The following is a 72,089-nucleotide window of genomic DNA, read 5'->3' as shown; positions in this document are numbered from 1 at the left end:
AGAATAGGGAAGTCCAGACAGGACAACCACCAGAAATAAGTCCAGAGAGGACAATTATTTTTGAACTTAATTTTGTTTTATTTTCTTGTGAAAATGGCCTGCTACCCCCATGATTAAGGGTGCATCACAGAGTGGTTGAGAGGGGGAGCTGGGATCGTTGCTAGAGGGGATAAGGGGCTGGCTGTACTTGCAATTGGGGTCCACTCAAATTTAGTGGCCCCAACTAAATGTTAAAATATATATTCTACAGTGTTTTTTGTTTAGGCTTTGTCTGAGGGAGCCCGCCCAAAAAAACTTAACCAATGTATTACAATTTCGGACCATTAGGCAAACAGGGAATAAAAATTCAAAAAACTCCAAAAAATATAAAGTCGGGGGAGTGTGGTATTCCCCGTTGGTATTTAGCCAGACCCTACCGGATATAGGCAGCGATCCCATCATGCTCTTTCTCTTTCCGGTTTAACTTGCAACGACGACAGTCAATAGTAATATTATAACCAAACAGAATCCATATTATCCAGACCAACACAGTTATCAGCGGCCTGTGGTAAGTTGATAATATAATATCGGCAATCACAACAGTATTATAAAGTATAAATACACCGGCAGTAGAAAACATAAACAACACAAACATAGACTATCAAATATTATACAGCAAAAATAATTTCAACTTAAACTATCATGAAAATTTATTCTTTATCTTGTATAAAAAAAAGAATACACTGAAACTGGAAATTGAAAATTAATCTATTGAAATGGCTAGACTTAGAAATGAGAGGCGAATGATGCCAAATTAATAAACTACCAACACGTTATATAATGCTAAATCATAGACATCACACAGTTACCGAAATCAAGCTCATATTGATTACACACTATGAAATCATGTGCTTTCTAAAATTTGTAAGATCGACCATTATTACTTTGAATAGCCCTCACATTGTCGCGTCATAAATATTACAGAAAACATGATATGAATTAATGCAACATCAGTTAAACGATATAAAAATCTCATAAATCATTTAAGAATACAAATCAAAGTAACAAACACAAACTGTAGAAATCACATGAACTCAGTAGTTAAACAATGTTAAAATATCGAAGTCAATTCAGAAGACAAATGAAAGTAACACACACAAACTGTGGGAATCACATGAACTCCATACAAATTTCGAGTATGATTATCGTTCTCAGACTCAGAATTCAACTATTAGTAATCAAAATAAATTTTGTGTTTCGAGCACCAATTGTGTACTCCGACTACTGAGTAAAGTTTTATGACCGAGAGTTTAGGTTCGCTGTGTAAGCGTCTTCTGCTTTGCATGCATTCAATATCGTCATCGGTAAATTTACCAACCACACGACTATACTGATACCTAATGATATTTAATATTTAAGACTGTGCACTCATGTCGCTAGTGAGTTGAGACACATAAATATCGTATTGGTGAACCTATTCGTGATGGTGACCATAAAACTCGTGTAGTGTCGATTTCAGTTATTCTTCTTCATAACACTGTTGTAGCAGTTTTATGCATACCCCTGCTTATAAAGTTCGTGCGGTTTGAACATACACCAGCATAACGTATTAATTGAGATATGTAAATACCATACGATGAAGCAGGGGATGTGCTTCTACTGATTAGAAATTTGAATTATATCGTAAAATTGAAATAATCACGTTTGTTATGTATTGTTAATGATAAATTCCAATTCTTCAAACGCCTTCAGTACACACCAGTGATAAAATACACCTTATCGTTATTTATTCCAATTTAGATAGTTCTGAAATTACGCATCTTTTTCATGACGCCATAAACCAGAAGACGCTATCTGGGGCACTGTTTAAACAATATATTGTACATATAACGTCGTTAAGAGAAATGTTTAAACCATCGTAAACACTCAAAACAAAGCATTTTTATGACTTTAATTTGTGTTTCATAAAATTCGACCATTATCTATCAAAATATTTAAATGTTCACTTTCTCAAAATTTTTCTCCCTCAGTTCATGTTTAATGACCTTTTTATGTGACACTTGACCAAAAAGGAAGTTGTCTAAGCGACTGTTTTTTTTCTTTTTCAGATTGGACTAAATAGCGATATATTACATGTCAGCTGATCGGCAACGTCATGATTTGTGTGGGCTGTTCCGATCATACTCTCACTTTATATGCCATTTTATGAATGAGATACCCGAGGTCAATCGGTTAAAAAAAACTCATCATAATCCAGATTACCAGGATTGAAATTTGTACGCCAGACTCGCGTTTCATCTTCAAAAGACTCATTCGCGACACTCGAATAATAAAAAAATAAATAAGGCAAAATATAGTACTAAGTTGAAGAGCAATAAGGACCCAAAATGGCGATATTAAACAATGACGTAAGCGTATATGTATTCTACGGACAAATGCACAAATATGAAACTGAAAGTCACTAAAATACGGAAACATAAACATACGATGAAAAAAATTTGTTGAAATAAAATTGACAATGGAAATGGGGAATGTGTCAAAGAGACAACAACCCGATCAAAGGGCAGAAAACAGCCGAAGGCCAACCAATGGGTCTTCAACACAGCGTGAAAATCCCGCACCTGGAGGCGGGCTTCACTTGGTCCCTCAACAAAATGTCTACTTGTTCAGTGAAAATGGACGTCATACTAAATTCCAAAACATTAAAATTAATTAAAATTAAAAAAAAACATACAAGACATACAAAGGCCAGAGGCTCCTGTTTTGTGAGAAATCAACCCTCCCCTATACCTCTAGCCAATGTAGAATAAACAAACACACAGCAATACGCACAGTAAAACTCAGTTCAAAAGAAGTCCGAGTCCGATGTCAGAATAGGTAACAAAAGAAACTAAGCAAAATGACAATGATACATAAATTAGCAAACGACTACTAGCAGTTACTTAGATGCCAGCCCCAGACCTCAATTAGACTGATTAAAAATTATGTCTTCATCATATGAATATCAAGCACAATCCCTCCCGTTAAAGGTTTAGTATCATACCATCATCAAATATATGAGAAGAACATAACCCGTATCATACCAACAACTGGTTTTAGAATAAATGTGTTTATTTCCGATGCAAAGACCCTATGAGTGAATCAATATTAATACCAAAATATGCCATCTTAAATGACCTGACAACAGTATCGTAACTATATCCCTTCTGAATAAGTCTGTTTAAAGGTTTGGTTAGCTTTTGAGGTGAATGCCGACATTTTTGTGCTTTGTGTAGAATATTACCATAAAAGATTGGATGTGAAATACCTGAACGTATAAGATGTCTGCATGTTGATTTATATTTACGAATGATGTCCTTGTACCGATGATAAATTTAGTAAATGTTTTGACTAGTTTGTGATATCGAAAACCCTGGTGTAATAAATTTTCAGTAATACAGAGATTTCTTTCGTTAAAATCAAATACGTTGTTACATACGCGAGCGAATCGAACAAGTTGAGATATATAAACACCATAAGATGGTGACAAGGGAACGTCACCATCTAAAAAAGGATAATTAACAATAGGAAATAAAAAATCATCTCCTTTATCATAAATTTTGGTATTAAGCTTCCCGTTAAAGATATGAATATCAAGATCCAGAAAAGGGCAGTGTTCATTGTCAGTATTAGCTTTATTTAAAGTCAGTTCAGCAGGATGAATCTGTTTAGTATACATACTGAAGTCGTCATTATTGAGAGCCAATATATCGTCCAAATATCTAAAAGCAAATCTTCTTAATTAAAGGTAAGGTAATCAATTAACTTGGTCCAAACCTGTCTAAGTCAAATCGTTGAAGCATGTCTCTAATTTAGTTTTCTTCCCCCTTTACGTCAATATTACTAGTTTGATTATTTACTGGAACAGCAAATGCTTACTTTCAGCTAGAGCGCTTCAATCCAAAAGACTTGCCGTATTTGTCCTATTAGAATAGAAAAAATTCATTATGTTCATGGGGCTTGGATTTTTACTGATTTTACCTTTCTAACGCTCGTGGTAAAATATTTCGCTTAACTGGCCAATCCGCAATAAAATCAGTATTATTCAAGCTCCCATGGATTATATCTTAATTGAAAAATGAATGTGAAAGAAAAAATGGTAGTAATTATCATATATTTTAAGTTGTTTGGTTACGAATTATTTAAATATAAAAATAACGGTTTAACAATAGCAAACTATTTTTTGTTCAGTACGTTTTAAGCCAACTATTCTTATAAATGATAAGTGCTCCCGACGCTGCATTGTAACAAAACATGTTAGCATCAATTTCTCGTTAATGTTTTATAAGTCGACTTCCACCAATTGGAAATAAGCAATTTTCAAAGAACACGAATTGAAACTCTTCAATATAATATAAATATCTAAGAACTACATACCTTAAAAATTTGAAAGATAAGCTACATGTATATCATTCTTATCACTGAATAACACACATTTGATTTAGAGACAATACTATGAGTCCTTCTAGTCCTCTTTAATGACTTGTATGCTGCAACATAGGCAAGAGATAACAAAATGTGTTACTGAGAATAGATTTTGTCAAGCTTTAAGCTTATCGCTCGCTTTTATTCAGATCGTGTTTTCATTTCAAATTCTATCATACTTAAGGACTTAACAGTTTGTCAATAAGACAGCAACCAAACGACAAAAGTAACAAAAAAATTCTTCCGATCTAACTGTCCATAAAGTATTTTCAACAATAGACAAATGTCTAAAAATCAATCAAGCTCTCAATCCCCTCAACCGTGAACGTTCTTTAAATAAAATGTACAGAATATATAAAAGATTTCAAAACAAAATGAAAGCACGCGTTATAAATTTCATGCGTCCGAAGCGCTTTTTGGATTTACCTTCACCAGGACAGGAACGTTCAAAGCCGAATAATTGAAAGCGAAATAATTTTACCTTTTCTACCCACGAGGCGTTTTATGCACGTAGTTGTGTTGACTTTTGTCTATTGTTAAAGCCGATTGTTGACTTTTGGATGTTTGTAAAATAATTTTATGATTGATTAACTAGATATAATCCAAAGCCGACACTAGTTTTTTACAGGACATCTTGGCTTTGGTTGACATCTAGATATAACTAAGACACGCTTTTAAAATAAGGATAGACTTATATTAAAATAAATGCGATGAGTTAGAATCCCTCATACAAATATGTTTGACAAATTTCATAAATACGAATACTGATATCTGACAAACTATGCCTTACAAAGATATCACATTTGTCGGTTGACAAGTTTTAAAACTGTTTGATACTGTTTGATTTCAGTTTGCATGGGACTTAACAATCGGTCCTATTACCAAAAACATCAAACATGTATAGTGAAGTAAAGTAAATGATTCCTAACATAACTACCATCCCACTTCTTGCAAAACACCTCTCGTAGACGACAGAAAGCATTCTTGTCGTCGTCATTATACCTCGTGGACGTTAAACTATGTTTGAAGTTACATTCAATGACCTTCTTCTATTGATGCAGACGGCATTGGATAAACATCACAACACAAGACTAAGGTCTCTTCGTATGAAGCTGTCAAAATAAAATTTTGCCAACTGCAATATGTCTGACACTCTCATTTCGAATTCTGATCAGTAAAAGATTTTTGCTATCATCCAGGATAGAATATATCACAAACTTTTCAGACTTATTGGTATTTACAAAGACAACAATGAAAAGGGCAAAGCTTTAATTTAATATAGGTAATATCATGACGTGCAATCTCTAGGTTTTTGTGTAGTGTTTTGTAAACTGGTCACTTTTTCGTTTCCTTTTTTACCATGGTGTTTTCTGTGGTGTTGTCCGTTGTAACAACCTCAGTTTAGTTACCTCCTCGACATATCACCCCCTTAAATTAACATACATATAAGCGACATTAACCAAAATATATACCTTTTGTTTAACTTTTAAAATAGATTAAACAATTTGTCCAAATCTTCATAATTTCTAAATGTCAAATGCCAGTGAAACCGAAATATTCGAAAAGAAACACTAGACAAAAGAAAAGATCAAACATCAAAGATTTATATGATAATTACTTGTTTCAATTATTTAAACAGGGTGTTGCAGAAAACAGTTTTAAATGTTCCATTCATCCAAATATACACTCTGGCGTAGTACAAGGCGTTACTAGTTTCAATTATTTCAACAGGGTGTTGTAGAATACGATTTTAAATGTTCCATTTATCCAAATATACACTTTGGCGTAGTACAAGGCGTTGCTAGTTTCAATTATTTCAACAGGGTGTTGTAGAATACAGTTTTAAATGTTCCATATATTTAAATATACACTCTGGTGTAGTACAAGGCGTTGCTAGTTTCAATAATTTCAACAGGGTGTTGTATACTACAGTTTTAAATGTTCCATTTATCCAAATGTACACTCTGGAGTAGTACAAGGCGTTACTAGTTTCAATTATTTCAACAGGGTGTTGTAGAATACAGTTTTAAATGTTCCATTTATTTAAATATACACTCTGGTGTAGTACAAGGCGTTGCTAGTTTCAATTATTTCAACAGGGTGTTGTATAATACAGTTTTAAATGTTACATTTATCCAAATGTACACTCTGGAGTAGTACAAGGCGTTACTAGTTTCAATTATTTCAACAGGGTGTTGTAGAATACAGTTTTAAATGTTCCATATATTTAAATATACACTCTGGTGTAGTACAAGGCGTTGCTAGTTTCAATTATTTCAACAGGGTGTTGTATAATACAGTTTTAAATGTTCCATTTATCCAAATATACACTCTGGTGTAGTACAAGGCGTTGCTAGTTTCAATTATTTCAACAGGGTGTTGTATAATACAGTTTTAAATGTTACATTTATCCAAATGTACACTCTGGAGTAGTACAAGGCGTTACTAGTTTCAATTATTTCAACAGGGTGTTGTAGAATACAGTTTTAAATGTTCCATATATTTAAATATACACTCTGGTGTAGTACAAGGCGTTGCTAGTTTCAATTATTTCAACAGGGTGTTGTAGAATACAGTTTTAAATGTTCCATTTATTTAAATATACACTCTGGTGTAGTACAAGGCGTTATTAGTTTCAATTATTCAACAGGGTTTTGTAGAACACAGTTTTGAATGTTCCATTTATCCAAATACACACTCTTGCGTAGTACAAGGTGTTGTTCCAGATTGTAAGGCTGGTATCTGAGTTAACCAGAAGTCCATTCGGTCTTTGTACAAGTTATTCTGTATCAACGGATGGACATCGAGAAGAGCATACTGCTTTGTTACAAGGTCATACTCTGGCCATTTTGGTACACCATTACCATTTACATTTCTAAAACAATCAAGAAAAAAATAGGAAAACGTTGAAATATCTTCTTAAATGGTCATTCCAAATAAAATACAAATAGAAAATAATCTTGTTACTTGTTTTTCTTATTATAAATCATTTTAATAATCATTATTTTTACAAAAGAATTTGTCCTTGTGCTGAAAACTTGAATGGGAACACCCCTGTTTAAATGTAGTATTAAATAGTATCTTCTTCTATATCATGCTGATTGTGATAGTAATCCATTCGAGATTTTTGCATTTGAAATGAGTAAATGAAAGAAGCAAGATGTGAAAATTGATAATTTATTAGGTATAAGGTTTAAAAAAATATGTTGCTCAAATGATGGCTCTAGGGTTATTTTTTCAAACAAAACATTGCCAGAGATTACTCGTGATAATTTTATTCTTATACGGTTGTCGCACACGAAATTCACCAAACAGGCGGAACATATATGAATATTCTATTTTAATTCACACAATTTTAATGTTGGAATACATAATATGTAAATTATTTTATTTGATGGAAGAATTTGCCAGAATTTATTAAAAAAAAAAGAAACTTTTTTTGTTAAGTAAGTCTAAATATAATATCATTTTTCAACTTGAGAAAAGAGTCATTAAAAAAAAAGTCGCCTGTAAATACAAATCGTTAGCTATTGTGTATATTTTCAATAGGTTTTGAATCTTGTTTGAATGATGTCTCATTGACATTTAATCCTACATATTCTTTTGTTTATAACTATATATGAAGTTTTATTTTACTTACCCAGTCTTTGCAAAATTACTCCAATATTTCATCATCTTCAGACTGAAAGAAATGTCATCATCGGTTGCAGACGGCAATGTTGATTTGAATGGGAAAATATATGGTAAATCATCACCATGAGCTGATCCTTTAAACCACTGGTAACGATTGAGGTAACTCGAAAATATAGATCTTCTTTTGTTGACATACTGAAACTGTTTTGTTTTATGATTGTTTATGGCATGAATGTTCAAACTTTGAACAGCAGGACTGTGGAAAAATAGGTCACTAAAAGAGTTTATAACATTTTGACCTTGATCCGCAATTGAGCCTTTATTTTGATATTTTTGACATATAGCATTACCTATAGCAGTACTGTTACGATAAAAATCTTCAGTAAGTGGTTGAACAATATGCTTACACATATAATCAGACGTTATTCCTTCTGATATGTTGAAGGATAATTTGTTCTGTAATGATTCCAGTGGTTCAAGCAATAATGACCCTTCTGATTCACATGTTCCTATTATAACGTCTAACGACCTAAAGAACTCAACAGCAGGTGAACGCTGATTTTGCATTAATTTACTTGGGTCATCCTTGAAATATGGTGCCCAGTAACCGATTTGATGAATATCAAGTGACCCTGAACTATATACGGGTAGTGATATCGATGCATTTAGAATTTCTTCAGCACTTTTACTTTGCATGCACAATGTTCGTTCAGACGGCATACCATTTCTACAGTTAAGTGACTGAATTACCATTTCACTTCCCAAAAAATGTTTAGGGGTATCAGAAAAAAAGCTGTTACTTGTACCACTTTGCTCAATTACCCGATGGAAAAGTCCCTTGTTTGCAGGAAATATTGCTTGCAAGCCTACACTAAATCCACCGGCCGATTCTCCAAACAAAGTAATGGATTGCGTGTTACCACCAAAACTTTCAATATTATCGTTAACCCACTGAATTGCTTTTCTCTGATCATTGAAGCCATAATTACCGTCTGACATACCGTCTGAAGTTGTAAAAAATCCAAACACATCTAACCGATAATTTAAAGTAACAACAATGACATCTCCAATGGCACTTAGGAAAGAACCGTCGTAAAACATGCCCTGTCCCAAAACATATCCACCGCCATGAATCCATATCATAACTGATTTTTTATGTTGCTCTGAGGCACTAGCAGGTACGTAAATATTCAAAAATAGACAGTCTTCGCTCAGCTTTAAATTTGGCAAGAATTCATCATAGCCTGGAGTGTATTGTTGAAAACACGATGGACCGAATTGTGTTGCATCTAATGTTCCATTACATGGACCATATGAAGCTGGATCTTTAAATCGAAGATCTCCGACTGGTGGTTTAGCGTATGGTATTTTCTTGAAAACAGTATAAACGTGTGTGATATTGTCAAATGAAACTGTTGACGAGATTCCCTTGACAGGACCAAGATTTGTTTGAACAGTAACTATGTCATCACTAATGACAGATATAACCATAAGTGACACAACAGTAAGCAAATGTTCCATAGTAGCTGGTCTCATCTAAAACAAATTTTCTCAGAATTAAATTTACTGTTTTATCAAAAAAAACAAAGTTATTTTGCTTTCTTCACATGAAAATTCCTTGTTAACATCTTATTGATCTCAACCCAAAAAAAACATTTGAGTGTCATTTCAAAGATTTCAACGACAATTTACTCTGTTCGTGTTGTTTAGTCTTTAGTTGATTTTTTTATCGATTTTTGTCATAGCATTATCAGTTCATTTTCGTCTTATGACTTTGATTATTCTATTGCTATCTTTCGTTTCTCTTTTGCTAGTTCAAGATTGCTGTTTTACCAGACAAGATGGGGCCATGGGACGTCAATGCTTGTCCCAAGCTTGTTAGGCAAAACAGCCGTTGGACGTCAGAGCAATATAGGACTACTCTTTTGCTTGGTATAACAAATAATAATAAATAACACAAACATAGACTATCCAAATATTATGCAGCAAATCATTTTTTTTAACTTAAACTATCATGAAAATACATTTTTTTTTTAAATCCTGTATATAAAAAAAAAGAATACGCTGAAATTGGAAATTGGAAATTAATCTATGAAATGGGTAGACTTATAAATTAGAGGCGAAATATATCAATGGGACATTTAAACTCATTCACTACGTTATACTTCTAACGCTTATTCATAGACATTTACCTAGCTACCAAAAAAAGCTCATATATATTGCTTACATTCATTCTAAAATTCTTAAGATCGGCCATCATTACTGTAAAAAAAGCCCTCCTACTATCGCGTCATAGATATTACAGAAAACATATAAATTAAGGCAACATCAGTTAAACGATATAAAAATCTCATAAATCAATTAAGAATACAAATCAAAGTAACAAACACAAACTGTAGAAATCACATGAACTCCTAAAGGAGAGAGACTGAGTCTTGCGGGCGTACAAATTCGAGTGAAAAGTAAAATAACTTAAATACCGAACTCCATGGAAAATTCAAAACGGAAAGACCTTTATTAAATGGCAAAATCAAAAGCTCTAACACATCAAACGTATGGAAAACAATTGTCATATTCCTGACTTAATACAGGCATTTCTTTATGTAGAAAATGGTGGATTAAACCTGGTTTTAAGGCTAGCTAAACCTCTCACTTGTATGACAGTCGCATATAATTCCATTATATTGACAACAATGTGTGTGCAAAGCAAACTGACATAATAGGTGAAAATGTCAAAAATTAGGGTACAACAGTCAACATTGTGTTATAATCTTAATCACTATAAAACCAAATAACTATTTCAACAAAGATGGCATATAGACTCTATAGACAAAGTACATAAGCAAATATAAAACAAGAATACAAAAAGGACCATTATAGCACAATAACACAATAGTGGGATGTATAAATACCGAGCCACGCCAAAAGTATATTACCAAAAAATGGACTAAACAGTAAAGGTTAAAAATATACTAAGACAAATACAATGAACACTGTAACAGTAATTTATCGTACTCAGACTCAGAGTTCAACTAATCAATTTGGTGTTTCGAGCACAAATTGTGCACTCTGACTACTGAGTAAAGTTTTATGACAGAGATTTCAGGTGCTTCGATAGGGTAAAGTTACAGACCACACGACTATTCTGATATTTAATGATTTAAGACTCCGAACACTTGTCGCTAGCGAGTTGAGACACATACATATCGTATAGGACAACCGATTCGTGATGGTGACAATAAAACTTATGTAGTGTCGATTTCAGACGTTCTTTGTTATAACACTGTTGTAGCAGTTTTAAGTCAGGAGCATACCTCTGTTTATAAAGTATGAATAGTGTGAAAATACATTAGCGTAAGGTATCAATTTAGACATTAAACACCATACGATGGCACAGAGGGTATGCTACTGCTAAGAAATGGGAAGTTGTCAATTGGAAATTTAAAATAAACACTTTTGTTAAGTACAATCAATGATAAACTATAAAATGAATATGTAAGAAAAAATGATAGCAATTATCATGTACTTAAGTTGTTTATTAAACGAGTTATTTTGAATACAAAATATCGAGTATTTTAAAGTTTAACAATAAATGTATTATCTATTTTGGTTCAATACGTATTTAAGCTAAATATTCTTAAAAAAATTATAACTGCTCCCGATGCTGCATTGTAACAAAAACACCACTGTCCCAGGTTATGGGGAGGGTTGATCGCTCACAAACATGTTTAACCCCGCATCATTCTTTATGTGCCTGTCCCAAGTCAGGAGCCTGTAGTTCAGTGGTTGTCGTTGGTTCATGTCATTCTAATTTGTTTTTCGTAAATTGTTTTGGTATAAATTAGGCCGTTAATTTTCTCATTTGAATTGTTTAATATTTTTAATGTCGGGGCGTTTTTAAAGCCGACTATACGGTATGGGTGTTTCTCGTTGTTGAAGTCTGTACGATTGCCTATAATTGCTACATCCACTTCTTTTGAACTTTGGTGGATAGTTGTCTCATTGGTAATTATACCACATCTCCTTATTTCAACTTCTCATTAATGTTTTATAAGTCGACTGCCATCAAATAAAAATAAACAATTTTTAAACACAACGAAACTGTTCAGTATAACATGTAATTTGAGAATTAAATAATTAAGAACTACATACCTTAAAAATTTGAAAAATAATCTACGTGTATATCCTGCTTATCACTGAACAACAAAGATTGTATATAGAGACAATAATATTTGTCCTTCTAGTCCTCTTTAATGACTGTGTATGATGAAAATTAGGCAAGAGATTACAAAATGCCTTACTGAGAATAGATTTTGTCAAGCCTTCACCTTATCGCTCTCTTTTATTCAGATCTTGTTTTCATTTCAAATTCTATCATATCTAAGGACATAAAAGTTTGCCAATAAGACACCAACCAAACGACAAAAGTAACAAAAAGACTGCGTCAGATCTAATGGTCAATATACAATTTTTAACGATAGAAAGATGTCTAAAAATCTGTCAGCTCTCAATCCCCCAACTTGAACGTTTTTGAATAAAATATACAGAATATATTAAAGATTTGCAATTAACACTAAATGTATTTAACTACTATATTATGAAGCCTAAAGCATGATAAAAGACAGCCTTTCACAAGGTTCCTAACCCGGAAAGGCTTTATTTATTGTCTTTGAAAAAGGAAAATTTTCACGATTGGTTATATTCGCTATTTTTTTAAGGCTAAATTCGTCAATATACCCCCACGAGTAAATTTGAATTTTAAGGAATATCAAAACGAAGAGAAGAAAAACACAAAATTTAAATTCTCGCGAACATGGTTGACGCTTGAAATTGCGAAATATATAATAATTATATAATTGTAGAAATGAAATTTAAATTAATATTATGAACCTTTGAAATACCTTTTCTATGTGCAAGTACAGTATCGAGTTTGGCAGCCCTCTTTGGAATTTTTTGTTATCGTCAAACAGTCGATCTTAACTTACGATGCATGGTACAAATACGGAATGTGTTAACAGTAAATACTCGATACATGGTACAAATACGGAATGTGTTAACTGTAAATAAACGATACATGGAATAGATATGGAATGATATCTTTATTAATTAACTACAGAGTTTCCAGAGATGCAGCTAATCGTCGGACCTGTTGGACATAGGGGGAAGAATTTTAGAGGGTCCGGCAAATGACGTCTTTGTGTCATACCCAATGACCAGCACATATTTTTACTGTTTGGGGCTGTCAAAATTGAAATTTCTGTTAGTTCTGGTTACCTTAGCTTCCAAATTAATTATGTAGTTGTTTTTGTGTATTTTGTTTCCTTTCACAAGATTTTAACATGTTCTACCTTCAAATTGAACTATCCAAATCCAAATAAATAAAACTAGGAGTTGCATATGATTGTCAATGAGACAACTATCCATAGACCATGACCAAAGAACAAAGACTTAAACAATAGACTACAGGTCATCCTTCAACAATTCATATGCCTGGTTCGGGTTGAAAAATATATGATACGGAAAAATCAATATTGGCCGAGTTATTCTGTATTGGCCGAGTTGACACTTTGTATTGCAAAGGCAGTTTTCATCATATTAAGCTAGTCCACTAACAGAGTAGTTAATTAATAATTTGTGTTAATAGTAAATATACGATACATGGAACAAATATTGAATGTGTTAATCATAAATACATGATACATGGTACAAATATGGAATGTGTTAACAGTAAATAACGATACATGGTACAAATATGGTATATGTTGACTGTAATTCTAATATGACGTGCTTCTTTCGCTTTGTAAACAACACAACGACGTATAGTCATCAATGTGCTGATGGATCATCGTACGATGTAGATGTAGATGTGACAAAATCTATACTTAGCGCAGACCCAGAGATGAACATATAAATTGCTGTTACAATTTCCCTCCCACGTAAATCCACATGTATCATAACCTATGTGCAAACACGATGTTGTTTTCGCTGTGTTCAAGTTGATATTGGAAAAAAGCTACATAACAGTTATTCCTATTCAAATCCGATTGTTTATCGACAGTGTTGTGCAGTCCACACGAATTATTGGTCCTTTCTATACGTTATTTTTGCCAAGATATCTAATACATATTGGGATGAAAACGTGGATGTCTAAATGTTTGAATAATTCTGCAGTTTTGGGTCTAATCCGTTAGATTTATCAGTTTCAACTTTTAAAAAGTACAACATGAAAGGAAAAAGATAACAAACATACTATTTCTTCACAATGTTTTTATTGAATGGTTCATCTAACGACCCATTTTTGCAATGACCTTTTATTCTTAAACAAATTTAAAGTCGTTCAAATTACTGATTTATCAAAAGATTTATTTTTTATCTTTCAAAGGTAAGACATAAAATATTATTCCTTATAAGCATTATTTTGATAGGTTTTTCTAGGTATACATTTCGTTGTGAATAAAAAAGAGCGTTTTATCTGAATTTTTATTTTTTAAATGGATATTCATCACTAAACGTCATGTACAATCATAGAAAAGTAATCAATTGATATCAACCGCACTAACCTTCATTTGCTTTCATATATGTATTATTGTGGTAATATGTTTGATGTACTATTGGTTTTGGTATATGGTTGTCATTAAACATATATGTTTTTCTCAGAATATGGAATTAACCGTCTTTTGTTCCGGTAAATATTATACAATAACTGATGTGGTAAATATGGTGTTTTTTTCTTCTTTCAAAAGTCAACTATAGACTACATATTTACCGAAACAAAAGACAGTAAATGCATTATTCTATATTCCGAGAGAAAACAATGCACATTTATTTGAAGACAAATATTTACCCATAACTATATCGTGTAAAAGCACGTAACGTTTTGCGGGGTTTATATCACTTTTCTTCAGGTGAATATTCAAAATCCAATTCAGATAGAAAAAAAACTATTAAAATAATATATACCATCATGGAATTAACGAATTTATTGACTTGTATTTTAAAAGTTTGCCTCAGTGTATATCCGTTTTTCAAAAGTCAAACAAACAACATATTTACTGAATGACAATTATTTGCACAAACCCACTGTCACTCCAATATATGTATTTTTTTATGTTCTGTAAGATTCTGGATCGTTTTGTCCCGCTTCCCGTTTACCCCTGGTCACTCAAAGTAAACATCATACATGGTGTTAACTGTGAAATCATTGCTGTGACAGCAGCTTATACATTAAAAGTGGTTTCTTTTTCTAGAATCATCGCTTTTAAATCGGTCGCTGAAATTCAGTCGCCAAATAAGTTAAAATAGAATAATTGACTGATTTCTACATATTCACATATGGAATAAGTTTCAGGTGTGACTTTTTTTATCTGCCGCCCCTTGTAATCACGCTTATTGATGTACTAAGTTGGTACATGTAAAAGAACTTAAATATGAAATTAAATCTCTCTCCCCCCCCCCCTCCCCCCCCCCCTCTCTCTCTCTCTCTCTCTCTCTCTCTATCTCTCTATCTCTCTCAGATCCGTGCTCGTTCTCTCTCTTTCCCAATAAGATGAGAACGATACGTGTATCTGGGGTACAATCAAAAACCAAAAGATGAATTTGACAGTGACAACAAATTTAAAATAAATGTTTATGAAAAACCGCAGTCATCACAATACAACGTAGTAAACTGATGATTGAGCACCGCAAACCAATTAGTCCGAATCATATGAACTAGTTACACGAAGAGACCAAGACAGGGTAAGCATTTACTACAATACAATACAGTCAAATATCGTTAATGTACAAGAATTCAATTGTCTCAATGTGATTTTATAACCTTTGGCTATTTTATATTCATAGAAAGAATATGCTGGTGTTACTAGTCTTGATGTTTGGACTGGCACAGGGTGATAATACAGTAACTGTTTTAACTGGTCTCGGTAAAATCACCGGACTATCCTCCTCCGTTAACATCAATAATGCTTCCTACAACTATCATGTTTTCAAACGAGTACCGTTTGCCAAATCACCTATTGGTAATTTGCGATTTAAAGAGCCTGTTCCGCATGGTTCATGGACAGGCACTCTTAATGCAACTACATTTGGACCGTCATGTATGCAACCACCAATTAACGACCCTACAGTAATTCCAGATATGTCCGAGGATTGTTTATTTCTGAACATATATACACCTGAAAGTTCAATACCATCGGTCAATAAATCCGTAATGATTTGGATTCATGGCGGCGGGTACAATTTTGGACAAGGTATGGGTTACCCAGGAGAATACATGACTGTACTTGGTGACGTTATCATTGTGACCATTAATTATCGTTTAGGGGTGTTTGGATTTTTCAGTACAACAGATGATGTAGCTCCTGGTAATTATGGATTGTGGGATCAGAAACTTGCTATTAAGTGGGTACATGACAACATAGATAGTTTTGGTGGTGATCAGAAGTCGATAACTATATTCGGAGAATCGGCCGGTGGTTGGAGTGTTGGACTACAGATCCTTAATCCGACAAACAAAGGACTTTTTCAACGGGCTATAGCACAAAGTGGTATAGGTAATAGTTTACTTGCTCTCTCTCCAGTAGCTCGATCTACTGCCGTTAAGCTTGCCAATGCTCTGAATTGTTCTGATAGTTTATCTGATATCACAATGGAATGTCTGAGAAATAGAACGGCTACTGAGTTGAGTAAAGCTAGTTTTATAGCAGCTAATCAACAACTAGCATTGTACGAATTTTCCTTCATAATTGTATATGCCCCAGTCATAGATGGACTATTTTTAACAGACCACCCTGTGAAAATGATAAATAATTTGAACGGATCTTCGATAGATTTCTTCAGATCTTTGGATGTAATCATTGGTGCGTGTGAGGGAGAGGGGTCGCTTCTGATGGGAAATTTGTTTTCAAAGCATTACAATATTCCTGCTGGTATTCCCTCCTTATATTTGTGTGACCACATTTTACCCTCTTTGCCCATACAATTTTATAACAACAATACCCGAATAGTTTCTGCTATTTGTAAGAAATATAAGACTAATGAATCCATAGAACAACAAAGTATGCAAGCTATTAACTTTTATGGTGATGCATTTTTTTACAGCCCAGCTGTACAAAGTCTGAATGTACATTCTAGGGGCAATCACATTACAAAGACATTTCAATACATGATACAGCGACTCATCAATGATCAATCTAATATGGTACCATGGTTTAAGGAGGCAGGTCATGGATATGAAGTTATTTATCTTTTCCCATGGAAACCTTTAGCGTCAACAGAGGCAAAAGAATTAAGCAAAAATTTGATTTTGTACTGGACAAATTTTGCAAAAACTGGGTATGTATTATAATCGCCTAGAGATGTTTAAACTATCCCATAAAGTAGCATTACTTATAGCTTACTGTAAAAACGTATAGATAATTCACAAGTATTAACTTTTACTTCTTGCTTTGTACAGGGTGTTCTAATACTTTTGTCATACTTGTGTTGAACACAATGCTTTTTAAAGAAGTATAAGAAGCTAAACAAAACAAACATAGTGTGATTTGCTATTGTGTGGAATTAAAATGAGTGTGACTCGCTATCGGTATTGTGTGGAATTAAAATGAGTGTGACTCGCTATCGGTATTGTGTGGAATTAAAATGAGTGTGACTCGCTATCGGTATTGTGTGGAATTAAAATGAGTGTGACTCGCTATCGGTATTGTATGGAATCAACATGCTTACACCGATCAGTATCTTGTATCCCCAAGGGAAAATATAACATTTACCTCATAAATCAATGCAAATATCTCGTATTCTTATAATTATAAGGTCTGTTGAATAAATCTACAGTTTCTGTAAATAGATATTATTGAAATAGTATAACGAAATTCAAACACAGTGGTTTTGTATACGTTCGTCGAAGGCGGGATGTATCATGGTATACCAATGTCCGTCCAACCGTCCAACCGTCCATCCATCCATCCACCCGTCAACACTTCGGACGATAACTCAAATTTGCTTTAATCAACGTTTATGTTATTTTAACACAACATTAGGATTGACGAAAGAAACCCCCTTCCAATTTAAAATATTTTTGGCGCTGCCATTCTAGAATTACGGGACATTAACCTTTTAATCAAGGCAATTTTTCACATATCGCACACTTACTAAATTATGCCTGGATTGATTTCTTCAAAACTTTAAACTATTGTTGGGATTGGTAAAAGGAAGCTCCCTTTTTATTTATATTTTTTATTTTTCTGATTTGTCGTTCGAGAGGTTCGGAACTTTAACCATTTGAATTAAGGCAATGTTTCACATAAATCGCGCACTAACTCTAGTATGCCTGTATTGATTTCCCCAAAACTTAAAACTATTGTTGTATTTGATAAAAATGGAGCTCTCTTTCAATTTTATCCACCATCATCATCATCAATTTTATAATTTTCTAGTTTGTCGTTTTAAAGTAGTTGGACTTTGAAATGTAAGATTAAAAAATTCAGATGTTGTACCATAATGATTACTAGAGTTTGATTGTATTGATATACTGGAAACTTTACATAATTGTTGGATTGGTGAATATAACACACTGTTCGGTTCTAAACAAGTTCTGATTTGTCTCTCCAGGGTTACATGTGTATGAGACTTTGACCATCAGATAAACAAAAGGCATTTTTTTTTAATATAATGCACTAGCTCTAGTATGTTTGGGTCAAATCTTTACATGATCGACACGGTTGTTGGAATTGATGAATGTTATATCGCTTTTGATTTCGAAAATTTTCTGGTTTATAATTCTATAGTTATGAGACATTTAACAGCCATATTTGACACAATATTTATACGTCTAAGGGTATCCTCATGTATGTTTTTCTAAAGAGCAGTTGCATTTAATTAGCTTCTGTTTAAATACCTTCTAAATATCCCATTTTATCTTTGCAACAATTTCTATATGCACAATAAGGGCGTATCGTGAGCTTTCGGCACAGCTGCTCATTCGTATTATTAATAACTACACACTGTATATTCTTTGTCCATTTAATTTTTAACGAAAGTTTTAATTATTTTTCGGTTAGTTTATATCTTGCAATCAGTGAATATTACTGGTCCATAATTTTACAGAATGAGATAGAGTCATCAACATCTCAATGTTTATTTTTCTACAGGGATGTTAATGGTCCTGAACTAGAGCAATGGCCTCAGTATGAAGTCACGAGAAAACAATACGCCATACTGAATGTCAACGTTACTATTTGGGAGAGATTAAACCATGACAGAGTTGCTTTCTGGTTGAAAGAGATACCGATGTTACTAAAAAGGAACAATATTAACTCCATCTTTGGATAAATATACTTTCTATGTCATTTGGTCTCTGGTGGAGAGTTGTCTCATTGGCAATTATACCACGTATTCTTATTTTTATATGTAATTGGATTAGCAAATATCTTAATTGCTAAATTATATGAACCAATGAATAATAAACTAGTATATTTCTAATATGATAAATTTCTTGCAATTGATTGCATAAAAATGTGTATTTATTTTAAAATGACAAAAACAGTGTCAAAGTGTAGTATAGCAAATGACTATATATAAAATTCGGGGTCAAAGTGTTGTATAGCAAATGAATATATATATATATATATATATATATAAATATGTAAAATTTCATTCGAATAAATACAATGTTATGTGCGATTATAAAGGAATTAAATTATTAAAAGTATGAGAGTATTATAATATCTTGAATCGCAAATGTTTGAAAGTCAATAATTTAGAATATAACTAAATCTAGCAAACTTCGATATATAAATTTAATTAAGTTTGATAAATTATTAAATATTTTATGTCTTAAATTTCCTTTTGAAGAATTGAAAATATTTGGATTTTTCGAAAAGGTTAAGGATTTTTATTTTTTTATATATGGAACATGACCCAGATGTTTTTTGTCTACCTCCATCAATGAATTTAAGTTTTCGAATGATGACTGGAGAACCTACGAGTTCAGTCACTTTTGATTTCCGAATAATAAATGTAGAGCTTTAGCGATCAGTCAATTTTTCATGACTTGTACAAGTGCTATACTAATAACTTATTTAGTTTGGTAGGTTCATCCTGACCTCAAGACTACTAACAGATGCCGGAATTATCTGGTCTTCATAACAAGTTATAATAGTTTTATTACACAATATTCGGACTATCAAAGGGATTTTAAAGATAACGAATTTTGACCAGTTGTCAGTATATTAGAATAACGCTGATAAACACCACTATTTCAATAGTTTATAATTTAGCTGAAAATAACGTGTCGTGTATTGAGTAATTTAGATATCCCTGTTGCATTATTGAAGTGAGTATTTTGTTATTTATAATACACATTTGAGAAAAAAAAACAAAAATAAACAAGTCAAAAAGATTCTTTCAATTGCATAATATCGTGTGTTCATGTACTGTTGATGACGTTATTGTGTGAAATATACTCTGAAGTACAGCCACCCATATTTGAGTATAGAACGGCAAGATTTCATGTCACCAGGGTACGTACGTTATATATTCTTAAGTACAGCCACCGATATTTGAGTATAGAACAGCATGATTTCATATCAGCAGGGTACGCATGTTAACTGCTTTCAGTAGCTGCGAGAATACTTTTGATTGTGTATTGATTGTACTGACTTTCCTGTATTAGTTTTTGGTGTTTTCTTTAATGTACCGTTTGTCAATATACAATATATGTACATTGTCGGAAAATATAAATTTTATTTGTATGAGCTTTAGAAACAGGACGAAAAGCGGAGCTATACTACCGTATAGTTAACTACAATACAATACAACAATGAACAAAACCCATACCGTATAGTAAACTACAATACAATACAACAATGAACAAAACCCATACCGTAAATAAACTATAAGTATAAAAGACCCTGACATGCCAAACTTGAAACAATCAGATAAAAAGGAAAACTAACGAAGTGATTTATGATAAAAACAATAAATGAAAAACAATAATGGAAGAAAGCAAGCAACGACAACCATTGAATTGCAGGTGTTATTTTAAAACAAAGAGCACTTGCTATTAAACTTTTTGTTCACCATCTGATAAAGGTTCATATAGGGTAACTCTGCATTTTTCATGAACTTAATATGATGAAATTTGACAAACGTTTTGTGTGCATATAATCTATCAGAGCAGAAGAACATATTAACGTGGTACCGTGCTGCTTTGCTGTGATATTTTTTTCCTAGTTTTACTATCAAAGTCACCCTCTTTATTGTTTATATTGTAATGTCATAATTATTCCGACTTTTTCTTAAAATATGTGAAATGAACTTTGTATTATGGAACAGTCTTTATGATATATAGATCATAAAAAGCATTAGAAAAGAATAAAACCCTTTATTGGTCGTCCAACTGTCTGTATCACTCTGCTAAGTTCTAAATAAAATAGCATATCACGGCTTTGTGACGCCAAATACGTTGACCCGGTCTTAATAACTTTGACCCGGACATATCACCGACGTCATCGTCTCAATGAATGCACCGACGTTGATAAGTTTGACCAGAAATTACCAAGTCATCATCCGGTTTGCTGGTGAAACAAAGCAAAACATGCAAACTATGCAAATACAACCCGATAAATCGATCATCTTGTTGTCTTCATATTCATACTGTAAAATATCAGCTGCTCGACACAATATGAAGCCTTTTTGAACTCGTTCGCTCTGCTCACTCGACAAAAAGCTTCATGTTGTGACTCGTAGCTGATATTTTACAATTTCAGTATGCAGACAACCTTATAATCGGTCCAAATAGAATCAGTAAAATGGGATGCAATTTCCAGCAAATCTTTTCTTACGCAATAATATTTTGATGGTATATGTTATATGTTATAGACAATGCATATTTTAAGGTTTTTCTTGTTGGTCAATAAAAAAGAATATGTTTGTTTGCCCAAACCCTACCTACCCAGAAAATAGCTGCCTACTCAAAATCTGTTATTGTCCTGATGTTAATTTTCTTTTTTAATCAGATAGGCATGCAAACTAAAAACATCTGACACTTTAATTACTCTTTGCCGAAAAAAAAGAAAATGCCTACCTACCTAGTTATTATTAACGTTATACAAAAGTCCCTTTTGCAGATATCAAGTCAATCAGAAAATAGGAAAAAAATCATTTGAAATGTGTTACTCTGACACTGTACGCACACAAATTACGCAAAAATCGGACTTAACTATATTTTTATCTTATCAAAAAGATCTAAATCGTATTTATTATTAATGTTCTGACTCATAAATCCTACAAACTTTCATTTAAACACTTACAACTGCGTTTTCCATTAGAAATTAAAAAAAATAGCATGGGTGTACTGAAAATTCGACATTTTTTGAAAATGACCCAAATACGTCATAGATATTTCAAGTTGAGTTTAGTTAATTATTGCTGATTTCTGTTGTAAAAGTTTTCCTTGTATAATACATTATTTTTTTGTTTAGAAGACAGAACATTTTCAATATAGAACATTTCTGTCCTTGACTTTGCGGAAATTGATCTTGACTTTGATGAAAACTAATGAAAAACTTCCGTTTAAGAAGAACTAGTAGTTTTACTAAGAACAGAAATAAAATATTTGAGGTCTAAATAGTGTCTTTGTAATAAAATATACTGTAAATGACTTAATAGAATTATTATATTTCAGATGGCCTTTACCTGTCCAGTGTTCCTATTGGTTATATTTTTGACCTGTTGTGATTATACTCTTGGCCTAACACTGCAAACAAAACTAGGCAAGATCAAAGGTTTATCAAACACATTAACAATACAAGGCATCCAGTACAACTACAGTGAGTTCAGAAAAATACCATTTGCAAAACCTCCCGTTGGAAATCTTCGTTTTGAAAAACCAATCAAGTTTGGGCCATGGGATGAACTTCATGATGCAACTGAATTCGGTCCGTCCTGTGTGCAATATTTATATCCGGAAATGGCAGCTTACTTACCTAATGTCAACACATCAGAAGATTGCTTGTTTCTGAATATTTACATTCCAAGTGATACATCAAGATCAAATAAGAAGTCAGTAATGATATGGATTCATGGTGGAGGATACGAATTCGGACAAGGGATGTTCACAGATGGTTCATATCTTAGCGTCATAGGTGACGTCATAGTAGTCACTTTAAACTATAGACTCAACATTTTTGGATTTTTAAGTACAAACGATGCATTAATGGCTGGAAATTACGGATTATGGGACCAAAAATTGGCAATTCAATGGGTGAAGGACAATATAGAAAGTTTTGGAGGCGATTCGAGATCAGTGACAATATTTGGTGAATCAGCTGGGGCATTTAGTGTCATGCTACAATCTATTCATTCTGGAAACAAGGGATTATTTCAACGCGTAATAGCTCAAAGTGGCACCGCCGATTCTATTTTATCAACTTCTTCTAAATCTCGATCACTTACGCAAAAAATAGCCGACAGTCTAAACTGTGATTCTTTATTAACAAAGGAAACAGTTGAATGTTTAAAAAGTAAATCAACAAAAGATATTTATCAAGCTTATCGTGAACACTCTTCTAGTGGTAATATGACAAATCTTAAAGATAAAACCTTAGATATTCACCTTGCGCTCGATTATGCGCCTGTTGTTGATAGGCAATTTCTAAAAGATTCACCAGTTAATATAATGAAAAATCGGAATTCGCCTGAATTCAACCTATATAAATCGTTAGATATAATTGTAGGAAATGATGAATCAGAAGGCTCGTTAATTCTAGATTATTTGGAGCCTCTTAAAAAGTCTTTACCGTTCAACATCAAAGATGGAATATCATCCAACTATTTTTGTAAGCATATTGTTCCACAATTCGTTGAAGATTACTTTGGGGATAACCTTGCATTAGCCTTATCTATATGCATGAAATATTATAGTAAAGGCTCCTTACAAGAACAAGGCCAAAATGTAGTGAACTTTTACGGCGACATGACGATGTACATGCCAGCGGTTCAAAGTCTAAATTCCCATGCTTTAAGAAACTATAATTCAAAGCAGTTTCAGTTTTTAAATAAAAGAAGATCTGTATTTTCTCCACAACAAGATTCGTATCCATGGTTTAAAGAAGCTGGTCATTCAGCAGAGTCAGCGTACTTGTTTCCACCGGGGCAAAGTTCGAATAACATAGAAGACGATGTTAATACTCGGTTTGCAAAAACTTTAATGAAATATTGGAGTAATTTTGCAAAAACAGGGTAAGCATTGTCAGTTCTTTAATGTAATATTCTAAAATATGAATGAAAGGAAGAATTGATTGATTGATTAATTGGTGATTGCTTTACGCTGCATCAGCACAAAAAGGCTATGTCGCGGCGAGGGAAGAATTGAATGAGTACCATCAGTGTCAAAATTTATTTTTCGTAGCTTTTTTAGAAGTCTAAGCTTCGGGTTACATGTACAAAGAGTAATATTTAAAAAAAAGATAAGTGACAAATATTGTACTAATTCTGTCTCCAAAATGTTCAATGTACTTTGCTTCCCTAACGTTCGTTGTGCATTTGTCGTGTGCATTGACATCCATCCTTTACTATTGCTTATAAGAGAAAAAGTAATACCGAACTCCAAGGAAAATTCAAAACGGAAAGTCCTTTATCAAAAGGCAAAATCAAAAGCCCAAACACATCAAACGAATGGAAAACAACTGTCATATTCCTGACTTGGTTCAGGCATTTCCTTATGTAGAAAATGGTGAATTAAACCTGGTTTTCTATAGCTAGCTAACCTCTCACTTGTATTATAGTCGGGAAGTTTTGAACTATTTGAGGATTATATAGCTCGTTGATTTATGATCTGACAGTATCTTCTACTTTTTATACATTGCTTTTTCTTTCATTTTTAGAGATGTTAACTCTGCTGGTCTACCAAGATGGCCGACATATAACTTGATAACAAAACAATATGCCTTGCTAGATGTTAATGTTACAACGAAGAATAACTTGTACCAAGACAGAGTGGATTTTTGGTTGACCCAATTAATATTATTTCATAATAACTGAATCCACAATATCATCCGTGTCTACGGACAATTTCAATCAGACTAAATCAGCTAATGATACTTTCCCAACAATGCAAAATTTAAAAGTCAGAAAGTGTATGTATATCTATAGACATGGTAGATATTGTCATTAGCTGAATAAAATTTTACTGATTATTTCAGTCGTTTAATTATCTTTTATTAATTTAGATAATAAACTAAGGTTCTGTATCTGTATCTGTATAGATTCTGCCAATGTAGGCACACCTCCAATGGACTTGAATACAATAGTGTCCTTCACCACACAATATTAAGAATATGTCCAATCCTCTACACAATAATATATTAATAAAAATGACTTCTGTTCCGCCACCGTTATATACAATTGATAAACAATTTCACAATAAAAAGATAAAATTATCTTTGATTGTATTCCGTATTGCACCCATATAATTACCAAAATTTATTATTGGTCGATAACTGTCTGCTCAAATGTCACCTGATTTTATTGAACCTGATGATACCTGTAGAGATTCCAACCCTGATCATCAGCATACTGTCAGAATAAGCTTTAAATTTACTCTTCATGATATATTGTTTTTCTTGTCACATTTTTGTTCATACCGCTTCATATGCAGATTGTAAATTAGCTGTCTACACACTACCTCTAGCTGTCCGGCAATACTTTGATTAAGATCATCATTTTGTTTATCTATAGCATAATAGAAAGGATTAACTATTAGTTGAACTAAGTCTTCATCATCTCCAAAGTAAGATTTTGCTAATTCTCTTGTAAAAACCTTCATTTTGTATAAAAGTACTTCACTCCTTAATACTTGTCTCATGTACGTCACCCCTTGATAATGTATGCCTTTGAAAAACCATTTAAAAAGAAAAAAACATACTGTGAAAGTATGAAAAATACTAAAACTCATAATTAAAGTGCAAAGCTACACGACAACGCCGCTGCTGTGCCAAAGAACGGGAAAATCGTATGAAAAAATAGAGATTTATTGAAGAAAAAAAAAATATCTAGAGACCCAAATTTAGTGAAACCAACATTCTGTCGGAAAAAGAGTCCTTCACATAACCATCTTTCGCAGTCTCCGATTTCCATCGTCCATGCCTTTTAAACAGTATATCCGAAATTCCAAAATTACAAGCTGCAGATGCTCAACCGGCTCTCAGACTATGGAGACCAAATGATTTGATGTTCGGCTCAAACGGAATAAAAACTTCTATAAAAAGCTCCCTCATTCTTGTATATGAAAGAGGTTTGTTGACTTTACGGAATGTAAAACTATGCTTGGATTTCGTCAAATTCCGAAATAGATATAAATCACAATCTATTTGATTATAACTCCATTCCAAATACTTCTCTAAATTCTTTACGGGGCACAATTTATTCCCGGTTCTGGCGATAATTATTCGATCGCCATCTCTGTAAATATCGGTTTTACTTTTCTGTATAAATACTGACATATGACTTTGAAAAAATAAAACATCACAAGTTTTAAGATTCAACAATTCGGTAAAAAGCCAGAATACTATAACAAGCAAGCACAAATAGTACGGTGGTTATATAGATCATCTTCACAATAAAATTTATCAAACATCTGCGAAAGCATGTGTGGAATTATAGGCTCTTTCTTTTTAACCGGAACTGATAGACGTCTCTTAGCTCCTTCCAGAATATTTTTCACCAAATCAGATTCTGAAGGAGAAATTTCACTAGTAATTTTATGTGCCCATCTAATGCTATAAAAAGCTTGATTGATAGGACTGGGCGTATGATTTTGTTGCACTAAACATGCTAGATATAAAGCCACATGAATTGGTTTGGCCGGTAAAATAATTTCACTAGATATTCCATTCGATAAAGCCCATTGTTTCCATCTTAAAAAACCATAATAATAATTTTGAACTGTGTTGCTAGATTTACTCTCCGTTAATAAATCAGGAAGTAAGGAAACTTTTTCAATCAATGAAGCAGGTAAATCCAACAAGTCGTTTTTGAAAGCCTGCAAAAACATACGTAAAAATAAAACACACATTAATACGTTATACATACAAACAATTTAACTTAGTACTTATTTACTAATGTTTTAAACACTTCATCTTTCACTGAAATGAAAACTACCACTACTGTCATTCAGACTGTCTAGAAAATATGAATTTAGTACAAACACCTATATATAGCTGAAATAAGCCACCACAAACTTGAAAGCTTTAACATGTTAGTAGCTAATAGGTTCAAAAACCATTTTCAAAGCCAACACCCTAAAAAGTAAATCGATATTCCCAAATACTGATTTATTTCCTTTATCGGGGTATAGTATTCCTTGTTAGTGGGTAAGTCAATACATCCCTTCACCTCTTTAATAAACCCTTCACAAGTGGGAGATAATATCGGCCAATAGCTTGCCGATTTCCATAAAGGCAGAACAATTGTTCCATGTGCCATAAATTGCTTCATGTAACGAAGTACTTTTGATACTAAACAGACGGGAGGTACAAACCAACCGTTCACACCATTCCAGTTAATAATGAATGAATCAATACCAATCGAGATCACCGTCCAATAACGGGAATAAAATACCGCTAACTTGTGATTGTCATCATTAGCAAACCAGTCTATCTCGTGGGGTCCCCACAGGGAATCTAAATACGTAAACAATTGTTCACCAACACCCCAATCGTCGTAATCAATAATACGACTAATGTAATCCGCTTTCTCATTGAAAGTTCTAGGTTCCCATTCAGCATCGATGGATATATGATGTGTCAAACAATTTTCAAAAATGCACAGAGCAATATCCTGTAATTCAGGTTTCATACTACCTTTAGCAACAATACTCACTACGTTCTGGTTGTCACTAAACCATTTGATTCGTTTATCTTTCAAAATATCTACCATAGATAAAATAATATGTTTGACGGCATTGAGTTCTTTCCACGTAGAACTCTTAGTAGACTCACATTCGGACCACATACCATGAGCTATATCAAAAGGCGTTTCTACAATGTAACTACCTTATTTTGTATTACTAGCATCGCTGTAAACTACTGACTGACATGAAAAATCGGAAGTAAATGTTATATTTACTCTCCATAAATTTTCTTTCTAGAAATTAATTTGTATCAAACTTGCTTTTGATAGCACAATACAACTATTCCATGGAGTTTTCTCTAAAATATCAATACTTAAATGTTTAGACATAATATAGGCAACATTGCCAATTACATATGACATTGACACTATTTGTCCCATAAAGAGGCAAACCAATCTAGCGTGAACATTCCGGTATTTTAATGTGTTATATTCAAAGTCATCAATAGTTTTTAAAACCTTTTGAGCTCTGTCATCCGGTATTTTTACAATACTCTGGTAGGATCAATTGAATAACCCAAGAATACCAAATTCTTCAAAGGTGACGACTTGGATTTTCATTTTTGGGAACAAAACCACTCATAATCAAATCTTGTCTAACTTGTTCAGACACAGTTTTACAAATATCTTCCATTTGTGTGAGTATCTAAACCATCATCTAAGTACATTAAAACTGGTTTACCTTCACCCCTCTATTTTTATTAAGGTGCCTGGTGATCTTGGTAAATATATAACAAGCTGAAGATAGCCCAAAAGGAAGGACTAAAAATTTATACTATTTTACAGTGTTTTCATACTTCTAAGAGAACCCCAAAAATTCTGTATGGGGGATAAAAATATTGATATGGTGATATGCTGACACAATATCTAACTGGAAACAGAAAGAATTGTTTGTAATGAATTGCATGGCTATGCGAATGTCTTCAAAGTTTACACTTGTTTTCCAAAGATGTTTATTAAAATGTCTGAGATCTAAAATGAGACGTTTCTTTTTACTGTAAGTGGAGTTACAATAAGTGGTTGAATGTCACATTCTTCAATCAAGCCCCTAATCAAAAGATCGTGAATAGCTTCTGTGACAAACTCGCTATGGATGATTGCCGATCGATTGTTTTGTAAGCATATAGACGGTGTAGTACTGTAAAAAGGAATTTTGTAACCGTTCAAAATGGTATCTAAAATAAAATCATAACATCCTATACTTTTCCAAAACAGATAGTGATTTTTTAGCCTGTCCTTAACAATAATGTTTGCCTGGCCTTGTTCATACTCGTAATAATCAGTAGTGAGATTATCGGATTCAATTTTCGAAAAAGCTGACGGAGTATTATCAGGTCAAAATTTCAAACTATACTCATTTTATAAAATCTGTCTTATTTCGGTTTCGACATGGTGCCAGGTCTTGGGTTGAAAGGACATTGGTTCTCCAGTGCTGGAACGATCCACATCCATAACAAGCTCCTTGTTGATTTCGTCGCTGATTACCACTCGTGCTGGCTTGAGCATGGTACAAGGCTTGTCCGTTGTACCATGACTGGGGGTCACAAAAGGGCTGATTTTTTGCTGGAAAAGTAGCATTAAATTGAGAAGGAGCACTCGATACATAATTAATGTTAGGCTTAGCAGCAGCCTTTTTCCCTTTTGAATTGCGTTTACGTAACGCCTTGTTTTCTGCTTTATTAATTTTGCTCTCATCGTCAGAGTCGCTTGCTACTGGGTTAGTTTCATATTGTCGAACAGTCTCCCATCCCCTTCGCTGCTATCGGCGATTTTGATAAGTTTGTTTCGCCTTTTGATCTTTTCAATAACTTCTTTGATAGTATCTCGTGCGTAATCAACTTTTGAGTTATCAATTGCCCAAATGGATTGTGCGAGATCTTCTAAAAACTCAGTGTTAAGAAGGAATTGAACTTTATTCCCCTCGTATTTCCAATTATACTGGGATTCAATTTTTTTACTTTTTAACTTGGGAAGCAACAGAAACAGTAGCCCCGTGAACGTCTTGCCTTAAATCGGAATGTCTTTCCTTAAACTAGCGTTAAATTCACCTTGCGTTTTTACAGCTTGCATCACATCACTAAGCGAAACCTCACGGGCATGAACATCTAACTCCTCATTTTCAGCCATTACCAACCAAAAATTTACCAAGTGATTAAGAACCGATCGCTTTGGCGCTGTCGTGTTGAATGACCGAAACCCCCGTTTCGGCGGGAAACTGACCACACGATAGGTACGACACCTATACATCATGAAAAAGACACGAGAAAATAATTTCACTCTAATTCATTACGTTCAACCGTATGAAATTATATAAGTTCACTACCTCTATCAACTATTATCTCCATCAATCTTTTCTTGTCTGTTATAAGAGACTCACACGTCAATAAACCAACTATTACTATTGAAGGATTTTAGTTTAAGCTGCCTTTCTGCTATTTTCCATTCATTAGAAAAATTTTCTGATCTAGTGATGGTCCCAAATAATGTCAACATGTAATTCTGCTTCATTAGGTATTATGCCGGAAAGTATATATATATGGCTGGGTCTGTTGTATTAGTAGATAAAGATAGTAGCTATTTTAATAATTTCTTATGATACAGATTAACAGTTGTTAATTATTTGCCTTTTGGAATCAAAATTTCTAGTCCATAAGTAAGAATTGGTAGTACAAAAGTTTTAACTAGTGACAGAATTGTTTCTGGGTCCAATCCATTGGTTCCAAGTAGACCTGATCCCATTAAGCTATATTATGTACGTCTTGCTTTTTAGATGTTTTCTTCAACTGTTGACTGAACTGAATTTTTTTCTGATCTATGTGTTCCAATGTGTGTTGCTGTTTTAACTACTAGCATTGTCTTATCATCCATAATCCAAAATCCTTCTCCAGTTTCTTTTGTTTTTGAGGTTGTTCTTACTGGTAGTATTACGCTTTTAGTTAGATGTAATAAGTATCCTTCTCTACGACTGAAATCAACAGCAATATCAATTCCATGGACTGTATCTCCAGTGGATTTGATGCTATAATAGCGACATCATCAGAGCATGTAGGTGCACAACAGTTTATGTTAATAATCTTTCCGCCGAGTCCCGTTTCATACAAGAGGTTTAGTAAAGGATTGACATATACTTTCTATAAGTCAGCAGATATAGCTCCACCTTGACGTACTCCTTGATCTACCAAAAAAGGTCCAGAAAGGTGACCATTCCATTTAATACATGTAGCAGCATTTTGATAAAGATTCTGTATCATTAGTAGTGATAGATCAGATATCCCAATTTGGAAGAGTCTTCTAATAAGGTTTGCATGTACCACAACATCAAAGGCTGATTACCCATCCAGTCTAGCTATATAAGTTGGTCTTTTTAAGTCTTTATTTTCTCTCTAAAACTCAATTATGAGTTCACACATAAGTGGGGAGGCATCGTTTGTGAATCGACTTTCCAACGGGTTTTGAGATTCAATAATTTTTATATTTTCTCTTTGTTTTCAGATCTTTATATTTTCTTTTCTATTATAGAGTAGGGTTCCAACTCCCTCAAGGTTACATACAATAGTCGCCTAGATCCTTCTTTGAATGATATGTGGTGGTAGTAAAAAAATGTCCTCTAACAAGATGTTAATTTTTTATATGGAAGTTGCACACTAACTTAAAATTACGTAAAATGATGCTGGATATCTTAATATTCAACCACCGAGATATATTTTTGGTCAACTACTCTCCACCTATTTATATAAGTTAAGGTCAAATAATGAACTATTTTTTTCAACCTTGGTTACCGCTAATCTTATCGCACAATTTAATTTCGTTTGAGAATGTTTTCCATAACAAAATTATAACCACGTTTAAATGAGGACGAATAATAAAAACGAAGTTTTGTATTCGTCTTGCCGCAAGAAATGAACTATTTATTTAAGGACCGGGGGCTGCAATAATATTATGCGGGTTGAAAACTTGAACTCTGCATTCTTTTTCATCTTTCTATTCATTTTAATTTTCCTCAAATTATATTTCTTTCATTTCAGGATGACAGTAAATTAAAAAAAACCTAATTATTCCGCACTTTAATCTTCCGTTAACAAACTAATAAATCAAGAATTTTTCACGTTTTTCAAAATCAAAGACATGGGACAATGGATTTTTCTCTGGAAAGGAGATAATTTCCACTTGTTAACATTTGATCCCATTATTTTGAGGAGAGAACCCTTTCCTGTATGTCGTGCTAGCGACATGTTTACGAAGTCTTGGATATTAAAATACTAGAATAGTCGTCTGATCTGGATTTGTATTTTTACCGACTGAGTCCTATTCTAAATTGTGATATTTTGACTGAGTGTGGATTCGCAAGGAGGGGGATGCATGCACAGCATGTGATTCTTACTCTGTCGACCAATTCGGTCTTGCTCGTTTTGAAGTTAATGCGATTCCTTCTGGTTTTTATTTGTTACCGTTATTTGACTTCTTAATCAATTTATGAGATTTTAACATCGGTAAACTAATGTTGCCTTAATTTTACCGGTAAACCAATAGCCACAGTTTCGGAGTTAAATGTATCAACTGACCACCCTTTTCTCCTTAGTTTTGATACGATGTTCGAAGATCTAATTGATGTGGGCACATATGAATAGATGAATCATCGCAAAGTTGATACAAGTAGTTACATTTAAACTCTCTATATTTTCTGTACCTTTTCTGTAATATGATAAATATACATTCTACTACTATTCTAAGGATAATTATTAATCAAACGAAACGTCACTTAAAGAGTGCGAAATAGAATAGAGATACCAAGAAGGCAATCGACAATCATTTCAAATAATAACAGACATAATTGTAAATAACTCTATAGTTTGCATTATTTTTAGGAGGACATCAATTGACGTCAATAAAAAGAAACTCATCAAAGATACCAGGCTTTTAGCTGTGAACAATTATATCCTCAATTATACATTCTTTCATTTACATTATTATTTAAACCTTTTGCGAAAGATTTATTTAAAAATAGCTGTTTTGAAAGTAAAACATTTTATTTTTATTATTAATAATACCATATAGTATTTTGGGGGGATTATTATTATTATTTTATTTTTAATTTTGGGTTATACGATAATGTAAAAATGACCCTGTTATTCCTGTTATACCTCTTCTGGTCAATTTGTATAATTTAGTATAATAGTATAGACGTAAAGTAATTAACAGTTATGACTGTTAGGCATATTGTTAGATAAATACACCCAAATCTACAAACAATATGTGCGGATGTGTGGCTACCCATTTCAATCTAGAAGCCCTTGCAATTTAGCCTTATTGTATTGGGGGAAATGTCTGATAAAAATGATGAAAGTATTTATACCTATCTTGCTTTACGTTTTCACCAAGAAACTACACGTGTGACTAAAAACTAATTAAGTGTCTTGTTTAGTAAAATTGATATCGATTAAATTCTTACTTCCATTTGGTCGATACCTTTGTTTGTGGACTGTTAGTGCTCGGGTGTATCACCAGACCAGTAGCCATTACTCATGTACTGCCATGAAAATACGAGTACTTTATTGAAATTTGCAGTTATAAAATTTTGGAAATCATTGTATAAATTTAAGAATGTATCTTATTCATGGATATCTATGATAAATTGTCCGGGTTTGGTTTTACTTTTGTTTCATCACCTTTTTAACGTATTATTAGGCTTTGGATTTTCAGTTTTTGGTCTCGAGCATCACTTAAGACACATTAATTGTCAAAATGCGCATCAGGTACAGTCAAATTAGTTCGTTAATGTTATTACTGAACATGACTAAGTATGATTATTATACTTCAGATGATCGTTTCCCGTCCAGGAATCGCATTGGTTGTTAAATATTTGACTTGTTGTGATAAAGTCTTGGTCGGACAATGCAGACAAATCTAGCCAAGATTACGGGTTTATCAAGCACATTAACCGTACAATGAAATAAGTAAAACTAAAAAAAGTTTCGAAAATGTCATTTGCCAACCTCCGTTAAAGATCTTTAGTTTGAAAACTACAACCAAGTTCGTGTCGTGCGATGGTATACTTAATAAAACTTGGTTCATCATGTGTGCAACATTTACATCTAGAAATGTAACACTACAAACCAATTATTAACCAAACAGATTATTGCTTGCTTCTCAATGTTTCCATTTTTGCTGATACATCTAATAAAAAAGAAGTCTCTAATGATATGGATTCATAGCAATGAATATAAATTCGAGCAAGGAAAGTTTACAGATGACATTTAAGTAGTAACTATACACTATAGACTTTATAAGGAACATGACGCACATATGATGAATTAATGCCTGTTAGTAATGGTTTGTTTGACCAACAGTTGGCTACTAGTTGGATGAAGGATAACATAGAGTTTTCGGGGAGATTCAAAATACGTGATCATATTTGGTGAACCAGCTTTGGAATTTGGTTTTGTTTTGCAATCTATTTATTCAGGAAACTACCTAAACAATTTCAACACGTAATAGCTCAAAGTGGCACCGATAACTCTATTTCAGCAATATCATTCCAATCATGCTTCACTATATTGAAAAAAGCAAAGAATTTACACTGAGATTCTTCACTAAAAATGAAATAGTTAAATGGTTAAAGAGGAAACAAAATAAAACTAATTTCGCAAACTTATGATCACTTTTCTTCTATTGGTAGTCCATAAAAATTTGAAAACAATTCCTAAGATATTCATTTAGCTCTTGATTATGTCTATGTCGTTGAAGGTAAAAATTAAAACGCCACAAAATATTATAATCAATCAGCACTCCCCTTGATTTGATCTATATCAATCTTTAGATATAATCATAGGAAATGAAGAATCATAGGCAAAGTTTAATTTTTGACTTCCTCGAATCGATGAAATATTTTGATATTTCAGTAGAAAAATGTATTATCTTCAGCAGTTCACAGTTAAAAGGCGGAGTGTAATAAATGAAAATTGTCAGGAACCTGTAATTCAATGGTAGTCTTTGGTTGCTGTCAACTGTTTCGATTCTTATACATCCTTGGCTTTCAAATATTCGACTTTGAGCGTTCCTGATGAAAGTAAATAAAGGCAACATTAGTAAAACTAGTAAAGCGCGTCGGACACATGTAATTTATAGTGTTGTTTTAATTTTTTTACAGCACTGGGTCGATACCGCCCAAGGGTATCATCAGCTCAGTAGTCAGTACTTCGGTATTAACATGATTTATAACAAAATTTTCTTAAATTGTCCGTTTAAAAATTTAGAAACTATTAAGAAACTATGGTTTCAACTCCCTCAGGTAAAATTGACCTTAGATTTATTTTACTATTATTTTTAGGCTCTTTTTGGTTTTCAACTGTGTCGGTTCTTATACATCCTTGGCTTTCAAATATTCGGCTTTGAGCGTTCCTGGTGAAGATAAATGAGAAGAGATGGTATATACGTTTACTTAATAATAATTTCGGTGCTCAGGCACAAGTTTTTGAGGTGAAGTGCATTATGTACGCTCCTGATTGAACGATTTTGAAGCCAAATACACAAATCATCGAAGAATATAAACACAAAAAAGGTCCTACATACTTCAAACCCGGAACTACAGTACTAGTATGCAAATTGAAATATCTGTTGGAATTTAAATTGCAATACTTTCTTTGATCGACTTTAATATATAACAGTTAATCTGTTCCTTCTGTAATACTACTCGGTAAAGGTAGATGTTTATTATTTCATCGTTATCTCATAACTACAGAAGTGTCCTGATAGAAGATAAATATATGATAGCAGTAACATTTATTTTTTTTTTCACTAGTATTATTGCTCAAAAGACAAAACATATCGTCCTAGTATCAGTTACTTTTAAGGTACTGGAATTCGATCATGCATCATTTGGGTAAGTACTTCATATGCAATATTTGGTGACTGTGTAGTGTTTGGTATTAAGAAATGTGTCTTTTCAACAGTATGTGCGGCGTATATAATCAACAGTTTACTGCAAATTCCTACAGTGGCAAAACCGACGACGCGAGAATAATAGAAAAGTAACTCTTCTTATGAAAAAGTCGACAAAATAAACAGCAAAAAATACCATGTGACGATACTGATTAAATGTTATTTCTAAACAACAACTGTACAATTTATATGAAGAATTTGTTTTCATTATTTTTCGAGATAATAGACAAACATTTTGAATTCAGGTAATTTCAGTCTTACGTGATTGCTGACCAAATAATTGAGTTGTTTTAAGTATCAAATATATTAACTAATTGCTTTTCTTATTATAATAATTGAACGATTTTTAAAGGATTTTGAAAATGCGTATTGAAAATTTGAGGTCCGATTTCAATTTCTTAGTTTTAATCTCTGTCTAAATGTAGCTGTTTTCTAGCCTTATTTAACTTATTTCCATATAAATAACATCCGTCTTAATCATACATAAAATATTTTGTTTACCACCACATACCAGTGTCTCGCTCAGATCTAAGTTACATTGTTATTTTGTAGATTGGGTGAATTAATGTATGTCATACATTATCTGATTCCGTTTTAACGTCATTCAAACAGACTATTGAAATATATGTATTAGATATAGTTTTTTTATATCTGAGTGGCGTCAGCCACAAATATATTAGACGACTGGATCTTATTTACATAGACGTAATACATAATTATTTTATCTTTTCTCTTATTCGAAAATGAGCAATTTGTTTTAATAAAACAGGAATAGTGTCATTATCTCAAATTTGTCAGATGCAGTAACACTTTCAAAAGAAGATTTGTATAGTTATGGATTTGAAATGAATCTTAATTGCGTCTATTTTACTGTCATCAAACTGATATTTTATCACTGCTATTGTATAGCAATATGAATCGCTGTTCTATTTTGTCTTTTTCTGGTTACTTGACAAAACATAAACATTTTGCTGATAATTGATAACATTTCTATGTAAAGTATTTTGAACTGATAATGAAATGTAGCTTTTATTACATTATTCTCGAAAAAAAAATGGCGTTCATTGTGAAATTGGACAACTAATAAAACAGATTTTCATTTATATTTTCTTTTATTTTAAATGTTTTTAAAAATTTTGGTTCATTTATATGTTTCGGAGTTTAGTGTGACGTCCATTTATTGAACTAGTATACATTTTTTTAAGGGGCCAGCTGAAGCCCGCCTCCGGGTGCGGGATTTTGCGCTGTGTTGAAGACCCATTGGTGACCTTCGGCTGTTTTCTGCTCTTTTGTCGGGTTGTTGTCTCTTTGACATATATCTTTGGTGTTTAGAAGCACCATACTTTGTTTTTTTTTTGGTGCTTCTATAAAATATTTAGGAAACTTCAGGTGACATGGTTACTAAAGCTTGTAAACAGGGAATAAAGGGGTGAAAATTTTATTGGTTTACTTCCGGTGATGGTTATTATCTTATATGCAATGAAATGTTATGTGAAATGTTATGTGAAATTTTCACGTTAGTACTGGACAGAATAAACCTTGACTCATGCCAAGTATTTCTTTATTTGAAACAAAGATAAATTCTGCACAATTTTTTGAAAAATGCCAATTTAACAGAGACAAATAGGGGAAAACAATGGTGGAATTACTCCTATATATATAAACGTGCACAGACTGGGACACTCGCTTTATACAAGGCACACGGAATAAGTCTATTTTCATTGGGCATGGTTGCATATTTAAACATTTCTCACAATCAAACGGACGCCCCCCCCCCCCCCCCACCCCTGAGCATTTTTTTTACTGCAGAATCAAGGTCTACATACAAGTAAACTTTTCGGGTTCATATTTTGAGAATAAACCAACATTGCTTTTATTTACTTTTTATATAGTAAAATATTCTAATATTTCGAAAATACTTTCCAGGTTGTTGACTTTTCATTCGTCAGAAACACTCCGTCACAATATATAATTAGTTAGATAGTGATGTGCATGGGGGAATATGGGCATGTTTTTGTATTGGGGAGGAATAAATTCTTCTTTGTAAAGAATCACTCTGATTCAAACAAAAAATTCTCTGAAACTGACATTATCAAGATGCTTGATTTCTTGATTGACAACATATTTGTTACGTTTGGAGGACGTGTTTTTCAACAGACTGTCGGAATTCCAATGGGAACCAATTGTGCCCCTCTTCTTGCCGACTTGTTTCTTTATTATTATGAGGCTGACTTCATACAGGAACTTCTTAGGAAGAAAGATAAGAAGTTAGCAATATCCTTTAACTTTACATTCCGCTATATAGATGATGTTCTCTCACTAAATAAAACAAAATTTGGTGACTATGCTGAACGAATCTATCCCATCGAACTAGAGATAAAGGATACTACAGATACAGTTAAGTCTGCTTAATATCTTGACTTACATCTAGAAATTGACAATGAGGGTCAGTTAAAAACAAAACTTTACGACAAAAGAGTTGATTTCAGCTAACCAATTGTGAACTTTCCATTTCTATGTAGCGACATTCCAGCAGCGCCTGCATACGGAGTATATATCTCCCAAATGATTCGATATTCCCGGGCTTGTATTTCCTATCATGATTTCCTTGACAGAGGATTGCTGCTCACAAGGAAGCTATTAAACCAAGAGTTCCAAATGGTGAAGTTGAAATCATCCCTTCGTAAATTTTACGGACGCCATCTCGAGTTGGTTGACCGTTATGGAATAAGCGTTTTACAGATGATATCGGATATGTTCCTTATGTCGTAACTACAATACCCTTCCCTTTTCACGAATGTGACCTACCGAATTAGACTATTTACCGGATTTGTAATAACATAAGCAACACGATGGGTACCACATGTGGAGCAGGATCTGCTGACCCTTCCGGAGCACCTGAGATCACCCCCAGTTTTTGGTGGGGTTCGTGTTGCTTAGTCTTTAGTTTTTCTATGTTGTGTCATCTGTACTATTATTTGTTTGTTTGTCTTTTTATTTTTGGCCATGGCGTTGTCAGTTCGTTCTCGATCTATGAGTTTGACTGTCCCTCTGGTATCTTTCGTCCCTCATTTATCTTGATAAATTACCCATCTAGCGAATCTCGATACAGGCATGTACATAGACTCCAGGTATATCTGTATATCCCCTTAAAATCACTATGTCAATATGCTGATGTCTTCGTTTTTTAATTTAAATGATGCGATGATTTTCTTTCTTAATACAGAAAAAGACCACGATATATTTTAGTTTTGTCTTTAAATAAATCACAGTTCGTATCTTAATAGATTATTTATTGTAAGATTGTTAAAAGTTCTACTTAAGTGTTAAACAGAAATCATTCTTTTTCAGTCACTTTACTTTCATTGCTGTTTTTAAATTATGAAACTGTATTTTCGGACACAAACTTCACACTGTCGACAAAACTAGGGGTCATAAAAGGAGTGCAGTCAGTTTTGACAATCAACAGTACTTCTTATCATTATAATATATTCACGAATATACCTTATGCCAAACCGCCTACTGGTCAATACAGATTCCGTAAGCCTGTCCCATATGGTCAATGGAAAGGTACATTGGATGCAACGCAATTTGGACCCTCGTGTATTCAGACAAATAATGCATTTGTTGACAAATGGCTGCCAAATTTGAATCAATCAGAAGATTGCTTACTTCTAAATATCTACGTCCCAACAAATTCGTCTACAGCAAACAAGAAAAGTGTAATGATATGGATACATGGTGGAGGATACCAGACTGGCCAATGAATGCTTTATAATGCTTCATATCTATCGGCTGTCGGTGACGTCATTGTTGTTACTATCAATTATAGGCTAGAAGTATTTGGATTTTTTAGCACAAGTGATGATATAGCACCTGGAAATTATGGACTTTGGGATCAAACGATGGCAATCGAATGGGTTAACAATTATATTGAAAGTTTTGGTGGGGATACCAAATCAATCACTTTATTTGGCCAATCTGCCGGAGGACTTAGTTCGGGCCTACAGGCTTTCAACATCAGAAATAAAGGACTCTTTCAACGCGTAATATTACAAAGTGGTGTAGGCAATAGCATTTTTTCGACAAAGCCATTTCCGCGTACACAAGCTAGGGAACTAGCAAGACTTGTGAATTGTTCATCAAATTTTACCATCGATACAATGAAATGTTTACGAAATAAATCGGCAAAAGATATTCATGAAGCTTGCGAGATGATATCAAACAAAGCACATAAATTGAAAAAAGTTCATATTGGAATTTCGTTTGCTCCAGTGGTTGATAATAACTTTCTTGTAGATAAGCCACAGACTATTTTAGAAAATCCAGGACCAGTTCTTGATTTTTATAGATCACTGGATATTTTAATGGGGAATAGTGATTCTGAAGGGTCCTCGCTTATTCTTATTTTAGAAGGCAGGGACGATATTAACGTGACCGCTGGAATTTCGTCTAATTTTTTGTGTGATCACGTTATACCTACTTTGTCCACAGATTACTATAACAACATCTCAAGCGTGACACCTTTAATATGTAACGAATACAGGAGTAATGGATCTTTAGTCCAACAGAGCAGTAATAGTGTAAACTTCTACGGTGACGTTTTCTTTTATAGTCCATCAGTGTTCAACCTAAACATTCACTCATCAAACCGTAACTCTCATCATTTCTTCTACTTGAATAGACGAACGTCGGTTGATAATTCCCTTGGTATTCCACCATGGTTCAGCGGCACTTCACATGGTGATGAGTTATTTTACTTGTTCCCTAATCTAATATCTAATCCCAGTAAAGATGATAATTCCTTCAGCATGACACTGGTGAAGTATTGGTCTAACTTTGCCAAGACCGGGTATGTTTAATTAAGTATTTCTTACTTTGCGAAGACAGGTTATGTTAAATTAAGTGTTTCTTACTTTACGAAAGGCCGCAAATTCAAAATGGGGGAAGTTGCTATATCAACCAACGGAACAACTGGAAAGCTGTTATATTCCTGACTTGGTATAAGCATTTTTCGAGAAAACAAAAGATGGGTTTAACCTGGTTTTATAGCTAGCTAAACCGCCCACTTTACATATATTTGTTTATAGTTCTGTTGACAAATTTATGTTCGCAACTAAAACATACATACTTGATTAACGAGACAATAATTGGGATCCATATGCCTAAATTGTGTAGACATTCATCTTAAACATACAACACAACTGACTTAGACAATGCAAACAAATGTACAATTAATTATTACAAAGACACCAACAAAAAAAGTTTTTGTAGTTGAGAGCACAGTATAGTAAAACATAATTACATATACACACGTTTTCGATAAAGTACAAATTAAGTCAAATACAAGTACAAGGGTGTACCAAATAAAGATAACACTTTAAAAACTGCATGTGTCCAAATCGAACCTCTGGACTCCTGCATTAGGAACGCCCAAAGCCAAAATCCCGAATTTAAAACTGGTGCTGCAATACAACTCTATGGACGGAAATACCAGGACACATGTTATGTTCATGTAGCCTTACAAGCAACATGGATATAGATTATAGTTGACTTCTACTTCTACCATATAGTGACCGCTTTCAACAAATTGAAGATTATGTCACAGGAGGATAACTTACAATAAGACATAGATTAATGTATATACACAAATTAAAAATAGCGAAAAAATAAATATTACAAATGTACAATTAGTTGATGTGAATAGTTATACATATATATACTTGTACATGTTCTTATTTTTAAAGGGACGTAAATGGACCAGGATTACCACACTGGCCACAGTATGATGTCCTTGATAAACAATATGCTGAACTTGATGTAAATGTGAAAATCAAGAGTAATTTGTTCAAATCACGTGTTGACTTCTGGCTTAATGACATTCAGCCTTTAATTAGAGTATTGAAACGAGATGTTAATAGAGGCCATACATGTTGTCAAGCCAGTTTAGTTACATTTATGATTGTTTTAGTTTTTGGATTCACGTTAATTTAAATGGTTATGAATAAAATATTGTGTCAAAACGCCCATTGTCACGTTTTGCTCATTTATTTTTCGGTATGTTTCAATATAAATGGACATTTGCCATTACTCAATGTTACAAATGTACCCAATTCAACACAAACTTGCGACATGTACCGTTCCTGTGGTTGATTAAATAAAGACTTTTTCAAACTAAAAACATAACGTATTTACTGCTTTGTGGTAAACTGGAATTAAACATTAAATTCGGTCAAGATTGGTTTATTGCATGTTCAGGACTTGAACAAATTAACAATACACACAATAGGAAGGTCCTGTAATAGGGATCGACCGGGATGAAGGGCGGGAAAATTGAATAGGGGCAGACTTTCAGCCTTGCAAAGGCCACTTACGGCCCCTCATAGAGTTGTTACAAGGGTTCCTAGTGTGCAGAGAGCCGGGCACTCTCTACACGAGGCATCGAATTTTACCTCCCCATTCTGACAGGACGTGGCTGCGAATTTATACATCCCGCACAACAAAACGTGGGCTCCACCTTGGTACAGGTTTTACTGTCGGTCGGAAGGAAACCAAGATTGAACATATGTCTATGCCCCAGTCACCCTTGGGTTGAATTTCAACAACACTGTAATCAAACAATAAATATTTACATAGAAAATATCTAGCGATTAGAGAACGGCATAAATATTACCTTTTTCAAGTGAGTTGATTATAAACCTTCTTTTGAATGGCTTAATGCCGTTTAGGCAAAGAGCTGTTAATAGATATTCATTGACAGATTGATGGACAACCATTGACTATATTGTCATCTTCCATGAGTTTTATACTTTTTTCATATATATAACCATGGCAAACGACACATTCCACAAACATAAAAAAATATGTTTAGCCATATATACCATTGGTTTTATGAAAAACACTTGCTCTTATATACAGATACCAACATTATTATCTTGAGACTCCATCTGTTTTATAAAAATGTCTTACTTGTCTTGTTAGTAACTTCAGTTAGCTGTAAAAAAATGCTTGATATATTTAAACGCTTAAGCTTTGATTTGATTTTATTTTAGCCTAAACTAAGACAGACTACCTAAAAACATGTCCTAGCCTTGAAGCTCAAATCCATTTTTTTTCTCTTTTTTTGTGAACTGAAAGGGACAAGAAAGGATTGGTTTCTAGTGGATGTTTATTTATCAATGCCAAGACTTTTCGTATGAAATTTCTCAGTGGCAGATCCAAGTTTTTTTTTTAAAGAGGGCGAAAGGCATAGGAGTATTCCGGAACTATCTAGTTATAAAAGAAAGGAGGGAAAATGTGATAGGCGTAGTAGAGAAACAAATTTACTCCCTTTACGAAGTAGAGCCTGTGAATCTCAAGACCGGATCGCCAATGCATCAAAGGTCAAGCTCAGAAGCTATTTAATGTAATTGACATTCATTATTATTATTAATCCGTCAATTATGTTGCTGAAGACAATTGCATATATGTATATAAATAATGAAAATGAAAAAATCGATTTCCTTGTAAGTTGTTAAAAAAGTGGATAGAGTTTAGTAAATCTCTCCTCCTTTTCCTTGATTTGCAAATGAATTTCAGAGCAATTTTTTACCACAAAATCAATATGGATGATCTAAGGTTTTGATTGATTGATATATTGGTTGATTAACGTGGCAAAGTGTTCATTTAGAGCTTGACATATTAAACCCCTGTCTATTTTTAAAGACTGTTTGTTGCCCTCGAGATGCCTGTTGATTACTAGTATTTTTCTGCTTTTATTAAATCCCAAGCGGTTTCGTGGCGAAAGCTAATTAAAAATTAATGCTATAGGTAGGTTCTGCAAGATAAATCAACCGGGAAGACAGGTGGGTTTCGACTGCCGCTTAAAAAATGGGATGTGTTGTATTGGATAGGATAACACATTAAACCAGGTCACCTATGGACCCCTTAAAGAGTTGTTTTAATTGCTCTTAAACGTGCGGAGTGTATGAAACTCTCCATACAATAAGCATCGAAAATAACGTCTGCATTTTGTATTTATACATCCTGCAGGGCCAAAAAGACGCCCCACTTAAGCAAGGGGTTTACTGCCGGACGAGAAAGTTCAGGAATGACATACATCTATATCCATGTCAATTTGTGCCCCCTATCGGATAATAAAATATTAAAACAGAACTTAAAATATCTTATTGAAATCGGAAAAAAAACTTTATGGACATAAGCAAAACATGCCATGAACTAATTGATACGTTTTTTGTTTTTGTTTTGTTTTTTATTTTGTTGTAGTTCTTTGTCTTCTAAAATTTATGAAAGATTAACAATAATGATGTTAAATGATCAAACATTTACAAGAATATCTTTAGATATACAAATCAGAAGATGTATGATTGACAACGAGACAACATTCCACCAGAGACCATATGACGTAGAAGTTAACAACTATTATAGTAATAGGTCACCGTACGGCCTTCGACAATGAGCAAAACCCATACCGCATCTATACTACTAAAATAACGAGGTCCAATTTGTTAGCCGGCATGACGTAAAAACGACGAATCAAAGAATTCATTTTTATATATAACTAATATAGGACAATTGTGTTGATTAAAAATTACACCATTCCAGGTCCTTTTGTTTTCCACATAATTACTATTTCCAATAATTAACAAGTTCCGGGTCGAATCCGATACCGATACCAATAGAATATGCCACATGTTACCTGTTACCTTATCTGTAGGTTCCGTCTCTGTCAGGCGCACCACCAAACGGTGTATTTGAGGTCATAATCACACCTGAACTTCGTCATTATACAGGGATTGACACTACTAAATTCAAGCATTGACCAAAAAATATATATCTACAAGCAGTTTCCGGCTGTAGTAAGAAAACCAGGACGGGTTCAAACAGAAAGATTTTGAAAGCAGAGAAAACTGTGCACCTTTTAATCAGCATGACTTTATCAAATGACAATACGAATTCTAAAAATCTTGGCTAAAAATAAGGCGTATAGGTACTTGAATTCAGTCACAGACCCGCGATGTCGCGGTGTGTTCTAGTAGTAACTATAATAGGCCCCAACATTATAATGAAAAACAAATCAAACGAGAAAACCATCCGCCTGATTTATGTACAAAACAACAAACGAAAAACAAATATGATATGCAGCAACAACCGTCAACCATTGAATTACAGGCTCCTGACTTGGATAGGCACATACAGAATGTGACGGAGTACATGTTTGCTGGTTAAGGTTTCACATAAGATATTTTAGTGGGCATTTAAGCAGTGTTTGTGAAACAATGCGTTATACTTTATTCTTGATACATTAAAATTTGTATCTGAGATATGAATTAGAATAGAAAATTGAAACCGGGAATTTGTCAAAGAGACAACAACCCCACCAAAGAGCAGAAAACAGCCCAAGGCCACCAATTGGTCTTCAACGCAGCGAGAAAATCCCGCACGCGGAGGCGGGCTTCAGCTAGACCCTAAATAATAATGAATACTATTTTAGCGAAATGAACGCCACACTAAACTCCGAAACATACAAATGAACAAAAATAAAAAAAAAACAACCACAAGACTAACAAAGGCTAGAAGTTCCTAACCTGGGACAGGCGCAAATATACGGCGGAGTTAAACATGTTTTGTGAGATCTCAATCACCCCACCCCCCCCCCCCCCCCCCCCTCCTTTATACATCTAGATAATGTGAATTAACAAACACACAGCAATACTCACAAGAAACTCAGTTTAAAAGATGTGGACCTACATTTTCAAGTGCAAACATAACCAATTCATTAAGGTATGGTCCTTGAGGTTATATCAGCCCTTGGATTTTCAAATATTTTGAGCCTCAGTGAAGAAACAATAAGTGTAGAAATGTGCGAGTTGTGCAGTAAAATAGGTAACGTTGTTGTTATTTTGATATATATTGATACACCCATATATCTGAGTAACATCGTTAAAATTAGTAAGTAAGTTAATTTGAAATTTTTGTAAAACTTTTAAAAAGAAAATTAAAAAAATAATAAAAATATTCTAAAAGCACTCCACATTATAAGCGTTTTCTTTACATACCTGCATAATTAACGAAGGACTGCAGAATTTCTTATTTTGAGCTCCTTTTATATGGAATATTTTGTGTATTCATTTAATGATTTTGTTATCTGTTGTAACGTTATATTTTAGTTAAGTGCTTTCCATGTACTGGTTTTTTATGTATGATTTGTATGTAGATTTGTGTATCTACTAATTGAGATAAGAAGGAGGAGGTCCAGTATCTCAAATAAACTAGTTTAACCGCGAATCATTTGTCTCTGCCTGTCCCAAGTCCTTAAGTAGTTGTTGTATGTCATAATAATATCTTATGTTTTTCGTTATCTGGAAAATTTGGTGTTAAGGACAGATCTGTGATTGTTCCTGTATAAAATAAAAAGATGTGGTATTATTGCCATCCAGACAATTATATATCCACCAGAGAAAAAATGCCGGAGATGTTAGAAACTTACGTCATCATACGACCTTCACGATGAACAAAACACATACCGTATAGTCTACTATAAAAGGCCCCGACATGACAACATGCAAAACAATTCAAACAAGAAAACCAACGGCCTGATTCATGAACAAAACAATAAACGAAACAAAAATATGATAGAGCGACGAACGACTACCACTGAATTACAGACTCCTGTAAAGACTGTATGTTTTTCTTTATATGTCTTTTGGTCAATTTTGTCGTGGGATTGTTGTCTCAGTGACGTATACTCCGTATCTCATTTAGCTCATACATGCTGGGTCATTACGCAATATACCAATTTCAGTGCACTTGACATGGGAATAACCTACATTCTGTATGTGCCTGTCCAAAGTCAAGAGCCTGTAATTCAGTGGTTGTCGTTTGTTTCTGTGCAATACCCCCATCACACTAGGACCACGATCCCGCTTCGACCTCAGAAAGTATGAAAAATTTTGGAAGTCGTAGTAAGATCGTGGTGGTCGAGGTACATTTGTAAAGGTCGTTGTAATGACGTGCCAAGTCATCATGATTGTGGAGGTCCACGAACAACTTTGAACATGCTCAAAACATTCGTAGTGCAGTTGTGGCCAAAACTAGTCGTAGTAGAAGCGTAGGAAGGTCGTACACTACCAAGAATTTACCAACGTTTTTTTGGTACATTTCTACCCTCGTACATATCAGTACTGTTCGGCAAGACTAAAAACTTGTAATGTTATACTTCCTATTAATTCAGTACTGTTTATTATTATACAAAAACTGTACAATTACTAATTCTATAAATTCAGTACTGATTTTTTCAGTACTGTTTCAATACTGATTTCGTCAGTACTGTTTCAGTACTGATTTTGTCAGTACTGTTTCAGTACTGATTTCGTCAGTACTGTTTCAGTACTGATTTCTTCAGTACTGTTTCATTATGATACTGATTAAGTCAGTACTGTATCTGTACGGAATATTTCATTATTGTTTTAAGTATATTCTTACTTTTTTTCAGTGCATGGATAAATGTGTTCATTTAAAAAAAGATGTCATTTCTTTTAGTACGTAGCTGTGCACTTTAGTTTATTTATCTTACAATTGGTTACGTTTACATTTGAATGCATACAGTGATGCCAATTTGAAAATAAAAAGAACTGAAAAACTAATCAACTAGGTAATTATGTATTAATAGCAAAATTAAGGTATCGGTGGTCTTAGGTTGTTTTGTACATTTGGGTTGGGTTAATTGTTCTCTTTGACACTTACCCCGTTTCCATCCTTTTCTATACTGTGACATCTTGATGATTTCGTTATGTTTTTTTATTTCGCTGATTTTTTGTTCTGATTTTGTTTTACTTTAGGTCCAGCTCTTCAACAGTTATTTTAGTTGTTTTTTCAATATTTTGGCATTGTCAAATTTGCATCTCATTCTGGTGCGGTCAATTGATATGGTTTATGTTTTTAGTAAGTTAATATAGGTTTTATATTTGACAATATCATATTACATGTATCTGTGTCTTGCTTGGGTCAAATCAAAACATATTTAACAAGACTTGAACATTGAAACTGGGTATATTACTTTGAGAAGATGGATGGGTGGATGTTTTGTCATCCAGTGGCAAGTTAAGTGCATAATCAGAACGAGGACTTGATACTCAGATATAAATAATGACACTATTTTGTACTAGACCAATATTACACTGAGTTGAATTTTTGACATGCTAGTTCACCACAAGGAGAGAATCTGCTAGAAGACATGCCATCCTAACTGGACAGGTACCTTCAGACTAAACAGTCTATGTTTTTTCTCCTTAAAAAGTTTACGCTGTGTGCTGAGGGAACAATTATAATACAACCACTTTTCCAGTCCTAACTCTCATAAATACATTTCCGTTTATTTGCCCATTGTAGGGAGCTACCATTTGATTTTTATGGGGGGGGGGGGGGGGGGGGGGGGGGGGGGGCTAGGATGAAAAATTTTGTCCTGCATTTTTTTTTAGTTGTAATCCTTGTCCTGCCTTTTTATTTTTCACTGTGTTCGGTCCTGCCTTTTTTTTAAAGTTTATCCTGACTTTTTTTTACCTGAATTGTCATCCTGACTTTTTTTTTGCAAGTGTCTCATCCTGCCTTTTTTTTTACAAGTGTCTCATCCTGCCTTTTTTTTTTACTCAAAACTCCTGTCCTGTCTATTTTTTCAAATTCATCCTAGCCCCCTAAAAATCAAAATGGTAGCTCCCTAAGATTTTTAATGGTTAAATAAATTTATTGACAGTCATTGATAGATTTCCTTTTTTTTGTATACATTAATCATGCTGCAATTTCATTCACTTGTAATTTGTGTATTGTGAATAGTATCTGCATTGAGGGTAACTTAGATATGAAAAACTATTGTAATCTGTCCTAATAACCGTAGCTTCAAAGCATATTTAACTAAAAAATAAATGAAATTTTGTGTAAGAATTAATAGGTATCCTGTTAACGGGAAGTTGAATGGATGAATTTTAAACTGCATTACTCAGTAAAGCATGTTCACATGAGGACTGATGACTTTCAGGAAACTCTTGATTTGTATAATTCCTCAGAAAACTGTGATGGATTTGCATATTACAGACAGACATACAGAGGTTAAAAAAGTATCAAAATCTAAAGACTGATTTCCAACAGAATGATTTTAAAATGTCTGAAGGATGTCATTTGGTACATAAATTAACCTTTTTGATTTTTTAGCATAAATTCCCACAAAAAGACCTTCTCCTTTCATGAAAAATGACTTAATCAAATATACCTCACATTACAAATTACATAAATTATTACAAGTTACATGGATTTGAGTTACTTTTTGAAAATATTTCAATACTAGTACTAAAAACATGATTACTAATTTTACATTATTCCTGACAATTGTGGTCAGGTGGCTATGTATGTATGTATGTACGTAGATCCCTCCGTTTACGGAGCACCCATCGAGAGCTGCGACTGTACAGTGGAATCCGTGTAGTGACACTCCCTATCGGGATTAATGGCGATGTGTCACTAATGTACATTTGTTGACCATTAAAATACATGCTTTGCTCATCAACATTGATTTTTTTGTTAACTGAATAAAACAAGATGAAGATCTCAAATGTTTAACTTTCTCTTTTTATCTACTGCATTCACTTCCATTGCAAGTACAATAAACAGTAATCTTAAGAATGAACAGCATGATATAGTTACAACATGTAAAATTTCTCTCTCAATTTGATGTTTTTAATCACTGTTTCATAATTCTGCTTCAATGTTATTTTGCACTGCTCTTCCAGTGCATGTGATATCACATATCTTCGCCAACTTGTTTCTGAAAAATAAAAGGTTGATTATAACACTGTCAGATTTCAATGTTATCATGTTTGTTAAAGTCCAATAATAAGGTCAACTATAGGTCAACCACAACATAATATGTATAGTGTACATGCATTGCTAAAGGTGGTATTACGTAAATAAAGGTTCATATTATCATGGAGAAAAATGAAAAAAGAATGGAATAATCATTTATGGGTTACCTACTTGAAAACTGATCTAATACGATTGGGAGAAAAATTTTAGCGCCCCAAGTCTGGGTTGGCAAATTTCCATGTTTTCAATATAGGCTGCACTCTGACATTCTTAAATTGTTTTGTTATAAATTAGGCCGTTAACTTTTCTAAATTGAATTGTTTCATATTTTTCATGTCTTCGTCTTTTGTAGCCGACTATACGGTATGGGTTTTCTCATTGTTGAAGGCTGCACAGTTGCCTATGATTGTTAATATCCACTTCATCTAAAATTTGGTGGGTAGTTGTCTCATTGGCAATCATACAACATTTCATTATTTTATACAGCAGTTTAAATATTTTAAAAAAGTATTCTTGTTTTTGAATTTTTCATTATTTGTAACAGTGGCAATTCTGATTAAATTATCATTTCAATCTGTAATCCAGTTTCAGAGAGGGAGATCTTTGTTTAGATTTCCTTTAGGTTCATATGTTAAACTATGTCCTGATGTGACACTCATCTTTGGATCGGCACCAAAACAAAACATAATCTGATTATTCGAGCACAATATCAATGCAATCTGTCAAACAGTTAACTGAGAGGTTTTGTGTACGGATATGTACTTCCCATAGGATTCTTTGTTAACCATATTGACATCTTTCAATTGTTGAATGCTGCTCTCTATTCTTTTGAATTAATCGTTGTTGGTTTGTTGTCTCATGAGCGCACTACAACATTTCATGTTATTGAAATAAAATAATACGGACAAACTGAAAATACTTACCTAAAAAAATCCTAATTTCTTACCAGTCTCTTCTCGATCTTCTTTATTATCTGTGCATTACAGTTTTTAGTTGTTGATCTATGCCTTTATTTTCCTCATAGACTTATTATTTTTGTTCTGGTGGGATCCATTTTTGGAAACCTATAACAATAGATACTGCATCAAATATTTTGCATCAATTTGTAAAAAGTTGTTATTCCCAACATGCTTTTTATGGTATTATTTATGAACCTAATACTTTATAAATTGTCATTTGAAAAAGTACATCATGAGAGATAGATTGTATCGAAGTGTTACAAAGTTCTGTCAAGTGGTTAATGAGCAATTGATGACACGTGGGACATAAGGGCAAGAGGACAGACTCCCCCATCATTAAATACATGTAACATACCCTTTAGCAGGTGGGTTAAGTCGCCACATACACGAACAGGAATAAAAGTGCCTGTCCTAAATCAGGAATCTTTGGGAAATAGTGGTCAATTGAAATATTATAACACATTTATATAACAAGAGTGTCCACGCTGAAATGTCATGCCTGCTTTACTGACCATGCACTATTTCATTTGAAAGTTTAATGCATAAAAGTACCACAGAAACTTGACATGTTCAATGATCCATGACAATGAAATTAGAGTCTGTATGACAGTCAATTCTATAATCATAGATAGGACAGTCCATATATCACGATCATGACCAGTTTTTCAATAACTATTATATAATTAAATTGTTTGGAACATGCATGTAATATTTGCCACTGGACATTAAGCACATTTCGAATACATGTATTGTAAGTACTTTATGAATGTGTTAGTATTTTTGAGGACTCTCACTGACTCAGTAGGATTATTTTTATATAATGGAATTATCCTCTTGAAATAAAAGATTATTTATACGAAATTTTGTTCAATAATTATGTGTCGGATTATTAGGGTGTCGGTTCATTGGGTCGTCGGACTTTTGGGGTGTCGGACTAATGGAGCCTTGAACCGACATAAATTCAATCATTGACCAATAAAAAAAAATATATTTCTACAAAGTGTATGTACATGATCTCTTCATATAAATTTCACATGCAGTTTCCCTTGTAGCCGTATGAAAACCAGGACAAGACCGGTTCAAACAGGAAGATTAAGAAAGCAAAGAAAACTGTGCACTTTATAAAAGGGTCTGGATGGGGTTTCTTCATTTCTGTATTCTTTAATATTTTATACCATTTTCACTATTTATTATAAATTTTGCCTGTTATTCTCTTTTCTTTATATTTAAGCACCACATTATTCTCTATTCTTTATGGCTACTTCATAAAGACAACAAAGGGACTGATATGAAAGCCTGCCATTCTAAAGTTGCATTAAATCCGTGAAAAAAGAAGGGACATTGGATAATTGTCTGTTTTCTGTTTCTTGGTCTTTTCTCACTTGCCGTTGGAGGCAAAATTTATGTCTCTTTAGTTTGTATCTTATTATAAAAGAATATAGGTAAAAAATATAATCCCGCTAACATGTTTAACACCGCCACACTCTGTATGTATGTGACTGTCCCAAGTCAGGAGCCTGTAATTCTGTGGTTGTCGTTTGTTGGTGTGTTACATATTTGTTTTTTGTTCATTTTTTTTGTACATAAATTAGGCTGTTAGTTTTTTCGTTTGAATTGTTTTACATTTGTCATTTCGGGGCCTTTTATAGCTGACTATGCGGTATGGGCTTTGATCATTGTTGATGGCCGTACGGTGACCTATAGTTGTTAATTTCTGTGTCATTTGGTCTCTTGTGTAGAGTTGTTTCATTGGCAATCATACCACATCTTCTTTTTTATAAACAAATATATGCAAGTCTAACGTTCTGTTACCCCTTATGGAACCCGTTTGAACTAAATTCCAAAGGAAAGACATTTTTTGACATAATAATTTTTTTGTCTTACACATAAATGTCAACATGCATGTGAACCAAATGTACACATAATTGTTGTTTGTTTTAAAAGGCAATTTGGGTGAATACAGTTGTGAATTTGACTGCATACGTCTGACGTTAACGGAATCAAAAAGGTAGACTCTAAGGTAATTTTATACTGTAACTTTATGTGCTAAACCGTTATATAATCCAGATGACACTGAGGAAAAAATCATTCATTGACATTGTTAATATTCTATTCTTTTCTTTTTTTTTATGTATTTTTCTTAATAATTACATGCATGAAGTGTGTATTTATGTTCAGAAAAATAATTAGAGTGAGATGCACATATTCGCAGGGGACACAATTTCGCCGTTTTATGATTTTGAGGTGTAAAAACTTCAAAGGATGGATGAAATGGAAGAAATGTGACGGTAAATTATATTTTTATTACAAATATGATTATTTTTTAAACTTAGACAAAATTTTGGCACTTACCGCAAAGGACCAAAAAAACGTACAACGTTTTGATAAATATTGTTTTAAGCTGCAGTTATGTGGTTTTAAATAGATGTGTAAAAATGGCGAATATGTGTCCCCCTTTGACAAAACATCAGGAAATTTCAAATTGCCTTTAATCTAACTTTTTAGATGAATTTTTTTCAAAGAAACACGTTTTCAAGCTAAGAATATTTTTCTTTTGATGTTATCTTCATATAGAAATATCAGTATACTTCAAAAACATAAATACCTGAACATAAACTGCAGAAAACATGGAAAATTATGGCGAAAATGAGCACCCAACTCTATTGACTTAGCACTAAAAAAGTGCTTTGAAATAGGATCAAATAGGCCTAGTTTTTTGTCGAAATAGAAGACAAAATCTAAAAAATTATATCAGGATGTTCACAAAAAAAACCGAGTAAAAGTATGATTTCTTAAGTTTGTAAAACTTACATGAACAATAGCAATTCGTAGACGATTCGAAAAGGACCCTCCATCTCTGACTTGTCGTGGAAATCGTCTGTTTCTATAACTTTAAGACTTTTTGCAAGTGGCTTGTAGAACAATATTTTCTCTGTCTCAAAATCTTGCCGCCCTCTTGCTGAGTTTTTTTCTTGCTTTGTCGCGCCAAAAGCATATTGACGTTTCATATCTGTGACGTTGCAAAACTTGTGCCTCGCTGTAGAACAGCGCTTTCCCGCCGTCCATAATTTTTCCCGCGTCAATGGAGTAGTAATTATGAAAAGCGATGTAAAAGTAATTTTATGAAAACTATTGCTCTAAGATTGTTATAAACGATGTTTTTGATACAACATTATTTAAAAATACAATTTTTAACCTTGAAATATAGTTGGTTTTTTTTTATCTTTCTTGTCTTTATAAAAAAAAATGAAAATAATATACCCATTGCTACTAGCTTTATAAGCGCTTTTGTTTTATCTTTTTCAAGTGAAATGCATAACTGATTCTTAACCAAGTTGGCAAGTACATGTATTTCATGCAATATTTAGGACGTCTGAAATTTAATGTACAATAAATCTGTTGCTCAGTGGGTCCTACAAAGTAAAAGATCTGTGATGAATGGCTCAAAATTGAGATTTTGCCAAGTGCAGGGAAAGGATGATTTGTAGGATAGGAAAAAAATCATTGGGTTACCTACTTAGGGAGCTACCATTTGATTTTTATGGGAGGGGGAGGGGGAGGGGGGGGGGGAGGGGGGGGCTAGGATGAAAAATTTTGTTCTGCATTTTTTTTTAGTTGTAATCTCTGTCCTGCCTTTTTATTTTTCACTCTATTCGGTCCTGCCTTTTTTTAAGTTTATCCTGACTTTTTTTTACCTAAATTGTCATCCCGACTTTTTTTTTTTTGCAAGTGTCTCATCCTGCCTTTTTTTTACTCAAAACTGCTGTCTGCCTATTTTTTTCAAATTTCATCCTAGACCCCATAAAAATCAAATGGTAGCTCCCTTATTTAGCATCCCCATTTCGAATGAAAATAAATATTTTTTATATTAATGCTTCAATGATGAAACGGGAATAAAATGTATTGAAATATCGTTTGGCAGTACAAGTATATCGGGTAACATTTATGTACTTTTACAAAAAAAATCTTCACTGAGAATTCAATCGCGGCATTTGAGTCCTAAAGAAATTTTCCAGTTCTCTTAACTAAAGCGTGTATTGTGTATATTAATATTTCGCGTAATCAAGTATAACAGTTACCTTTTCTATGATTATTTATTAGGAATGCGATTATTATATGAGATATTCTGATTGAAAGATGTATGAAAAAAAACTGACGTTTAACAAATTTCTCGAAAATACTAGTATGCAACATTTTACATGAAAATGACGAACTAGATAATAAGTAAACACGTTAAATAAGTTGGTATTACAGTACTCACAAGCTTATGATCCTGTATCATTTTTTGACATCCGTTTTAAGTATACAAAGAATGCATTTAATTCAGTTTGCTTCATGACCTTCATTCCCGCCAAAATCGTCCTTTTGGCGCCGTCTTTTGACATTGTCAGTGCTTCTCAGTATTGTGACGTTACTATGGACCTTTGACGTTCTACACAATCAACAAGATTTGTGTGTAGAAGCGAAGCCGTAAATGTCCCTTTGGCAGCAAGAGGGTTAATATTGAACATAGTATTACAATTGCCTACGTTTATGTGATTGGATTTCATTACGTCATTCATTGTTTACAAACGTTATTTTTGCACTCGCACTAACATTTCAACAAGTCAACAGTTCAAACTTCTTCTGGACAAAAGGTATGGTATATATTGAATATTTTAAAACTGAGAAAATTGTCGCATGCCGCATGGCTAATTTAAAACACATATCCTAAGTAGGAGAATACGCGTTACACATTGGCGGATCTAGGGAGGTCCCTTTTATGGGACGATCAATGAATTTGAATTTGAATTTGAATGGGGACATATAGATGAACCCCCCCCACCCCCCCCCCCCCCCCCCGCCCGCCCGCCCCTAACCTTTTATCCAGTGTTGGGAAACCTCTTTTAAAAAATGGCTGGATCCGCACCTGATTACAGAACTTTCTGTAAATGCCAAAATTAATGCCATGGCATTTGTAAAATATTAATGGAGACGCTAAATCGTGGGTTGTTTTGAATATTCATATTCATTACTACTTGACCAAACGTTATGAAATAATATCAATCAATAATTGATATTTGAGAATGATAAATCCTGAATGTTTCTGAACATATGATAAGGAAAAGGGGGTGGGCATCGGCGGATCCAGGGGGAGGGGTCCGAGGGTTGGAACCCCCTTTTTTTTGGCGATTAATGCATTTGAAAGGGAAAATAAATTTGGGAACCCTATCTCCTGATTTGGATCCCCTTTTTAAAAATTGCTGGATCCGACCGACACATGCTCATTTCCTCAAATCCTGTGTTTTTGTCACACAGTATTTTTTTCCGATCTTTTCCCACTTCCCACTTCTTTCTCTTCTGTCCCGATCCCACTTGTTCCTATTTTGACCGGGTTTTTTTTTTTTTACCGATGCTTCATTTATTTGTGATACATTTTGATATTAGTCCACCATTGTCCCAGGTGCCAACAAACTTATATAATCCCGCCACATTGACTGCTATATATTGTTTATTATTTTTCTCGTTTGAAATGTTTTACAATAACATTTTAGTTACTTTTAGATTTTTTTATTCAGCCATGCTGGATCTATGCGATCACTCTGGTTTTGGAGATGGTGCAAAATACTAAGTTGAAGACATATCATGAAACTAATTATTTATGTTTTTATGACTTGCAGAAACTTTCTTTACCATTTTAATCATCAACTGCAAACTTTTGACACGTTATAATTATTATAAAGAGCACATAAATAGACTGATGGTTAAAGCTACATGTGCATGAAATATTTGTCACTGGCAAACACCAATACTTCGAGGTTGATGGATTTAATTATCATATTTTGCTTTTTTTATTTAGGAATAAATTCTCAGAATGATTAACAGCATAGAAGACAGCTGCTGAAATGGGAACGTACGATGTGAAAATTAAAGACCTATATGGGTCATTTTCAAAAACTGTCGAATTTTGAAATTGAAAAATTTATTAAAAGTTACTTATTCAAACAACCCTCTACATAAGCAAATCAAAACAAACAGTACTTATAGAACAACATATTAAAAGATGCAATCTTAATAATGTCATACAAGAATATCTTGAAACATTTTTTGATAGGTGGTACAATATTTTGTCTCTCCTGTTACCATTTTCAAAAGAAATTTTGGGTTATTAAGAAAAGGTTTAGATAAAATGTTAAGCTTGTTTTTCGTAGCCAATTAGATGGTTTTCAAGAGAATAAACTTCTATATATATTCATTTTGTGAAATAATAGATTATTTGCAAATTTTCCAGGTTGTACTGAAAAATGCCTCTAAAAATTGGTTTTCAAAGGTTGTAAAAATTACCACCAGTAATGCAAGTCTAAGATAGCAATTCAAATTGTTCGGCATTTTTTCTCTCTTTCAAATAAACCCAACATCAAGTAAATCCCTCACATGTTAGTTTACTTTTGTCTTTATTTTATTGGTAACAGGAACGTACGTTAATGATATATCACTATATAAAGTTCTATCCTGTTACCTTTTTGTCTATCCTGTTACCGATATCAGTATTGCACCTGCAAATACTAAATTGGGAAGATTAAGACGTTATAACCTTAATATGAGTTCAAACAACAAAAGATTTCATTCTGTTTGCAACTATATGTTATGATAAACTTTTTAACGACGTTTCTGTCTACAATTGTCTATCCTGTTACTGTAACCATAGCAACCATAGTAACAGGATAGACATAACAGGATAGACAAATTTCTTCATTTTCGAATGCTGTTGTGAAATAACTACTCCCTTTGGTGAGGTGATAATGTTTTTCTGTTGTGAATTTGGTTTCCAACACGTTATTGCACTTTTTACAAGTATACTTTTGGTGTAATTAATCAAAATTGTTGGTAACAGCATAGACATGAAAAAAAGTACCCTCTATTTTTTTTCACTAAATGTCTTGAAATTTCTTTTCTCTACACTGTCGTTCAAGAAACGTGCTGTGTTAAATGTAAAGGTTACTTTGCACTTTTGAAATCAACACTGACTAATTCAATATTCATAGGGAGAATAATTTAACGGCTGATTTAAGTAGCGGTAACAGGATGGACATGAACTTCATGTACGCTGATTGAATTAAGTTTGTAGATAAAATGTTACATATAATGATAAAGAAGGTACGATTTTTCGTTAGAGTAATTATTAACGTTCTTAAAAAGTCCCTTTTGCAGATATCAAGGCAATCAGAAAATCGGAAAAAAATCATTTGAAATGTGTTTTTCTGAAACTGTACGCACACAAATTACCCAAAAATCGGACTTAAATACATTTTAATCTTATGAAAATAGATGTAAATCGTGTTTATTATTAATGTTCTGAATCATAAATCCTACAAGCTTTCATTTAAACAATTACAACTGAAATTTCCATAAGAAATAAAAAATTTAGCATGGGTGTACTGATAATTCGACATTTTTTGAAAATGACCCATATACAGAAGGATGTATTTTAATATGGCATTCATCAGAAAAGACAATATTTAATCATAAACCATGTAATTCCGTTGAGTTTCGTACAAGTACCAAAACATAAAAGATGGATGCTTGTAATGAGCTCATATTAGAACTAGGGAGTCCTCTGGAATTACCAATCTACATGTAACAAGACACATCATATGTGAGACTGAATTGAGGAAAAGACACCAGCCAGGAAACTGACATTCTATAAAGCATTCCAAAGAAAAGATGGCAAAGGGGGGAGAGCAATAAAACATGATACAAGCAAAATTAAGTGTTTCTTTGATTGTTTTATTTATGAACCTTAATTACAAGGGTCATAAAATAATCAAGGGGTTATATAGTACAATTGTATCCTAAGTTTCTGTTGAATTTAACTATATTTTGTACTTAATATATATATATCAACAGAAATATTCTTTAAATAATTTAAAATGTGCAAATCTTATTCCTCCGTTATATAAAAAAAATGAAGTGGTGCTTGCAGGCAATATTTTATGAAAAATTGTTTTCAAATTCACCAAAAACTTGCTACATAGCAAGAATACGCCATGTTTGCCAGCTTTTACATAAATAAAAAAAAACTTAAATCTCACTGGTACATCCATATGAAATAAAGTCTGCTGCTGCCAAAAATCAAGATTACAAACTATGTTTCTAAAAGTAGATTACAACAATACTGAACTCTGAAAAATTTTAAAAAGCGGGGAAATTTCATAAACATCTGGCAAAACCAAACGCTAAAGCACATCAAATAGCAGAACGAATGGAAAACAACCGTCATATTCTTAACTTGGTAAAGGCATTATCTTAATTGTCTCATAATAATCCTCCCAGTTTTTTCAAGTATTCTTACTCTGAAAGGAAAATATGAAAGAAAAATCATTTGCAACTTTACAAATTATCGGCATGAAAATGATTGACATTTTTGTCACAGACTTCATATGTTTATTTGACAATAAAGATTATTATATTAAAACAATTGTTATGATAAATAAAAGAAATTCTAGTTATGATAAAAAAAAAAAAAAGGAGACGAGACATTGTTTTATGTTAATTACAATACATTGCTTAACATATGGAATCATTAATGTCAACATGTTTTAAGCAATAACAAAATACCAAAAATGATCAGTATTGAAGATTCTTATCTTGTTAGATATATGTATAAATTGGGCGGTTTTATACACATTGATATTGTAAAATATCAGCCTCGAACCACAATGTAAATCTCTCTGGTGTCGATTGCGTATTTTTTTTTAAACACAGAAAGACAGTCGCAATCAAAATCAAGGAGTAAACAAAGACTCATAAAACCAAAGTGCATTTACAACAACAGTTAAAATACATAAAAAGAAACAACACCAACTCGACTAAAAACCGGGAATGAATTCATGTGCTTCTAAAGGGTAAACAATTCCCTAGAGAAAATCCGATAAACTGCTTATCTTGCTTCATTTTTGTTGTTTTTCCCTTCACTTCAATAGTTTTTTGATAGACGAAAGTAAGCTTGATACTTTTCCTCAGTCATTTTCACGTCGCTAAAAAGTCCTGCTCAGCAGAGTGATATAGTCGAAGAGAAAAACCATAAGTTTTTATATGTAGCCAGCTAAACAAGGATTATAATAATATAGTCACGGAATTATCCAACCTATTTTTGGATACCAATTGTACTCAGATGCACATGTGTCAAAATTTCTCTAATAATAGAGGTCAACACTGAATCAGCGATGTCTACACAAGATACAAAATATAAAAAAAATAAAAAAGAGTCATCAACATGTCACAATATACCATACTATACTTACTTAGTTTATAAGTTTTCAATTCCCAATATTTTTTGAAACAAAATGCATTCAGATTAAAAAGATAAACCACACCAAATCGACTGCTACAGCTATACCTAAAGAAACAACTATTTTTGATACATATGGATAAGGTGCGCACTAAAAAGTAAGTATTTATTAAAAAAGTAAATGACAAACATCAGTACAATAATAGTACTAATAAAATCGGTACAATTACAATACTGACAAATTAAGTACTGAAACATTACTGACAAAATCAGTACAGAAACATTACTGACAAAATCAGTACTGAAACATTACTGACGAAGTCAGTACTGAACTAGTACTGAAACAATACTGACAAAATCAGTACTGAAACAGTACTGTCAAAATCAGTACTGAAACAGTACTGACGAAATCAGTACTGAAACAGTACTGACGAAATCAGTACTGAAACAGTTCTGAAAAAAACAGTACTGAATTTATAGAATTAGTTACGGTACAGTTATTGTATAATAATGAACAGTACTGAATTAATAGGAAGTATAACATTACAAGTTTTTAGTCTTGCCGAACAGTACTGATATGTACGAGGGTAGAAATGTACCAAAAAAACGTGGGTAAATTCTTGGTAGTGTAGTATTGATACGCTTGTAATCCTCGATGTTGCATTGGACCAAGGTATCAGGGGAACTAGCTGACTAATGACGTATACTTTTCACTTTTACATTTCTCTCTTACATTGTTGGGTTGTTGACGACGATGTTTGCCAAGATTTTATATAACATCTTATATGTCCCAAGAATAACTGAGTCTATTGTAAAGTTACATTTTTAATTCCATTTCAATATAGTAAAATATTTTTATAATCTATTAATATGTGTGTATACAAACTCCTAGCATAAATATTTCTTTCTGAATTCCCACGATCGCAACTTTAAACCTTTCAACTCTGACACGTGTTTGCAATCATTTCTCACTCCTATCTAGATCTTACCAACTTTACTCTAATGTTCACTCGCCACAGTATGGACGTAGTAAGATCGAAATGGGCGTAGAAGCATCGTATTGGAAACGTGGTGCAATTGGGGAAAAATGGAAAATATTTCGCTGCGACCTTACTGCGATTTCACTGCGACTATCCCGATTTCACTACGTCTTTATTACGCTTCTACTACGATATTGATACGATTATACTACGATGAGGAAGACAATAATACGCTGCTGCTATGCGCTTTTCGTCCTCAGTACGACCTCACTACGATACTACTACGTCCTAGCCACGATAGTTGCACGATCTCATTCTGTTGATACCTCTACGTTTAGCACCACGACCTCTAATTGTTTTTGATACCTTTGGTGGATGCTTTCTCAAGGAAACTGGTGTGTACAATTGGAAAGTCAAGATATTTATAGGGACAAAGAGCTTAGTGACAACGTAGTGGAAACCTAGTGGAGTCGTAGTTCGATCGTAGTAGACACGTATTGAGATCGTAATGCGATTGGTAAGGTCTTGGTAGAAGCGTACAGAGATCGTGTAAGTCGTGGTAAGGTCTTATTAGACGTAGCAAGAGCGAGACAAGATCGTAACTAGAACGTGTTACTGTCGTAGCGGAATCGTAGCAGGATCTTATCAGGATCATAGCAAGGTCGTGGTATGAACGTGAAAACTATGAAATATTGAATAGTCAAGCCGACAATACCACGATCTCACCGCGATCTTATTTTTTTATAGATCGTAGTGGGATCTTCATGGTCTTGGTCTAGTGTGATGGGGCTTAACATATTTGTTTTTCGTTCATTATTTTGTACATAAATTAGGCCGTTAGTTTTCTCGTTTGAATTGTTTTACATTTGTCATTTCAGGGCCTTTTATAGCTGACTGTGCGGTATGGGTTTTGCTCATTGTTGAAGGCCGTACGGTGACATATAGTTGTTAATTTCTGTGTCATTTGGTCTCTTGTGGAGAGTTGTCTCATTGGCAATCATACCACATCTTCTTATTTCTATATTCAACATGTTTGTTAGACACTTCAATTCTAGGAAGTCAAATTATACAAATGTTTTTGAACATTACATAACAAAGGCATGAATAGAGCAACAGGAAATTGTCGAGTCAGTTTTGTTTAAGTATGTTGTAACTTCAGTTTTATCTATATTATATAATTTATAAATAGACAAAATCATATTTGATGAAAAAGTGCTACTTAAATAATGTCAGTACCAAATCACTAGCCACTCGGTGGGTTGTACCTGCGACATTCCGCCAGCAGCGGTACCGACACAGTGGTAGTAGTACTCTGAGCATCAGTTACGATGCAGGCCAAAAATGGTTTTGGATAAAGGAAAAAGTTTCAAAATGGTTGAAACATGAGTCAACTTTGACTGTCGGAGTTGTATATCAAATTAATGCAAAATGTTTATTCATTGTAGCTTATAGACTGATAATTTTCTACTGTAATTTTAATTTAAATCATACTTATACCAAAGAAGTTTATGAATGGTTGCCGTATGACTTGGCAGCGGAGTGTTACATTTAGAAATATGAAAGTTATTCCTCTCTCATGTGCCCATTTTTGGAGATCTCTTAAAAACAATACTCCTGGGACCGGTTTTTACTCAATTTTCAAATAAGAACACAATGCCTTTACGAAAATATGTATCTTGGATGTTTGTAACAATCCTAAACGTTATTATCATTTTACGATTTACCTCCCTTTCTTGTGTCATGTAGAAATTAAAAGAACTCCTGTATTTGTTTCGAGATGATGCGTCTTTTGTTGATATTATCGTTAACAGTAGTGGCAGGTCAAAGTACGATCACTGTTAATACCAGACTAGGTAAACTTACAGGTGTATCATCGGTCAATGATGGAAATACAAGTTATCAACTGAGAATATACAGAAATATACCCTATGCTTAACCTCCAGTTGGCCAGCTTAGATTTATGGAGCCCGTGCCCTACGGGAAGTGGTCCGAAAATCTAGATGCTTTACAATTTGGACCATCGTGCAATCAGTTACCATCTCCGTCAGACAACACATTTCTTCCAAATTTAAATCAATCCGAAGATTGTTTACAGTTAAATATTTATGCACCTGTTAACGCTTCGTCTTCAAATAAAAAGTCGGTTATGATCTGGATTCATGGTGGAGGTTATTCGAGTGGAAAAGCGATGCTTTGCGATGCGTCTTATCTCTCTGCGCTTGGTGATGTAGTTATAGTAACAGTAAATTACCGTTTACCTATATTAAGATTTTTTAGCACATCTGACAGTGTCGCACCTGGTAATTATGGTCTTTGGGATCAAAAAGCTTGCTATTCAATGGGTTCATGATAATATCGATCAATACGGAGGTGATCCGAATGCTGTTACTATCTTTGGGGAATCAGCTGGAGGTTTTAGTGTTGCATTACAGGCCATAAATCCAACTATTTCAAAGAGTTATTGCACAAAGTGGTGTTAGCAATACGTTGTTGGCTACATCACCAATTCCTCGACTAACGGCAAAAGCACTTGCAAATGATTTGGACTGTTCTGATGCATTGACGAGTGATACTATGTCTTGTCTGCGGAATAAATCTGTCGATGAAATTAGAGGTTCATTACTTACACTTACGAAACAATTTTATTTGACACCTGATATACATATTTACATTGCATTTGCTCCTGTTGTTGATAATAAATTCCTGATTGACACACCACAAAATATAATATATAAGTGGAAAAGGCCCCGGATTTGAGTTTTACAAATCATTAGATGTGATAATAGGAAACTGTGAATCAGAAGGTTCATTACTAGTAATTAAGTACCATGCGGAGAAGAAATTATGGGAATTTGAAAAATGGCATTCCATCGAAATTTTGTGTAAAAATATAATACCTACACTTTCAGTTGACTACTTTAAGAATAATACTGAAATTATCAAACCTATATGTGACCAGTATAAGGTCAATGGACCAATGAAGGATCAAAGTATGAGTGCTGTGAACTATTATGGGGACATTTTTATGTATAGTCCAGCAGTGCAAACACTTCAGGTCCACGCAGCACAAAGAAATCGTAATCATTTTCAATATATTAGTAGGCGCTCTCCTATGTGGTCAGTGTCTCACCGATATGCTCCATGGTTTGTAGGGTGAGGCCATGCATCAGAAATACCGTTCATGTTTCCATTTAAATCGTTGTTTAATGCTACTGAAGATGACAAAAAATACAGTGTTACTATGATGAAGTATTGGTCTAACTTCGCCAAAACAGGGTACGTATATTGTCTGCTTCTTTTCCAGTCGCTTGTATTAATCAGGGTCGTTAATTTAGTAAAATGTATATACCTTATATATAACCAGAACCTGTTAGGGGACAGCAGAAAATTAGACTTGATTTGACCTAATTTTTTTAATGTTGGTTTCCTATCTATATTCCTGCACTGTGTTATAGAAACTAGATTAATTTACAACATATATAACATATATAAATGTAACAGTATAAATTGGGATTCAGTAGGATCCAGAATCTTCCTAGTACTAATCATAATTCCTATTTCTTTTAAGAGTAGAAATTGGGATATCTAGATTTGTACTAGAGGATCATTACTTAAAAAGACGCAATAAAAACATTATTTAATTTACTTCATGATGCAATAAAAGTCTAATTAAAACTTGTCTAAATAAAGAAAAAATAGAAAAAGCTATGACCAATTTCCACTGAATTTATTTCACAACAGAGCCTTTTTCTGAAAGCCCTTCAATCTTTACTTAAAATTCACAGTACACTGAATTGTGTTCATATGTTTACTTTAAGGTACATGTATTAACTGACAGCACTTTGGTTTTTTTACGAATATATGATAACACCAAAGATACTCAAATATGATTGAAACTTTAAATCTAGCAAATTTTGAGTAATTATCAAAAAAAAAATATTGCATAAGAACAGACATTCTTAACCAAAACCCAAAAAGTATTGTTTATATTGTCTTTTAGAAACGAATTATTTCAACTAAGCTATAGCAGGTGGGATCATCGGATATATTGTTTGAACAAGACACTTCAATAATAACTGTGACTAAGTTTGGTTGGCCAAGTAGTTTTATAGAAGATGTTTTATAAAAGTTTACGGACAACGACAACGGATGACGGACGCAAAGTGATGAGAATAGCTCATTTGGTTCTGTAGGCCAGGTGAGCTAATAAGGTGATGTGATGTGATTGCCAATGAGACAACTTTCAGGATCAGACCAAAATGACATGAATGTAAGCAACTTTTAATATTCACTGCAAACAACGATACAATCGTGACAATGTTATCTGCTTCGTTAGCTCTTCGAAATACAAAACACATTTTTGAGAGACTTATCAATAAATTTGATTTTCAGTTTTGATAGTTTTTAGAACGATTCTGTATGAAGTTACTTTTTATATAGAATTTCGTCAATATTCATACATGTTTTGAATTAATATTCATTCCCATGATGTATAAGTTGTCTAAACTTGCATCAGAAGTTGCAGTTAGATAAATGGACCTGCTGATAACTTTATGACACATTTGCAAATAAATTAAAGAGGCGGGTGATACTTCAGGAACTTTTCAAGACAATTCATAATCTTCACGGTTTTTGACAATGATAAAGTCCCTTGTGTAAAACTATGGTTCTAGGCTAGGGGAAGACAGAGCGCTCCTTGGCACGTTTAAACCTGTCACATTTTGTGTCTGCCTTGCATCAAGTCAGGAGCCTGTAACTTATTTGTTTTTTCCTCGTTTGTTGTTTTATATTCTGTCAAACCGTTGGTTTTCTCGTTTGAATTATTTTACATTTTGTCATATCTAGGTATTTTATAGCTTATTATACGGTATAGGTTTTGCTCATCGTTGAAGGCCATATAGTCATAGATTGTTGCTTGCATACACGTAATTTGTTTCTGGCGAATAGTTGTCTCATTGGCAATCATACCACATCTCCTTATTTTAATATAGATTTTATCTAAACTTCATTCATTTTTAAGATTACGGACCCAGGAGGATTGTTTTAAAATAGAAATCTTTAAAAATTATAATTCTGTTACACTTCATTAAAATAAATAAAACATCTGTTATCTGACCTTAGAGGTCTGTACAGTACATGACACATCTTCTTAAGTGATACACACCTGTGCCAAATATTAAGGGCTTATGGTAGCAATATACAGTTATGAAAAAGCATCTTCCCAATTTCCACATTTTATGATTTTTATGCCAACATGTAACCTTGCTAGAAATATAAATGTATAGATAAATAAATATAAATTTATTGGCATAAAAAACAAGGCATTCAGTTCTGAGGCTATTTCATAGATTTCAATCCTTCGGTAACAGAGATTAAAATTGCAAAAAGCAAATAATTTCCACATAGGCGACAATAGAAAGTAGAAAAGACTTCTCAGTTCCGTTCGGGCTAAAAAAATATATTGTTTTGCCTTCGGTATAATACAGAGTGCAAGAAGTGTATAGTAATAAAGATACCGACTGCACACATCGACCAATCAGGATTAGCCATACTCTTATTTCTGAATACTATGTTATCTTCATAAAATGGCTGCGCCCTTAATATTTAATTGTTGATTGTAACCTATGAGGTATTCAAAATTTTCTAAAATCATGCAACTTATGATGCATTAGATGCACACACATATATGCCACAAATATATCAACCTCAGAACGTTTTCTCATTACTCTTTGTATTTTAACGTTTTTTTATCAGAAGTGACCCCAGTCTAAACATGGAATATTGTTTCCCCTGATTTTTAGAGTAAATGTGGTACTGTTAAAAAGGATCAGAAGATAATAAAATTGAGAATGGAAATGGGGAATGTGTCAAAGAGACAACAACTCGACCATAGAACAGACAACAGCCGAAGGCCACCAATGGGTCTTCAATGCAGCGAGAAACTCCCGCACCCGGAGGCGTCCTTCAGTTGGCCCCTAAACAAATATGTATACTAGTTCAGTGATAATGGGCGTCATACTAAACTCCAAATTATACACAAGAAACTAAAATTAAAAATGATACAAGACTAACAAAGGCCAGAGGCTCCTGACTTGGGACAGGCGCAAAAATGCGGCGGGGTTAAACATGTTTTTTGAGATCTCAACCCTCCCCCTATACCTCTAGCCAATGTAGAAAAAACAAACGTACAACAGTACGCACAGTAAAACTCAGTTTAAGAGAAGTCCGAGTCCGATGTCTATTTACTCCATACTCTTTATATATTCTGTTTCACATTCAATGTTTACTATATGTTTTTATAATCACCCGGAACAAATCGTACTGGACCGATTTCTTACATCACCGTTTTTATTGTACTACGTAAAGGATTTAATTTCTGTGACACCGTCTTCACAAGTATTTCAACACATGTTAAATGGACGACAATTAACTTTCAGAGGAAATCGAGACATACCACTGTCAAGTACGTTTGATTTATTCATAAACTGTGATAATTAAATATGTTTAACTGCGTCAATTTGGATAAGTGATTTATTAAATGCATACAAACTGTAAGTTATTTATATCCGAGAAATGAACTGTAAATTCTACTTTCGTTTTGGACTCGATTATTAATATTGCTTTTAACGTTCATATTTCATTCGTACACATTGTAAAATATTGTATTTTTATTTCTTTCAGTTTACCAAACAATACTGACTACTGTAAAAAACCTTTCTGGTGGAATATCATATTACAATTTTCAAAATAAGTTGTGTTCATTATATATTCGCCGAGATTGCGATTCAGTCACCTGGTTAAACTTGCTGAGTCAGGCTCAGCATATTATAGTTCATCAAGTACTGATTATATTGATACCAAAACCGATCCAACATGTAAATGTTACGCTGAATTTTGAACAATTTCAAAAGAAACAATTTTCTTATAAAAGTACATTTTTGAAACAGACTATAAAATATCAAAAATGTGGAAATATTTGTATTTTAACATTGAAAACTATTCTTTGAATTCAAAATGTTTACAATGGTTTTGATCGAAAAGAAAAAGAAATTAGTGTCAATTAATTCTAAAATTCGAGACATTAGTTTGTTTACATTTTCTTGTGGTGTTTAATGGGTATGTATTGTAATAGAAAAATGTAGTTTATTTTATTTCGTATAGTTTATTAGTTAATGTATGTAAGTTCTACTCTGTAAACTATTTTATATAAAATTATTGTTTAACTGTTCTATACATTTTCAAAGCGTAGGATATTTCAAATATGTCAAATAAATACTTTAACAAACTATTGAACGTATCCGTGCAATAAAACTTCAGCTGTGGCCAAATGGACCTTCGATCATATGTCCAGCAAAGTGTAATAAAACATCTTAAAAGTTCAGACAACGGTCAACCCACGTCAGCAACTTTATTTGTGTGAAGCTATAAAGCACAAACTAGTTCCATAGTTACTTTTGATTAAGATCTAAATTAATATTTATAATGTTATTTTATACTATGTTATATATATTTATGTTGTAATTGTTTTATATTATAGTTAGGGAAATGTTAATAAATATTTTCGAAACATAGGTTGGCAATTTTAGAATAAAAAAATGAAGAGATGAAAGAAAAACCAGTTTTATGTGACGTGTAATTTCGACCTGGTCTTAGACCATTACTATATTTGAGCATTCTAAATTTTATTGATAACTCATAAATCATAAATTCTTTTGTTGGTTATAGTCAGATAAGGGTTACTAGGACATTCAAAACTTAGTATATAAACTGATCAAGCCGCTATAATATTAATAGCGAGTTTTTTGATATTCTAGGTGAGTCTCTTGGTTTTGAAAATAATTTAGATTTAAAATTATATTTTCTTTTAATTTTATTTTGAAAAAAAAAATAAAGTTTATAAGTAACTAATATTTTAATTCAGAGGTTTATTTTAACAGTAATTATTATTGTTATTATTTGATATTTAATTTGAATTGTTTGTAGTATTTTATTGTTGTTTTCAATTTATTTTGACATTCAAACTTTGTACTTTGAAATTATATTGTAATTATTTCTTTATTAAATTAATAGCGAGTTTCTTGATATTCTAGTTTGGTTTTCTTTCCCGTTGCTGTTTCCGGCCTCCTACCGTGAGCCTCCCCCTAGATTGTGCCACAGTGCTTTACAATTGTCGGGATATAAAAACATCAAAAATACCAACACAATATAATGGTAGAGGACCATGTTTAGCAACGAAAAGAAAACAGCTAAACCAGGAAAGACACCTGACAACTACAAGAAACAACTACACACCAAACTAGACTCTGCGTTTGAAGGTTTGGATATCTTTGCAGACCAACAGGAAGACGTCATCAGTTTTAAGAAGGGCTATCCAATTGCAAATCCAGTTGCCAATTGTGACAACGATACTACTATTCCTTACGTGAACGACCAGCCTTTTTCTCAGTCGTCGCCTATACATCAACAATCCAATCCTTCGTTTCATCGTGGACAGGGCAGCCAACTCTTCCATCGAGTATCACACCCGTACGACCATCTATTATACACAGGCCATTGATTCCTTCCACTCTTTCAAAAATACCGGCATCTGTTGCAGGAAATTTGCGGTTGCAGACACCTCAGCATTTTGCTGCGTTGTATCCTAAGTTGCCAACAACTGCAACCGCCACAACATCTATCACCACTGCTGCAGCAAGTGTCTCAACTGCAACAACTACATCAGTTACGACAACCGCAACGACAGGAGCAGGAGTAGGAGCAGGAACAACAACCACAACATTACCATCAACTACGACAAATTCTTCAGGTAGGACAGTGCAACCTTCTATGAACATTTTTAACATGTCTTCAATTTTGAAAATTGAAAAATTTAGAGGTGACAATACTCAAAATCCTGAAACTTGGTTAAATAATTTTAATCAATATTGTAGTTTTTATGATTTGTCCAAGAAAAAGAGTGCAGAGTCATTTCCCTTTCATTTGGAAGGTCATGCCAAAATTTGGTATGACACGGTGTCTGATGCAAAGAAACAGCATTTTGATTTTTTGATCGCTGCTTTCAAAGATCGTTTTAAAGATAAACAACATCTTTTGGACATTACAATCTTACAAACACACCAACGAAGAAATGAGTCTATACTTGATTTCTTATCTAGGTTATTAAAATTAGCTACTAACAGAAATATATCGGATGATATATTGCTAGCCGTAGCAATGAATGGTTTAAAGGCTGATTTGAAAACAAAAGTCATGACAAAAGAACCTAAAAATATTGAAGAATTTAGGCATGCCGCAAATTTGGCAGAAAAAGCTATTGATTCTAACGTAAATTCTGTAAATTCCATGAATCAAACTGTTTTAGACGAAATTCATTCATTAAGGGAACATATCCAATCTATTAATGTGAATAGCACAATTCCAGTTACTACCCAAGATCAGTCTTATCAACCTTCTCAACAACCTGTTTATGTACAACAGCCAGTTTATTATACCCCAAAAGCACCAAATCATACTATGTATCCATCAAATAGGTACAGGGCACCACAAAATCAACCGCCACGTCAAAATTTTAAAAGGATGCCTCCTCGCCACCCGACCAATCAAAATTTTCGACAACCGATTCGATATCAAAATCAGTTGCAAATGTTATCTCGTAGATGTTTGTACTGCAATGGGTTTTCTCATAATAGGGCCCAATGCCCCGCCAGCGGTGTCAATTGCCATCTTTGTAACAAAATGAGACATTTTTCTAAAGCTTGTCTATCTACTAGAAGAATGCAAACACAATAGCAATCCAGGCCTGTTCGAATTTCTACTTTTGACAGGCATACAAAGTTAAACAAGGTTAAAAACAATTGTTCAAATCGTGAAAATTCAAATCCGAAATCAAAACAATTTGTTACAGATATGCATCAATGTCTTTTCTCAGTAAATTTTGGCGGTATTAAAATTAAAGCGCTTCTGGACACTGGTTCAACAATATCTGCTATCAATGAAAATACATTCTTGAAAACATAATTTCCAAGCAATCGTTTATTACATTCAGACATTAAACAAATAGTTGGAGCAGGTGGAGCTACTTACCCAGTAAAAGGTCAAATTGAATTAAATTTTGAAATAAGTGGAGTAGTCCTTTCTCAAAATTTTTATATTATACCAGCTTTAAGACATTCTATGATATTAGGAACAGATTTTTGCAAAGAAAAAAGTGTATGTTTAAACTGGAACACTAATTAATTATCTTTAATTAAAGATTCAGTTACAATCAATGTAATAAGAGTAACACCAGGTTTTGCTAGGGTTTATAGGAAATCAACAATTCCTCCAAATACAATTATGAATGTTTGCGTTAGATTGTCTCAGGCTTTGCCGCATCACAATTACTTATTAGAACCACTCAAAAATTTAAAGTACAATTTTCTAACAACTAGATGTCTAATCAAAAATCGGGACAACAAATGTTACCTACAAATTTTAAATCCCACAAATGAGGTCATAACTTTAAAGTCCGGTTTGATTTTACAATATATGCGTATTTTGTTTCAAACTTGCGTTATTAAAGCGTAATTAAATAGTTTTCAAAATCATTTATATATTTGTATATTTGTATATTTGTATATTTTATTTTAATTTATTTATTTTCCTACTGAAGGGAAACAAATGGAGATGGATTACCTGTGTGGAAGCAATACGACCTTGTAACGAGATCATATTTATTCTTTTAGATGTCAATGTTACAAGCCAACAGAATTTATACAAAGACAGAATTGACTTTTGGCTGCAAACAATTCCAAATATACTGAACACAACAAAGACCACCACATCTGCATTAGCTTTTCAACAACAAGTAGTTCAGAAGGAATGTCAACACAACAAAGCACGCCATCATTGAACTTGAACCAACCACCAAAACAGGCAATGGTGGTCAAAGTTGTATCCCGCAAATGTTCTATTTAGTTATAGCCTTCTTTTCTTCTTTTTTTAAACTTTATAATTGAATGTTAAGAACGTCACATTTTTTTTACATGTTTGACGATTTTAATATAAAATTTCAAAATACTCAACAAGAAACAAAACAAACAAAAAAAACCCAAGGTTGTTATTTTC

The 72,089-nt window shown here is 33.3% G+C and overlaps 2 protein-coding genes, 3 long non-coding RNA genes and 1 pseudogene across 5 annotated transcripts in view; 4 read left to right on the top strand and 2 right to left on the bottom strand.

Annotated features, from left to right (window-relative positions):
* Positions 1–6,045: 6,045 nt before the first annotated feature.
* On the bottom strand, positions 6,046–9,597 carry LOC127709626 (fatty acyl-CoA hydrolase precursor, medium chain-like). The gene is made up of 2 exons (XM_052215230.1): positions 8,084–9,597; positions 6,046–7,318 (listed from the first exon to the last, which is right to left on the bottom strand). Exons 1-2 carry the CDS (start codon positions 9,595–9,597, stop codon positions 7,126–7,128), a joined length of 1,707 nt encoding a protein of 568 aa, XP_052071190.1. The 3' UTR covers positions 6,046–7,125.
* A 13,159-nt stretch (positions 9,598–22,756) lies between these two features.
* LOC127709625 (carboxylesterase 5A-like) lies at positions 22,757–25,268 on the top strand. Its single transcript, XM_052215229.1, has 2 exons — positions 22,757–24,312; positions 24,957–25,268. The coding sequence occupies exons 1-2, from the start codon at positions 22,757–22,759 to the stop codon at positions 25,111–25,113; spliced, it is 1,713 nt and encodes a 570-aa protein (XP_052071189.1). The 3' UTR covers positions 25,114–25,268.
* A 10,579-nt stretch (positions 25,269–35,847) lies between these two features.
* On the top strand, positions 35,848–41,913 carry LOC127709624 (fatty acyl-CoA hydrolase precursor, medium chain-like; annotated as a pseudogene).
* A 12,399-nt stretch (positions 41,914–54,312) lies between these two features.
* Positions 54,313–59,190, top strand: LOC127708450 (uncharacterized). Its single transcript, XR_007985276.1, has 2 exons — positions 54,313–55,369; positions 56,572–59,190. It is a non-coding gene; the product is annotated as an uncharacterized LOC127708450 (long non-coding RNA).
* Positions 58,896–60,126, bottom strand: LOC127708451 (uncharacterized). Its single transcript, XR_007985277.1, has 2 exons — positions 60,017–60,126; positions 58,896–59,065 (listed from the first exon to the last, which is right to left on the bottom strand). It is a non-coding gene; the product is annotated as an uncharacterized LOC127708451 (long non-coding RNA).
* Positions 60,127–67,347: 7,221 nt separating this feature from the next.
* Positions 67,348–72,089, top strand: part of LOC127707769 (uncharacterized) — a 5,177-nt gene continuing 435 nt past the window's right edge. Inside the window, exons 1-3 of the long non-coding RNA XR_007985003.1 lie at positions 67,348–67,446; positions 67,665–69,789; positions 71,708–72,089. The exon at positions 71,708–72,089 is cut by the window's right edge and continues 435 nt beyond it. This is a non-coding gene — a long non-coding RNA (uncharacterized LOC127707769). The remainder of the gene's footprint in view (positions 67,447–67,664; positions 69,790–71,707) is intronic.

Source organism: Mytilus californianus, unplaced genomic scaffold, assembly GCF_021869535.1.
Source record: "Mytilus californianus isolate M0D057914Y unplaced genomic scaffold, xbMytCali1.0.p SCAF_7, whole genome shotgun sequence".
Taxonomy (NCBI): Eukaryota; Metazoa; Mollusca; class Bivalvia; order Mytilida; family Mytilidae; genus Mytilus; species Mytilus californianus.
The sequence above is the reverse complement of the archived record's forward strand: the minus strand, read 5'-3'. Positions and strand labels throughout refer to the sequence as shown.

Bases quoted from the DNA above. Each gene is read 5' to 3' on its own strand.
- LOC127709626 (XM_052215230.1), bottom strand. From the start codon at position 9,597: ATGGAACATTTGCTTACTGTTGTGTCACTTATGGTTATATCTGTCATT. The intron at 7,319-8,083 runs GTAAGTAAAATA...TGATTGTTTTAG, and splicing joins AGTAATTTTGCAAAGACTGG to AAATGTAAATGGTAATGGTG.
- LOC127709625 (XM_052215229.1), top strand. From the start codon at position 22,757: ATGGCCTTTACCTGTCCAGTGTTCCTATTGGTTATATTTTTGACCTGT. The intron at 24,313-24,956 runs GTAAGCATTGTC...TTTCATTTTTAG, and splicing joins AGTAATTTTGCAAAAACAGG to AGATGTTAACTCTGCTGGTC.